At 39.5% G+C, this 72089-nt stretch overlaps 1 protein-coding gene and 1 pseudogene across 1 annotated transcript; one reads left to right on the plus strand and one right to left on the minus strand.

Annotated features, from left to right (window-relative positions):
• Positions 1–29861: 29861 nt before the first annotated feature.
• LOC147457708 (uncharacterized) lies at positions 29862–30344 on the minus strand. The gene has a single exon (XM_086513359.1). It carries the CDS (start codon positions 30342–30344, stop codon positions 29862–29864), a length of 483 nt encoding a protein of 160 aa, XP_086369485.1.
• A 1464-nt stretch (positions 30345–31808) lies between these two features.
• On the plus strand, positions 31809–41254 carry LOC147457709 (gibberellin receptor GID1C-like; annotated as a pseudogene).
• The last annotated feature ends 30835 nt before the right edge of the window (positions 41255–72089 follow it).

A 72089-nucleotide genomic window follows, 5' to 3' on the forward strand; every position in this document is an offset into this window, starting at 1 on the left:
TATGAATAGCCTCTTGTAGTGTTCGAGTCTCCAAGACATAGTTTCTAGTAAATATTTTGATGAGTAACCGAAGTGGGCGGTCTCAACTTAAGAAGTGATTGCAGGTGCATGCGACAAAGGTAGCTGGTCCAACATGATAATTAGAATTGGAAATGCTGAGATTTAAGATTTCTAGAATTAGTTAAGATGATGGGCTTCGAGCCGTGTGTTATGGTGTGCCATTCGATGATGGGAGCAACCAATAATGCTATGGGAAAGGTTGTCCGAGAAGCTCTCCTGCTTTGGGAAAAGTTTGAAATTTGTTGGGTACAATGGGTTTGGGAGCATTAATTAGGAGGTGGTTTCCGTGTGGCAGGGGAATTATCCCACATGAGAAGGAAAAAGAAGAGAGTGGGGGGTATATAGGCTAAAGGGGGAGCCCATTATGGGTGTATCAAAGTGAGAGAAGCTCTCAAGGCTTGGCTATGGAGGGGCTCATGGGCTTCACGATGGAGAAAGGGTACATTTTGGATTTCACACTCAGTTGGACAGGTGCCTGGCATCAAATTTTAGTCCCCTGACAATTGCCCCCACCCCATTCCCTTGGTCAATGGGTCACCAATACTTCATTTTATGCCCAAAAAAAGCCAAAAATGAGTCAATGAAAAGATGCCTTTAAAGAGCGCCTTGCCGGCTGAGAAGAGAGAGAAAGTTTTGGGGGATAAAAGATAAGAAGCCCCTATTTTAATAGCTGCAACATCTGTACAACTTCCAAAGAGCTCATTTTTTAGGCAGAAAGAGTACACCCCCGATTTCGAGCGGCCATAACTCTTTCATCTTTTCTCTGTTTTTTGCCTATGGTTACTCTACAGACATCTCCACAAGACGAGCTTTGTCATGATGTCCTCAGTTTCTCCTAATTTTGAGTGTGTTTTATGCTTGAAGGGTTTTTCATGAATCTCTACAGGTGGTTATCACAGGTGTTTTTGATGGTGTAATAGTTTTTCCTTCCGACGATGTGATTTGTGAAAAATTATAGAGACATTCTTTTTTATTGTCGTTTGTATGCTACCATCGTTTTGGTGTCTCCCACTAAGGATCAAGTGCTCCCATGCTCCAATCCTTGTGAAATATGTCTATTCTACAGGTAGAGAATATAAAGGGGATGTGGGTCATTATGGACAACCGCCTATGTGTGTGTAGATTATGATCAGCACTTGAGGCGGTAGTATAATTGGATTGCAACCTTTGGAGGGTCATGAGATTTTATGAAGCCAAGCAGTGGGGGCCAGGTGACCCAGTGTGATGTACATTAGGTACTGCAGTGATCCATCTACATCCCTTGATCTTTCGACGTCACATGTAAGTGTTTTTGTGGCAATCAAACATGGCGGACGAGTTTCCACAGTTTGATGGATTGTATAATGAGAATGCACAGAATTTTATTGAAAAATTGGAAGTCAATTGCTTACTGCGAACTATACTAGACCAAGCTATATTCTCGTGGCTGTTGGAATATACTTTATAGGATGAAGCAAAAGTTTGGTTACAAAATCATGAAGAGCTAGTGCTAAGCACAAACTCCATGGGTGGTTTTGGACTACAATCGTGTGAAGCAAGATTCCTTGGCATAGTACATATCCACTAAAGTACCTTATGAAGTTTGGCATGAATTTTTGGGGTACATTCAAAAGGTTAATCAAAGTGTTGATGTTTTTATCAAATAGTTCACCCGTTTATGGGATAAATGGGCCCGATCTTTGGGAAATGAAATCCCTCCATCTATGTTAAAGAAGGACCGTTTTGTGGAAAATTTAAAATAAAGTTTGAAGTTCAAAGTTGAGTTGAAAAGGCCCGCTACCTTCGAGGAAGCACTCACTATCACCAGGGAGAAAGAATGGAAGGCTGACTCAATGAGTATGGGAAAGTGGTTCCTATGCAAAGTAATGGTGGCCAAAATGTTAGGAAATAAGACGTAGCTAAATAGATAATTGAGTAGATTACTTAATGGAGAGAGACAAATTTATATACACGAAATTATAGTGTAGAGAGAGAGAGAGAGAGAGAGAGAGAGAGAGTACACACGATATACGTGGTTCACCCAATGTGGGCTACGTCCACGGGAAAGCAGCCACTCAATGGCTTTGGTACTTCAAAACAAGAAGTAGTTTACAAAGGGATTATACCCTTAATGGAGCTCCCGCCTTGCTTCACTCTCACCACCTCACACTCACCTTGTTGCATCAACTTCACACTATAAAATGTGTGTTGAAATGGCCTCCTTTTATAGGCCAAAAGGGCTGCCCTCTCTTATGAGAGACAGCCATGTGTAGCCGCCCTTGTGCGAATAAGTCCAAATCGGACCCTCCAATCCGCCCATGTGTGGCCGCCCTTGAGAAGACAAGGCCGCTTTTGAATTCGGCCACCGGCCATTGAATTCGGCCACCGGCCACCGGCCATTGACTTCCGACCACCGGCCACCGGCCATTGACTTCTGACCACCGGCCATTGACTTCCGACCACCGGCCATTGGCCATTGACTACCGGCCACCGGCCAACCAACCGGTTGTTTTCCGACCACTTTCCGACCGCCGTCCGGCCATAATATTCCGGCGAAAAGGAATATTCCGGCGAAAAAAAGTCTCGGGGGCCTCCGCCCCGGAGGCCTTTAAAGTTGCCCCTGATTCTTGTCCGTGAAAATTTTGGTTTCCGGTGAGTGATTTTCCTTCACACACGATGGCTTCTCCTCATAATGGGGGCCTTACAAATGTGCGCTTTTACCACAGAAAATTACAAGGGTAAATCAGGCTCCATACTTAACACAAAATGAGGGAAATTATGCAGAGGTTGGAGCCAAACCTGATCAAAGGGTTGCTAATACGCAACAATTACAACAAAATGTGCAAGACATGATGACCATGATGCAGGAACTAGGACTCAGTGTTCTTGGAGGTGGTGGTGGTCGTGGTCATGAACGTGTGAGAGGAATGGCCCAAGCCTGTAAAGCTCAGCCTAATGCTAATGCAAGTCGTGGACAAGGCATCTTTGAGTAGCATCGGGGGTTCATCCCTACCTGTTATAATTGATAGCGGTGAAGTTGGTCATATCAACACTTATTGTTCCAAGCCAACAAGGATGAGAAGTTATATGTTTTCACTTCCCTAGCAGATTCCTAACAACGCTAATGATTATGCATTGGATATACGAGGAGATCAAGATAATCAATAGGGAAATTAGGACTAACCTCTAGTGATCATGTGGGTATTGTGCGGGTTGAAAAGAAAGAAGCAGATATGATGCCCGTAGGCAAAAGAGAGAGGGAGGTCTATGCCGCTCCAAGTCCCAGTATGAAGAAAGGGAAAGCTAAAGAGGGTGAAGATACGAAAGCCAAGAGGAAGAGAAAGCCTCGTATATAGTTTGAAGTGGCAGATATACCTTTGGGAGAAGGCCAAACAACTTACAGTTTAAAGGAAGACCTGATTGGGAGGAAAGCAGATTGTACTTTTAAACAATTGATGAATATGGTGCCCAAACTTAAGATGCAATGGAAGTCATTAGTGAATCTAGAGAAAGAGTCAAAGCATGGACAAGTCAGAGTGTTGGCTATGGAAGAGTTACTCGACATTTGTCCTGTGCTGAATGCTTGGCACAAAGGTGTGGGCATGGGAGAGACCTACTTTGATGGAGGTGCTCAAGTTTGTGTGATCACACAATCATGTGTCAAGAGACCGGGTCTCATTACATGCGGAAGCTTTGGGTTCAGGATGCCAAAGTAAAGTGTTTGGGACTGATTAAGAATTTGGAACTTCAAGTCTTTAACGTGATGTTTATATTAAAATTTCATGTTATGCCAACTGGCCCGGGAGCTTTCCCTCTCATTTTGGGATGACCTTGGTTGAGAGCTGTTGGTGCTGTGCAAGATTGGGGCAAGGGCACAATCTATGTGTATGGCAAGAAGGGTGAAAAGAGGGTGTTTGATATGACTACCAAGCCACCTTTGTCACTAGAAGATGTGAGTGAGAATGATGAATCCGAAGCTACTAGTGAAGATAACTCCAAAGATTCAAAAAGTAGCTCTGCTTCCAGTTCCAGTGATGAGGGTGAAGTGTCATTCTTGTTGTTGGATGAGGAGAAGAGGGAAGTTGGTGAAATTCCGCAAGTGTCAGGGGGATATAAATGCTTCAAGCCGTTATAAAAACTTGAAGAGTTGATGCAGCCTAAACATGAGTTATTAGTGAAGGACTTGATTGAAAATATGTTGAGTATTGATTTGACACAAGGAGAAACAAGAGCGTACTTAACAATGTTAGACATGTTTACAAATCCTTTCATCACCTCATATCAAGAAATAAGGGGTTTTGTGGGAGATCTTGTGAAGATTGAATTAGTTGAAGGGGCAAAACCAATAAGGCAAAAATTAAGAAGGATGGGTAGAGAGCAATGGAATGCTTTAAAGGAACAAGTGGATAAGCTTCTAGATGTAGGGTTCATTGTGCCGATTGATAATGTTGAATGGGTGAACCCTATAGTGGTCACTCCAAAGAAAGACGAGCATTGGAGAGTTTGTGTTGATTATAAGCCATCAAATGAAGTGACCAAGAAAGATCCTTACCCTTTGCCTTTCATTGATCAATTTTTAGATGCAGTGGCTGGCTTTGAAAGATACGGTGTCTGTAATGGCTATTCATTATATTTTCAGTTTATTATTGCTCTTGAAGATAAAAAAAATACTAACTTTATCACGCCATGGGGTTGGTTCTGCTTTTGATGCCTTCCTTTTGGGTTGACAAATGGACCTGGAGCTTTTGAAAGAGAAGTATATTGGGTCCTTACCCCGTTCCTTGGAAATTTTGTCAAAGAATTTATAGATGATTTTTGTGTATACAATTCAAGGAAAGAGCATGTTCAGAAGCTTGAAATGACTTTTGTAAGGTATGATGAATGCGGGGGTCAATTGAACCCTAAGAAGTGTCGCTTGGCACAGCCAAGGGTGAAGCTTCTTGGACATGTGATTTCAACAAATGGGATTGAAGCAGACCTAGAGAAAAGTGGAATTTTATTATTGTTGTAATCTCCAAAGGATACCAAACAACTGGTCACTTTCATACAGAATGTTATAGTATTTGTCTCGATTCATACCTTTGGCATCACAACTATTGTATCCATTGCAACAAGTAGTTAAGAACAATCACTTGGAGTGGTCTCGTGACTGTGAAGATGTTTTTGATCGAGTCAAATAAGTTTTGAGTACACTAACCATTATGCAAGCTCTTGACTGGGAAAATGAGTTTTATGTTAACCCATCAGTGGGAGATGATTCCATTGGGGCCATGTTGTTGCAAAAGGGAAGGAATCTTAGTATATGAAGCCGGTTCATTATGCTAGCAGAGTGAAAACTCCTCATGAAACAATTTACTCTGAAATTGAACTGATGACTAGTATGGTTTATGCTTGCAAAAAATTCAAACACTACTTGTTGCAAAAGTCATTCACTTTTCTCACCAATTATTCATTTCTTCCTCAATTGATCAATAATTCAAATATATCAAAAAAGTGATGAAATGGGTTCTTGAACTCCAAGAGTTTCAGTTCACCTTTTTGGTAGAAGAGAGTACTCGGGCTACCCTAGCAGATTTACTCACTTATACTGATACTTCTGTTATGGTTAAGAAAGAGGTAGGGTGTTGGGGGTACCATTGTTGCATAGCTCCAATATCAGCAAAATTATCAATCCAGAGGGATGAGCTACCCGGCTAGGGCATGTAAACACTCACACAATTAGTGAGCTAATCATGCAGCACGAATGGTGACTCTATGAGGTGAGCTTATTGGACTATGGAGGAGCTAAGCCACGATGATTGGCAATCTCCACATCCACTTCTCTTCACCTCCAATCAACCCAATCACACACACTAATGATTGCAAGATGCACACACACTTATCCTACCATGCAACACACTAATCACAAGCACACACACATAGATCTATCGATCAAAAGATTCCAATCAAACCTACATGCACACACAAGCCAAAGAGGGCAATGACACAAGATTAGAGAGGCATTAACCACTAATCAGTTACAATCTAGCTAATCAAAGCATCATTAGCAATCATAAGAAGTATGAGAGAGGCGTAGTGAAAGAGAATTAAGAATTGATTAGTGTTAACCAAGTCACATGAGCGAGTAAAGAGAAGCTCAAGGACTCCATAGCCACACACCTCAATATCTCTCATCAAAGAGTGCTCTCAACAAATGAGATTGAGAACCCTAATTTCTTTCACACACTTCCTTATATACCTGGGGCAAAAATATGCAATGTCCGGGTGCCCAAGGCCTTTAGGGCTCCACCATTTACTAAATATACAGCCTAGACACAATTATTGACGCGTTCTTTACATCTTGTAACTCCCATTGAGCCCATAACACATTAAAAGTATTACAATGGCTTGAAATAAATTGGGAATTTACAATACATGTCCATTTTGGAAAATGTAAAAATGTGTAACTCCAATCTTCACTGCTTCTTTCTGTTGATCTTTGATGTGCACACATAAGGCTCAAGACTTTATCAGCTTCTGTTAACTGACGTCGACTCAGTTAACACTCACCCCTTCCGATTCAAGTGCCCATCCTCCTCCAGCACTATTGAAAAGTGTCCGTGAAGGCTGTGGAAGGTTTTTGATGGGCTGATTGTCTTCATTTGTTGTTGAACTTGTTGATGAGATTCAATTTGTTGCAGCATCTTCATTGGTTTGAATATGTCTAATGTAAGAGATGATGTTTCATTGGTCCGTTTTAATAGCATAATGATGAGACTGATGTTTATTTACGAAAAGTATGTATAAGGGAAGTAGAATAATGAGGATCTAATACCTGGATGACCAAAGGGAAAAAACCGAGTGGGAAAAAATTTCCTTTGGGATACGCGCATTATTGGAGCACTTATTAGCATGGGAAATATTAATAAAGTACTCAAGGGATAATTTGCTAATATATATAAATTAAAACGGCAGCAAATATGAGAGGGTAGCATGATGGACATTGGTTTGCCATGTTGTAGTCCACTCAAGGTGCATAGGTGGAAGCAAAAAAGAGTGTTTAATGCATATATCAAATGGTGGGACATCCTATATGATGATAGCCGTTTTTTGGCTATCCAAATTGCCATAATGAGCTACCTCGCCCTACCAAAATTACTCAAACATTGTGGATATCCCTACCATTTCATTGTACATAGGCGTGTGTGAGTTAGGGGACTTTTTCTATATCTCCTTAAAACCCTCATCTAGCTAGTCATTGAGCTAGTTGAGCCAAAAAAATAAATAAAACAAAAAACCAAAATATATTATGGTCCATTTGCTTGTAAATATCTCATTGTATATAGGGCCTAGATATAGAAATTTTTTATTATAATTATTTTGGTATTTATTTAAATATTTCTACCTATGTGTGTGCTATTTATCAAAGTATGCTATATACATTTACTCACCATTACCATGATCTTTCGTACCATGTATGCTTTGAAAAAATCATTTCATGCAAGATTCTCTTATTTTTTATGTGAAACCACTCGAAGGAAAAACCTCAAAAACACCTTTCACCATTAGTCATTGCCTTTCACTAAATTCCTATGTCCTACAGGTATTTTTCTGTATCTCTTGTAAATAAATATACATCAATAAAAAAAAGAGGACCCTCCTCATTTGATTCCCTATATTTTTATATATCTATTTTACATATATAGCTGACACTATTCTAGATTCCATGAATTAATTATATACTAATCTGTTCTTTTCCCTTCATATCCATATATTATATTTGTGCATAATCCATAACCATGCATGTTTTCAAACCTCTAGAAATCTATTAGGTCATGCTCTCACATGCAAAAAGGGGCTCACCTTTGGGTCCTGATGCAAATTCAACAAAAGGGGGGCCACTGAAGACTTTTTTGTGAAGAAAAAGGCATTTTGGTGGGATTTTTTATATCCATCTCCATTCCAAATTTGACGTGGTGGTAAAAAGAAAAAATATGGACCAAGAGCTGAATAATCACCTCAAACATTTTGATAATTTTTGGAACAACCACTGGTAGATAGGATCTTTTGAGTGGACCCCAGTCTGCCCACTTTTTTCACAAGTAACCCATAGTCTTCTATCACCTTCTCTCCTACTTCCACACACACAGACTCATTCCTCTCCATCCCTCACTTAAACCTATAACTTTCATGGCTTCTTTCATCTTCTTCACCATTCCCATCTCTCCATTACTCCATAGCTCAAAATTATCATCTCTCTAGAATCAAACGCATAATTCTATAACCTCTTCATCCTTTCACAAAAAGAGAAAAAAATAGCAAATAACCAAGCTCAAGATCTACAAAAGGAGGAGTTTGATCATGGAAAATTCAACTTTTCCATGGTCAGAAGAACTACACCGACAAAGTTCTACAACTGCTTCATTCTCGCTAGAGGAGATAGGTGAAAACTTTTATTTGCATCTTGTGGTTTCCATCAAGTTGTGTATATTTTAATATTTATTTACTTTTTATCATTGTATAAATCATATAATGCACCTTAAATGCATATGCCATGTAACTTTACCCCATCCTACTAACTACAAACTACTAACACTAATGACTAACTCTTATTGTAAATTTCACACTCTACTATCTACTAGAGTAGGCAGCCTCACACAAAAATCACTCACCTCTCTAGAATCTTCTCTATTTTACCTCAATAATTCTCTGTTCTTGAGACCACATCCATGTGACTCAAAAAAGAAGAGAGTCCCACTCTCATAAGAATATAATATAAAAATTTCATAAACATGACTTTCTATCTAAATTTTTGTTCAGGAGATAATCCTAATAAGGGCTCTTCTCACTTATAAATAAAACTCTTTTCCCTTTCTAAATGGCATCATCTCTACTCTACTGCTCACTACTTTGAGTGTATCATTCACATCTTAGTTTTAGGGAGAGAGAGTGAGCTCTCTATACACCATTACTTGTGGTGTATATGAAAGGTTCTTGAGCTAGTTGTAGCATTGCAAGGGAGTGATTGATTTATAACTTCCAATCAAAGTTGTACCTACTCTTGCACATCAATTTAATCAATAATTTGCGTTCTCTTTGATTCATGTTTGGCAACCTCACCTCATTTGGTTTAAGGTGACGCATTCTCATTTTGAGATTTATTTGTAGTATTTGCTTGTATGTGACTCAAGAGCTCTTGTGTTTGTTTTATTGCTTGAGAGAAAATTATAAGAGGGTTGTATGGTGAGAGGGCTCCCATAACCCTAAGATAATGTTTAGATTTCAACATCATCAAACTTAATTGTGTCTCTTGACTCTCCTGCAAGCTGTTTATACACCTGCGTCAATCATTTAAATTAAAGCTTAATTCTTCCACAAATCTTTCTCTCTGTGTGTGTATGTGTGTTTGTAGAATTGGTATTAGTGATAGTGTACCCTTCCTTTTCACTTGTATTCCTCAGAGATTCTCCTCTTTGGCATCCTAGTTTGCTCTACAACTAGGTGGTGTCCCTTCACTTGTTTGGCTATGAGTTTGTTGTTCTTGTTTCTTGCTTGTGGCTACCACAACCCAAATTGAGCAGCACCTCCTCTCTTGTTGCCCACCCTGGATCGCCTCAATGCATACATAGAAATGCATGGGAAACAATATGCTATGCAAGAAAAAATTTGAGGGGTTCTTCATAAAGACAGTGTGGCTATAAAAGCATATGACATGGCTTATCAAGCTGACACCCTTTTAAGAATGGTTTTTGTTATCAAGGATATGTGCTCTCATCTTACTGTGTTGTGTGTGAGTGTTGGACTCTACGACACTCCATCAATTGCGAGTTAATAGAATTTGACTCTTATGCTCAATTCATCCAGCATGAGTGACACTAATTAGATATGCTCAGCTTTTCCAGCTTGAGCATAAGTCTAATAACTACAACTCTTAGTACATAGTTTATTAGAACTTGAAGCTTTGGGACTAATGCTTCACTCATTTTATGGCTTGGTAGCTCGACTCTGACTATGCCAAAGAATGTTTTTTGCACCCTGGCAACTTGAATTTCTACATTCTTGTACTTACTATACACATTTCTTGAGGTAAAAGTAAGCTTGAATCCTCAAAAAGAGGACTAGTGAAGGACCAAGTTGGCATTGAAGGTTTCTTTTGCCATACCTGTTTTATCATCTTTGAATCTGTATTTGTGTTGGTTGGGTTGTCCCTTTTTGAATGTGAAGACTCCATTGTTTGTGTGATTCTCCAATTGGACCTGTTTGTAAGAAGTCTTTGATGTTGTTGTAGGCCTCTGTTCACTGTTGGCATTTGGATTTTGACTCAGAGCATTGGAAGACTTAGGAATCCAAATCTCTTTATGACCTTTTTATCTCCTTTGTTGAATTTGCTTGTGAAACCTTGGGACTGCCTAGCCTCGATCCTCCACCCAGCCTCCCTTTATAGGCCTTGTCCCTAGGATCCTGTCTCCTTTAGTAGTCGGGCCCTTGGCCCGCCGGTCCTTGACCTCCAGGGTGGCCCTTGGCCTGACATTACTCCCCCCTTGGAGAAGAATTTTTGTCCTCGCAAAGAAGAGTGATGATACACTAATGGTTTCCACAGTGGCATCCTTCATGGATCCAGCTATTTGCTGAACCGAAACATGGTTCGATAGGAGGTGCAATGAAACCAAGAGTAACATCTTGATTTTCCACATTCTTGTGCATTTGCAACCATCTTGTGTTACTGGTTTCTATCTAGTCATAGTGTGTAGACTCCATGTAGAAGGCACATGGACATGCTAAGCGAGTTATCACAACAAAGATGTACCCAAAAGAGTACCTCTTCTCACTTTCCATGAAAGTAACTGGCTAATGTAACTTGTAATGTTCTTTAGTATCACTTGTATCTTAGCAAGTCATTCCAAGTATCTGACAATTTTAGGCCACGGAAATTGCTCATGATACGTCGTGCTCAAAATGGTCTAGAAAGAAAACGTGACCAACACCTAGGGACATCATCGCGACACATAATTGAAGTAGCAGTGCCAATGTCTGTCCTAGAGACTCATATTCTCCACATGTGGCATGTGTCTCAGGTAAGGATGTCTAAAAAAAACACCCTTCAAGTACGATGTACTTGGGTGTGGAGGTAATTGTAAACACGCATGCAACATGCGTGAGAGAGACTCTCATTACCCATGCTCCACATTGGCAAACCAAACTCCTTGAGTTCTTAGACCATGTTGTATCCCATGTGACAACATGTGCCAAATCAAGCACTACAAGTGGGTTCATAACTCTGGAATGCAAAAATTTATTGTGAGCCCAAATTTCTTAGCTCTTATGTGACCTTGTCATCTCGTTGAAGAGCAAAAATGGAGGAAAACATAGAATTTTATTCACCCAATTTGAAAAAGTCAAGCAAAGCATACGAAAAAATGGAAAGAAACCAAATCATATGCATACCTGGAGGTTGAACATAGTGTTCACTTACCTGTAGTCAAATGCACGTGCCCAAATTTCCCACATGCAAAGGCATAGGAACACTAATTGAAAATCAGTGAAATTCAAGTAGTATGGCACATATAACCCTAGGTGTCTCCTTTTCAATCCAAACCCCTTGGTTAAAATGGACATTATCAACTCCCTTGGTTAAACTTTGTAGGAAAAACTACTCAGTTAGCAGCCGGCCCTTGGCCTATGTCCGTGACCCCCCTTGGGTTTGTTGCCTATGGCATTACATTCCTTTGGAAGTTGAAACTTTTCAGCTATAACCCCTTGGAAGTCTGTGGATTTTGTTCGTTGAAAATGCAAGTGTGAAGGTTTCAAGAATTGACCATCAACCCTTACTAAGTGATTTAGTAATCAGAAGCTAGGTCTTACCCCAAAAATGTACTCATATAGGCACTCTTAGTGCTAATAGGAGTTCCACTGAAGTTGGAGTCGTATTCTCAATTGATCTATTCTAGGCCCAAAAATCCATAATCTTGGGTTTTTCTGAACAGCCGTGCTGTCAAAATGTTGGCTTCATCCATATACCTTGGTAGAGATAAGCCCTTACGAGTTTAAGACGTTCAAAAACTCAACTTGACTTACTGTAATGAAATTGGCCTATTGATTGAGAGTAGAAGAAATAAGAGAGAGTACTTTTGTGAATTTACTTTGTGAGCATAGCGGGTGAACATAATTGATGGTAGCAACATAAACATAGCTTCTAGTTAACTTGGCATGAACAATACTTTTGCAAGAGAGAGAATTTAGAGACCATGACAACAGTTGAGGACCAGATTTATGTGGAGCCGGTCCCGCTCCAATAGGCATTTGTATTATGATTTCTCCCATTAAGGGAGACTTGTTACAATACAATCTTTGTGTTCTCCATGACCTAGGTGATGCAATGAAAATGGAAAGCTTCATGCATCACAAGCATAACATAAACTTTGCGAAAATCTTTAACTATCCCAATCCTTAGTCCCAAGACCTCAAACACCTTCGAACGTGGAGACAGCTAGCAAGGAATGAGGGTAGGGAAGAGGAAGAAGTCATAGGAGAAAGAATTAGTTCCTCACTTATCATCACTCTTCTTGCTAGAATACATAATAGCATATTAATGAAGATGGATAAGATGGCAAGGTTAAGCATTGAAGCATGGATCTTGGTTGGTGGACTTGCATTCCATAGCCAAGAGTGTTGGTGTAGGCTCTCAACCTCTCTACTTGCTTGGAGATGGAGAGGGATCTCTTTCACTTTGCACTTCACACAATGAGAGTGTTGTGATTGTGTGTGGGAGAGTATACCCCCTAAGCAATCCCCTAGCTTCCTTGGTGGACTCCCCCTTGTAGCTCATACTTGAAGCTCATTGGACCCCTCTAGGCCTAGCCAATCACAAGTAGGAGTTAAATCAAGTAGCGAGGGTATCCTTGGGACAAGTGTCTCCCTTAACCCTTTGAGAGAGAGAACTTGATAAATGCAAAGAAAATTGATTAAATCTTCTATATTATCATTGAACCCCTTGTGTGGCCAACCAGTAGGATTCAGCCACATCATGAGGGCAGCATGAGGAGGATCTTGACAAGTGTCCCTTTTTCTTTCTTTGTACCAAGCTTGCCTTGAGTGAGTGTATGGGTGTTCTCTCTCATCCCCTCTCTTTGTAGGACTCGTCCCCTCCTTGTAGGGAATGGTGTTGACTTTTGTACACCTCAAGCCACTCAACCTTGGTCCCGGTTCCCACCACAAGCTTGGCCCTTAAGCCCCTCAAGCCTGGGCCGCATTGCCACCTCAAGTACAACCCTAGCATCTCAAGCATGACAAGCACCTCAAGCATTCTAGTCATCAAGCACCTCAAGCACCTTACTCATCAAGCACAACAAGCACCTCAAGCACCTTAAGCTTCGGTCGGGTTCCACCTCAAGCTCAACCCTACCTACCTAAGGTCAAAGGACTTTTACACTAACTATTGGAGTTCTTCAATGAAGATAACCCTAAGGTATTTATTCTGCATTGGTTAGCCTTGCTCTTTGATAGACCATCTCTCATTTGGGCCCCTTTACCATTCGCCCCATGTTGAGATAGATCTATAAGCACATGTTTATATCTTAAACCTTGGTCCCCTTTATTCTTACACATTAAATGATCAGTTTAATATGAGAAAATCATTTGGGTTGGTTAGATATTAGATTTTATGACATTACCTCTCTCTTGAAATCATAGTCGTCCTCGAGTATGAGGTAGAAGAGACAAAGCCTTACTTAACGGGTAGAGGATCTTTTTTTACCCTACGACAAAACAAAGAACTAGTCCTATAAGACAAAAGCATCGGTCATTTAAAAGAAAATTGTACATTTTCTTACTCTAATGTAGCATTGTAAGCATTGACAAGGTTCATACTATCCTTAAGCTGCATTCCTTGCATCCATCTAGCATCTTCAAAAGGATAATTTTTGAGCTTAATAAGATACCATCGCATAATCTTACCATGTCATTGGACCTTGTCTCCATGCCGAAGAATAGCTTTGGGTTGTAGCACCTCTTCTTGGTCTTCAACTTTGGGAGGGTCTTCAATAATTGGTTCACTTGGTGGATCTCTTTTGTAGGGATTAAATAGTCTCACATGAAAGGCATCGTGTATGAGCCAATGGTTGGGCAACTTGAGCTGGTAAGCCATCTCATTGGTGGGCTTCAAGATTTGGAAAGGACCATAGTATCTTTTTGCTAGCTTAGCATAATACTTTTGATGCCCCGTAGGATTTTTGCCCGTTGTTTTCCTTAATGGACCCTTAGGAAACTTAACTAAGACCCAATCATTTTCTTTGAACGTTAAGGCCCTTCTGTGCTTGTCAGTAGTAGTTTTTTGCCTTCGCTGAGAGATGGATATAGCCTCCTTAATATTTTGAATATATTCTTGTAGGTCACATCTATACTCATCGACAGCGAAGGTCTTCCCATGTACTTTCAGTAGCAAGGGACTTTTAGGTCTTCCCTCAATGATATCAAAAGGTGCTTTTCCCGTATAAGTATGTACAACATTATTGTAGGCATACTCTACAAGAGGTAAGTATTTTTTCCATTTTGAGCATTGATATACTTCTATAACATAACTCTTCAGTAGATCGAGTATCATAATATTGGCTATCTCACTTTGGCCATCCGTTTGTGGGTGATAGGCCAAAGGGAAATTCAATCTTGTTCCTAGATTTTCAAAGATACCTTTCTAGAAATTATTGGTCATTCTAGGATCTCTATCTGACATGATGGATGTTGGTAATCCATGGTGTTTGAAAATCTGTGATATGAAGAGAGTTGCCATTTGGTGTGCCTTGTTGAGATGTAGAGAGAGAGAGAGAGAGAGAGAGAGAGAGAGAGAGAGAGAGAGAGAGAGAGAGAGAGAGAGACGAGACAAGAGACACACCATATACGCTCCCAAAAACTGATTCATATGGAGGACAAGATACAAATATATAGGTGAGACAAAGTTCAGTAGAGTGAGCCATATATAGCTCCAACACCCCCACTCAAACAAAGGTCTCTAGCTTTGGATGAAAAAACCCTTGGGGAGTTCAAGGGAAAAACCCAAGCCCCTATACAATGTGAAAATATGAACCAGCGGTGATGATGTGAAAGTGAATTGTGCATCTATGTACAAATATTCAAGTGACTTAGATATCACAATGTGCAAATGTGGAGTGTGCATAGTGCATGGTACGTAAAAGATTACAATGTCATATGTACAAAGCTATCACAATGGCAAAGAAGCTAATCTAGAAAGAGTGAGGCCGAAGCAACTCCAAGCTCCGAGCGCAAGAGGATGAAACGTGACTCATTGAGGCCTTTGGTCAAAATGTCTACAATCATCTCGTCACTTGGACAGTGCTCAACCATAATGGTTCCTTTGCGTACTTCATACCTAACATAATGATAATGGACAGCAATGTGCTTTGACTTATTATGTTGAACATAGTCTTTTGCAAGACTAATAGCACTTTGGTTGTCACACCGCAAGGGTGTGCTAGAAAGAGGAGAGTGACCAATATCAACCAGCATTTGTCGAAGACAAATCAACTCACGAGCTGCAAGTGATGCCGCAACATATTATGACTCAGTCGTAGAAACTGCAACACAACGTTGTTTCTTGCTGGTCCAAGAAACAAGACAACCATTTATAAAGAAGCAATTTCCACTAGTAGATCGCATAGATAAATGTGAGCTTGCCAAGTCTACATCTATGTAACCCAAAAGAGAAAGAGATTGCATAGAATCCGATGTGAGTTGTCGTCGATAGACTAAACCAAAATCTGTAGTGCCTTTCAAGTATTTCAACACACGCTTTGCAACAGACCAATGTTTAAGAGAAGGACATGCAAGATGTTGTCCAAGATAATTAGCAGCAAATAGAATATCAGGACGAGTGTTCATGCCAACAAACTGAAGACATCCAATCAAGTTAGCATAAGGTTGATTCGTGACAAGTTGACCGCCATTGTCAGAAGTGTTCTTCGTAGAGCTCGCAAGACAAGGTGTGTTGGCTGAATGTGCAGATTCCATACCAAATTTTTGAATAGTATCTGCAATAAACTTTGATTGTCGAAGGAATAAAATACCTTTTGTACGGTTCCGTTGGATTTGAATGCCAAGACAAGAGTGAATCTCTCCAAGATCCACCATATCAAATGCAGAAGACAATAACTTTTTCACTTGCTAAAGAAATCCCAAATCATTGGAAACAAGGATGGCATCATCCACATAAAGAGAAAGAATCACAAAACTGCTACCTTGGCGTTTTATGTATAAGTTGGGGTCTGACGAGCAAGAGATGAATCCTTTAGAGGTGAGAAAAAGATCAAATTTTGTATACCGGGCTTGTGAAGCTTGTTTGAGACCATATAGTGCCTTATGGAGTTGAGCAACAAGGTCTTCTTTACCTGGAATAACAAACCCTTCTAGTTGTTCCATATAAATTTCCTCTTCCAAGTCACCATTAAGAAAAGCAGTTCGCACATCCATTTGATGAGCTTCTAAATCAAATTGAACAGCAAATGCCAATAAAACGCAAACACTTGTAATGCGAACAACTGGTGAAAAAGTCTCTTGATAATCAACACCAGCTACTTGGGAGTAACCTTTTGCAACTAAACGCGCCTTGAACTTGTCAAAAGATCCATCTTCTTTTACTTTTGTCTTATACACCCACTTACATTTAATAGATGTACTACCAGGAGGTAATTCAGTTAGTATCCATGTACTACTTTAGAGATAAGAGAATCGTACTCTACTTCCATAGCCTCTTGCCATTGATCCTTTTGTGGTGAAGAGATAGCTTCATCATAAGTAACGAGATCTTCAGAAGTAGAAAAAGCATTATCAGCAATATCTTCATCATAAACATGACATGAGCCATGTTCAAAATCAATAGGCAGATCAACAAAAATATCAATATCATCATTGGCAAAATTTGGAATGGATGGTTGTGAAGAGGAAAGTTGCTCTATAGGAAGAGTTTCATCTTCTGAAATAAATAGAAAAGCCTGAAGAAATGATTTAGTATCATCAGAATCATCCATGGACCATGAGCCTCCCGTAAGCTGTTCGTTAAAAGTAGCATCACGATTCACAATTACTTTCTTAGAGGAAGGGTCATAGAATTTGTAGCCCTTGGAAGTGTCAGAATATCCAATAAAAATAACTTTAAGACTAGGAGCATCAAGCTTTTTTCGTGTTTCTTTGGGAACATGAATATAAGCAATACATCCAAAGGTTCGAAAATGAGATACAAAAGGAATGTCACCTGTCCATGCTGTGATGGGTATCTTACCAGAGGGTGCAGTAGTAGGAAGATGATTCTGAATAAATGCTTCTGTCAAAGTAGCTTCAGCCCAAAAAACACGAGATAAGCTAGAATGGATCAACATACATCTTACAGCATTGAGAATAGTGCGATTCTTTCGTTCAGCAACACCGTTCTGTTGAGGCGAATATGGAATAGTGTGTTCATGATGAATTCCACTGTCAGCACAGTAACTCACAAACTCTCGAGAAACATATTCACCTCCATTGTCACTACGAAGCTTCTTAAGGCGACGACCGGTTTGAAGTTCCGCAGCCTTGTGGAATTGTTTGAAAACAGATAAGGCTTCAGATTTTTTTTCCAGTAGAAATAGAGTCGTATACCTTGAGAAATCATCAATGAAAGTAATGAAGTAGCGATATTGTGATCTCGAAGAAGGTAGAGGTCCACATATATCAGTATGAACAAGATCCAATATGTCATGAGAATTAGTTGTATTTGAAAGAGGAAAGGGTTTATGATTGTGTTTCCCAAGAGCACAAAATTCACAAATTCCCATATGGGGATGGGCTTTAAGATCCATGCCATGAACAAGATCACGACATTGAAGATCAAGGAGTTTTGAGAAATCAGCATGAACAAAACGGTGATGCCATACTTTGCAATCATGATCACCTGGAGCAGTGACAATATTTGCTACAGCATCGTTGAGAGAGGGAGTTCAAACAAATTACCGTTTCGAGGAGCAGTGGCTATAGTCTATCCATCTTTCTCAATTCGGCATTTGGTATGATCAAATCCAACAAACAGACCAAGATCAACAAGTCTAGCAACTGAAAGAAGATTACGTTGAAGATCTGGTACTTGTAATACTCCTCGCAAAATTCGAGTGGAAGAAGATAAGGTACGAGAATATAAGTCTCCAATACCCTTTACTTGACAAGTAGTATCATCAACAAGATAAACAACACGTTGAACTGGCAGTGGAGACTGATATGTCATATTTCCTGTAGCACCAGAATCGACAATAAAAAGTGATCCATCACGTACATGAAGTATTCTGTCTGGAGCAACTGAACATAGGATGCAGCTTGTTTCTGGTACAATGTTGTTTCGATGTTCAGTAGCATATACTCTATTCCGATCTGTGTCGAATCGACGGTTATAGCACATATGAGTGGGATGATCACATCGTCCACAATATTCACAAGAAGAAGAAGAAGAGTCTCTAGATAAACGTGATTGTTTTGTGGTAATATTGTGTTCTTCATCATATTGACGTGCCCAACAATCATCTTCAGTATGGCCATTTCTTTTGCAGTAAGAACATTGCTTATTAGGAAATTTGAGACGAGAGAAAATATTACCGCGACAGCCACCTCTGCGGTTTCCTCGTTGAAATGGATGCCTTCGAGCATAAAAAGCATGGTCCATTTGTTGTGACTCAGTCTCCTCTTGTGAAATCATAGCTGTATCGTGACCATCATTCCGACGTTCTTGACGTTGAGAGTATTCAATTAAAGACATGCAAGCTTGGTCGAAATCAAGACCATCTTTATTAGAGAGAATAGTAACAATGTTATCATAAGAAGAGTCCTTCACCGTATCAAGGAGAAGTGTAATCAGTTGCTTTTGTGGAACAGGATCACCGGCAGTAGCAAGTTGATTGATAATAGATTTGAAAGATTCAATATGTCCCGTCATGGCAGTACCAACTTCATATTGTAACTTGTTAAGCAACCCTCTCAAATAAAGTATTTTTGTAATAGATTTCTTCGACGAGCTGCTTTATCACGTCGTTGCCAATCTGTATAGGCAACATTCCAATCTTCAAATATAGGTCCTTCAGTGATAAGCACGTTATCATTATCCGTATCAACAGGCTGAGGCAGACAAACACGATTTCCAAGAACAACATCGAAGAGTTCATTGCCTTCAAGAATTAACAACATCTTTGCTTTCCAGCCTGGAAATCCTTGACCTTGGAAAGGAGGAACAAAATGCTGGCCAGAAGGAAAGCCGTTGACAAGAATATTCATAGCCATATCTTGTTGCGAGAAGACGTATAAGATAAGATCGCAGAATCTGCACACCATATATGGTGAAGGCCGCAATTGAGAATGAGAGAGATATGAGTACTGCGTTCTGTCAACAATAAACATAAGAAGGATACTCAAGGAACGTCCAAATATGTGAGAGACGTCACCCAAAAAAGGCAGGGTAAAGGAGACGTTAATAATAAACAAGTCCTCAAAATAGAGTGGCATGAGACGCAAGATTGACGGCCACAATACGAATAGTAAAAAGCTAAATCTTCTCAAAAAAGTTAATGCCAAAATAAGAAAAACGATCGTGGACGCTTCACGAAGAAGTAGGACGAAGAAAGCTGTGTCAAGCTCAATTGCAGTAAAAACAGCATAACTTTCTGCTGCGAACTCCGATTGACGCAAACCTAGAACTCAAATCGAAGAGCTCGAGGAGACGAACAAGTTTTGGATGAAAAGTTCCATTGCGCTACACTCCATTACGCTTTTCCCGTTTCTCCAAATTTTGAGCAGAACAGCAAGAAAAGAGAGACTTGTTACAATACAATCTTTGTGTTCCTTATGACCTAGGTGATGCATCACAAGCATAACATAAACTTTGTGGAAAGCTTTAACTATCCCAAGCCTCAGTCCCAAGACCTCAAACACCTTCAAAGGTGGACTCGAGCTAGCAGGGAATGAGGGTAGGGAAGAGGAAGAAGAAACATTTCATAGGGAAAGAATTAGTTCCTCATTTATCATCACTCTTCTTGGTAGCATACATAATAGCGTAGTAATGAAGATGGAGAAGCTGGCAAGCTTAAGCATTCAAGCATGGCTCTTGGTTGGATTTTCATTCCATAGCCAAGAGTGTTGGTGTAGTCTCTCAACCTCTCTACTTGCTTGGAGACGGAGAGGGAACTCTTGCACTTTGCACTTCAACAATGAGAGTGTGTGTGGGAGAGTATACCCCATAAGCATGCACCTACCTTCCTTGGTTGACCCCCCTTGTATCTCATGCTTGAAGCTCATTGGACCACTCCAAACCTAGCCAATCACAAGTAGGAGGTAAATCAAGGAACAAGGGAAGTGTTGGGACAGTATCCCCCTTCCCCTTTGAGAGAGAGGACTTGATAAATGCAAAGACAATTAATTAAATCTTCTACATTATCATTGGACCCCTTGGGTGGCCAACCGATAGGCTTCAAGCACACCATGAGGGAAACATGAGGGGGAACTTGACCTTGGGCCCAGTGTCCACCACAAGCTTGGACCAATGTACACCTCAAGCCACTCAACCTAGGGCCCAGTTTCCACCACAAGCTTGGCCCTTAAGCCCCTCAAGCTTGGACCGTGTTCCCATCTCAAGTACAACCCTAGCATCTCAAGCATCCCAATCATCAAGCACCTCAAGCACCTTAGTCATCAAGCACCTCAAGCACCTTAAGCTTGGGCCGGGTTCCCACCTCAAGCTCAGCCCTAGCTTACCTAAGGTCAAAGGACTTTTACACTAACTATTGGAGGTCTTCAATGAAGCTAACCCTAAGGTATTTATGCTCCATTGGTTAGCCTTGCTCTTTGATAGACCATCTTTCATTTGGGCCACTTCACCATTGGCCCCGTGTGGAGATAGATCTATAAGCACATGTCTATATATTAACCATTTGTCCCGTTTATTCTTCCACATTAAATGATTAGTTTAATATGAGAAAATCATTTGGGTTGGTTAGATATTAGATTTTAAGACACTTACACACTTAAAGTGTGTAGTGCTAAAATAATGCCCAAAAAATCACTAATGGCAAGACTCTTGGTTGTGCATTATAATCAATGGGTACTCAATTGGATCAAATTGTTTGATCTTGAAATCAAACACTGATGGACTACAAACAAATGGCTCTCAGCCATGCCAAAATGGGTTATAATAGATGGCCCTTAGTCCTTTCTGTTTGTATTGACATAGAAAGATTTCAATAAAATCATGCCTAGTTTCCCCTTTCCCCCATAGAAGTTGGGAGAGAGAGAGAGAGAGAGAGAGAGAGAGAGAGAGAGAGAGAGAGAGAGAGAGAGAGAGAGAGAGAGAGAGAGAGAGAGAGAGAGAGAATGTTGGGCTCATGAAAACCCCTTATTTGAATGTGTTGTATGCCCCTTGCATATGATCCAGTGTAGACCCTGGTTGTGTACCCACGTATTGTATATATGAGCTCGTCCTTGATAGAGTAGCTAGTGGTGTAACGGAAGCGTATGCAATGATGGGTGTTGTACGTCCATCATACTAAGATTTCGTGCATACAATGCAAAAAATGGAACGATAAGCCCTTGGATTCAATGACAGTCTCAACCATGTAAGCCACTGGTATACGTGCCGTGCACGATTGCACTGGCATGGATACATCACAATGTGCCGTTGCGTAAACTGTGATGTTATATCCACAGATTGCAAACGATTTTCCATTATTATTGATCTGAAGTCAATTGATAATACTGGAACATAAGAGAAACCCTACATCACCTGAAGACATGCAAATTACTTTGCTTTCCACAATTGCTTCTTATGGAGTCTACCCAAGCACCTTGCTTTGCACATCAGAGAGATCTTTTCCAAAATAAAAAGTAAGCATAGACAAAAACAAACATAACTTTAAATTGGCTAACCTTGTTGCCCACTTGTGGAGAGGTTTTTGGTAGTGTGCTCGAATTAGCCTCATAGACATATATGCGAATAACTTGAGAGATGTCGGATGTCCCGCACATGCCTTCTTGGCTTGTTTTAATCCGATCTCTAGTGAGAAAATATGTAGACATGTTGCAAAGACTCCCAAGGTTGTAAATTGATAGCATATTCTGAATGTCAAAAACTATTATGCCATATGTCTTAGAGTGAAGCCGTGCTTCCTAGAAGTCTATCAGTAAGACAAGACAAAATGGAGACTGAATGCTCATAGCAAACAAGCACGCTTGTTGACACACTGGTGTCTAAGTAGAGAAGAATCGACAGTGTCAAAAGTTTAAAAAGAATTGGCCTTGCCAAATCGTGCAGCATATTGGGAATCATGAGATTTCCCAATACTGATAGAGATAGAACATATACCTTAGCTATCAAGAGTCTACTATTGCCAAACACTATCAAGTGCCCTTGGCATTGAAAGTCATAGCATCCCGTATGTGTGGTGATCACATTGGATTCAATGCAAAGCTATGGATGTCAATGTGTTTACCATTGCTTCTTATAATTATGTGGCATGCTCCCTGGCAAGCTACAGTACCTTTAAAGTGATTATATATCCAATGCGCAGAGCCATACTCTTGAAAGCCTTGCTTTCCCTCTTTGCTAGGTATCACAAGGTTTGTCCTTGAGTGGAAGCATCAATGGAAGACAACTTGCATAGGAGCCATGCCTGAGCAAACTTGGGTGACAGTTGATTGTAATGAATGGTCTGCCTTGCCAAATATCGTTGCATGAACATCAAGAGGCCTTGCCAGTACTGCTATCTTATAAGCCATAGTGTTACTTTACAAGCCACAAGGCTTGCTTGTACTTATTTTACTGTGACTAGATAACTTACAAAATGCTACCTTAATTCATTACCACGTTGTAGCAAGATTTTGTGCATATACTTGAATAATGTGTCAAACAAAACAAAAGGCACTATGTACCTTTTGAAGTACTCATGTCGAGTTGCCTTGCTCACTGTTCGAATGGTGTGTCCGTGGCCTATTGCATGCTAGAGCGAACAAGCACACGCTTAATAAGAAAGCAATCACATACATGAAAAAGAAAATTGAGAAATTTGTGTCAAAATGTCCTCCATTCTGCTCACATGTCTTGCATGGTGTGGTATATATTCTATGGCTCGTTTAAATTGTGCCCGATGTTGACAAGCACAAGTAGCTTTGCTTGGAGAAAAATCACAATACTTTGCCTCACTATTGATGCAAAACTTGCTTGCCAGAAGGAAAAGAGCACCAATAACCTTGACCTAGCTACGGTACTTACCAGGAACATGACGAGGAGAAGGGTTAATTTTTAGCAAATGCAGCACCTTGCTTTGCCGATGCGTGTTCACCCAATTTAGAAGTCCATTGATCAAAGAGGAAGTGGGTGGGGGGGGCACTGTGGGCACCCTCTCTAGCACTTAAAAAATTCCCTAAGGCCAAAGGCCTTGGGTGCCCATGAGTGAGAAGGCATCCATGGCTAGCTGTAACATGGTCTGTCGACTCTACACAGGGAAGACAAGAGATGGCGAGCATGTTTTGATACTCCCCAGCCATCGGTGTTGAATTAAAATTTCCTCCCCAGCCCTGAGCAAACACACAAAACTCAACTGCATTCGATTCGGCGAGGTCGTCTACGTAAACTGCCTCTACTAAGACCCTCTATACGCGGTGTTTCATCCTCGTCATCCCCTGACTAAGTTCCCTTCCCCATGATTGCATGAAATTGCATGAGCAACTTGAGGACCACGACCTTCCTTCCCCAAAACACATGAGGCTCTAATACCAATGTGAGGCCTTTGGATTGCCTAGCCTCGATCCTCCGCCCAACCTCCCTTTATAGGCCTTGTCCCTAGGATCCCGTCTCCTTTAGCAGCCGACCCTTGCCCCATTGCAGTTGCAGTTGGCTTGTGGTTGACTGGTAACCAAATCTTTGTATAACCTGTGTAGAATCCTTATCTAAGGGAAAGATTCTTTGAGATTCATATTTGTTCTATAGCCTCTTGAGAGTTGTTATAGACTTTAGTATCTTTCGATGTTGTTCCGTTGTATACTTGCTTCTTAGGTATCCTAGGATGTTGTCGAGGTCTGGCTCCATTGAAGTGTGTGAACATCTGAGAGTTTTCTAGATCTAGCTTTACTCTAATCAATAGGATCTTTTATCCTATGTTGCTTTTATTTCTCATAAGGTATATATGGCTTGCTCGGCTATACTTAAATTCTCAACTCGATTTGAGTCCATGTCGGCTTGCGCTATAAAAACTGTCTCCTAGCAGATTGTGGTATTGATTAGCAGAATTTTTGCTGCTCATACTAGCCTAATCTACAATCACAAGTGAGTGACCCATGTTCATCCAACTGGAAGCTAATTTATAGTGCAATTACTTGCACTAGTCAACTCCTAGCATGCACGATCACTTCTAGCTCCTTGATTGAATCGTGGCAAGTCTGTCAAAAATTAGCTAGAATAAGAATATTCTTGGCCAAATTAATTCAGTCCCAGGACCTAAGGATTTTCTCTAATTCTAGGTCCAAATTTTAGGTTTTAGCAAGACTTCGACTCAGATGTTGCCAATTTTTGTCCAAAATCTACTAATCTCAATCCCAATTCGCAATTTTGACATGTGAAACTACCCTAATGACTTGATTTTACGCAAAAATGTAATTTCAAATTCAGTTTTGTGTAAACGTGTACTAGCTGGTCATCTCTCTACATGCTTCGATTTCTCAAGTACACTCGGTTTGTTGTCTGCTTGATTTTGATAATTTTTTTTTAAAAAAATCGCTCACGCCTTTGAGTTGGTCTTTTTGCTCGCTTTTTTCAGGCGTTCTTCTACTGTTTTTGGCTTTTTTGGTGTTTTCTCGATTTTTTCCTAGCTGCTCTTCTTGACTTCTACTCGCTTTGCGGTGTGTGACTTCCGGGCTTTGCTTTTTGCCTTTTATGCTTTTTTGCCTCTTTTGACGACTCTCTTTTTATTTTTATTCTTTTTTTGTGAAATTTTATTTTTGTTGTTTTGTGATTTTTTTAAAATATGGAATTTTTTAATTTTTAAGGATTTTTTTGTGAATTTTGTAGTTTGTAAGAATTTGTTTGAAGGTTTTATGAAATGTTTTTATTTTTTGAGGTTTTTTTCATCACATTAGGATTTTTTGTAAGTTTTAATGAATTTTTTACATTTTTTGGCAAATTATCTGTGTAGTTTTTAAAAAATTTTAATGAGTTTTTGTGAAGTTTTTATTTTTTGTATGTTTTTGGTGAGTTTTTTTTGTAATTTTTAAAACCATTCTTCTTTTTATCTTGTGAATTTATGTGTGACTCTTTTTTTTGTTTTAATGAATTTGAAGATCTCCTTTTTTTTCTTTTCTTTTCTTTTTTGATTTTTTAATGGATTTTTTTGGCTTTTTTATTGTTTTTATGTTTTATTAAAGGTGTTTGTGATTTTTTGTTTTTTAGGGCAGTTAGCCCAAAGACTATTTTTTGAAAGCTGAAAGGAGAGCTATGGCACGTTAGCTAAAAGACAATGAAATCGCGACTTTAGATCGTGACTTTCTCTTTCCACTTTCTCACTGCACCCGACGTTCTATTTCTTCTGCTTTATTCAAAGGGCTCTTCTCGCCAACGGTTCTGCTCATACAGAGAAAGCAGGTACAACTCTCTCTCTCTCTCTCTCTCTCTCTCTCTCTCTCTCCCCCTGCCACACACACACTCATGTAGGTGGCATGGCAACCTTCTTGCTCGACAAAGACTAAGCTTTCCTTTAATCAATTGTGGCTGCTGCTATTAGTATTGTGAGCTCTCGAAAGGCTGCTTGCATATGTACTTCATTACCATCATATACTGTGTGTATTTTCACTTTCTTCTCTGTTGGGTTCCACTGTTTGCATTTTTCGTGGAGAGAGAGGCTTTTGAACCGTTTGTTGCAGGCCTGCTCTTCATCATCTAGTTTCAATCAATTGGACAACCTCAGAATCCTTCAATTTCTTTTGTTTTATTCAAAGTGCTCTTCTTGCCAACGGTTCTGCTCGTAGAGAGAAAGCAGGTACAAATCTCTCTCTCTCTCTCTCTCTCTCTCTCTCTCTCACACACACACACACACACACACACACACACACACACACACACACACACACACACACACACACACACACACTCACGTACGTGCTATAGGCATGGCAACCTTCTTGTTATTTGTATCTTTCATGGAGAGAGAGGCTTTTGAACCATTTGTTGCAGACGTGCTCTTCATCATCTAGTTCCAATCAAATGTGATAGCCTCAGAATATGTTCTATCTTCCCTTTAATCAACTACCGTGCTAAGCTATGAGTATTGTGAGATCTCAATCACAAGGCTACTTACACGTGCTCTCACCTGTACTTTGTCCTCGTTACCATCCTCTATTTGCATCTTTCGTGGAGAGAGGCTTTCAGACGATTTGTTGCAGACCTTCTTTTTGTCATCTAGTTCCAACCAAATGCGACAACCCCTCAGAATCTGTTCTATCTTCCCAACATCTACTCTCTTCACTTTGCTCCCTCATCTTTGCCACCTGTAAATTGGTTATAGATAACATCCCTTGTTGGCAAGGCATATGCATTCTCGACTGACCCAAACCCCTCATGGAGCTGCCACCTTGATTGGGTTGTTCTTTTGTGCCCAATGATGTGCTTGACATAAGGACTAGAACTTCTGTTGAATCCTTCACTGATAGCCCCCTTGCATCCACCATACGAACCACGACGAGATGGTGTCCTAGCAGGAGGTAACTTCATCCTCTGTTAAAATCACAAGCCAAGAGGCAGCTGTCCACCCAAAAACGCAATTGCGAGGTGATGAAAACGGTACTGTCCAGCTATTTTCAACGTGCTCGTACGCTCTCGACAGACCGTCATGATCGTGTCCTAGCAAGAGGTAACTTCATCCTCATTTAAAATCACAAGCCAAGAGGCTGTTGTCCACCAAAAAACGCAATTGTGAGGTGATGAAAACGGTGTTGTCCAGCTCTTTTCAGCGTGCTTGTACACTCTTGACATACCTTCTCGTCATCATCTAGTTCCAATCAAATGCGACAACCTCAGAATCTGTTCTATCTTCCCTATAATCAACTAGCGTGCTAAGCTATGAGTATTGTGAGATCTCAATCAGAAGGCTACTTACATGTGCTCTCACCTGTACTTTGTCCTCATTACCATCCTGTATTTGCATCTTTCGTGGAAAGAGGCTTTTGAACGATTTGTTGCAGACCTGCTTTTCGTCATCTAGTTCCAACCAAATGCGACAACCTCAGAATCTGTTCTATCTTCCCAACATTTACTCTCTTCACTTTGCTCCCTCGTATTTGCCACCTGCAAATTGGTTATAGATAACAGCCCTTGTTGGCAAGGCATATGCATTCCCGACTGACCCAAACCCCTCATGGAGCTGCCACCTTGATTGGGTTGTTCTTTTGTGCCCAATGATGTGCTTGACATAAGGACTAGAACTTCCTGTTAGATCCTTAGTGATAGCCCCCTTGTCTCCACCATGCGAACCACGATGAGATAGTGTCCTACCAGGAAGTAACTTCATCCTCTGTAAAAACACAAGCCAAGAGGCTGTTGTCCACCCAAAAACACAATTGCGAGGTGATGAAAACGGTGCTGTCCAGCTATTTTGAGCGTGCTCGTACGCTCTCGATAGGGTCCAAAATGGTGTAAAGGGTGTAGGGAGGGTGGGGAATCAATGTCATAGCCCTTGGTGGGCTGAAAACAACAATGAAGTATGGCTAACACCATACGAACCACGACGAGATAGTGTCGTAGCAGGAGGTAACTTCATCCTCTGTTAAAAACACAAGCCAAGAGGCTACTGTCCACCCAAAAATGCAATTGTGAGGTAATGAAAATGGTGCTGTCCAACTATTTTCAGCGTGCTCCTACGCTCTTGATAGGGACCAAAACGGTGTAAAGGGTGTAGGGATGGTGGGGAATCAATGTCATAGCCCTTGGTGAGTTGAAAACAGCAATGGAAGTATGGCTAAAATCTGATAATCTTAAGAGGAACTGGATCGGCAAGGCACACGATGCTGAGCTGGTGTGGAAGGCAAGGTTAGGGTTGAAAAGTTGAGCGCTACCCTCTTGCTATGAAAACGGTACAGTTGTCACAGACGCTTGTGCATACTCACTCGCCAAGCATACCCATTATCATCATTGACCTTGTATTCCACTGTTGTGGATCCAAGCCAAGCAATTCTCCAAATAAAACAACTTGGACGAGGCGCGGGCTGGTGCTCACCAGAACCCGCGTTCCCGTAGGAAGAGTTCTGTCCTACATCAACTATGTCTTCTTCGTTTTTCCGTGTCGCATTCCTTACGCTGCTAATCACCTGCGTGCCCTACTTGTGACTGCCAAGCCCTTCGAGCATCAACCATACCAAAAACGTTACCACCATCAGTGTGCCCACTCTACATAATTGGGGGCCCCATGCCGTGTTTCGATAGGGAGGTAAGCACCTCTTATCCTTAGTTAACCTCAGTTCCAGAGGCTTTTCCTTGCGAAGTCGATCATCTTGATTGTTCATGCGCATTCCCGCACCAAACAGCCTAGTTGTTGCCCTCTGTCTAGTCTCGTTCCGGTTCAGCATGACTTGCTGCCTAGCTGTCCCCGCTAGCTCACACTTACCGGCTTGTGTGATCAATTGTTGGCCCATTGATTCGGGTTTGTCTTGCTCATCCCCTATTCGTCCAGCATGTGTTTTCCCAGGGGGAATCCATCGACCATCTACCCTCAACATCCCTTGGCTGTCCCGGGTCCCATACCAAGCCATTCCACACATTCGCCTTTCCGATTAGTTGCATTTGAGGGTCGATCATCTCGATTACGAGACCCCTGTTGTCTTTTCCCTTATACTTAACATCCAGCTCGCATATCTTGTGTCAACTCCTTCGATGAGTGCAGAGGTGTGTCCATATCAAAACACAAGTCACCACCTCCTTTGGAGTGCGCAACCGCCTAATGATGGCTACAATGAATGGATTTCCCAAGGACTGTATGCCCGTAGATGATCAAGCTGATGTGGAAGATACCATGTACTATAGCAGTCACTGGTGAGAGACCATACGAACCACAACGAGATCGTGTCCTAGTAGGAGGTAACTTCATCCTTTGTTAAAAACACAAGCCAAGAGGCTGCTGTCCACCCAAAAACGCACCTACAAGGTGATGAAAACGGTGTTGTCCAACGATTTTCAGCATGCTCGTACGCTCCCGACAGGGTCCAAAACGGTGTAAAGGGTGTAGGGAGGGTGGGGAATCAATGTCAGAGCCATAGGTGGGCTGAAAACAGCAGTGGAAGTATGGCTTCCAATGTAGAGGGTGTAAGGAGCACTCTAACGAGCACCATAGAGCCTGTGCTCGAGGTGTGAGAAACAACTTCCCATTCATATGCATCATTATTCAAGTGGGTCCGAGACCCCCATCTTTCCATGCCAGCCTCAGTGCGGCTCCCACCAAGGATTAGGCTCCAATACAAGAAAACGAGCATAACAATAGCTTTAGGTTTGATATTCCAACATCCCCAATTCCTTACACTTTTGAGAAAAATTTCAGCCCAAACTTTCCTATATTCCTGCATCTTGCTTGAGTGTCTAGCCCGGGTTACAGTAGTCCATGCTATTTGGTCCAGTAAGAAGGTCGTATGCTGTCTCGCAGGACACCTCGAGAGAAATGGCATCTAGCCCCCTAAGTGCATCGTATTTGGCCCGTCAAACCAGGCCCGGAAACTCCAGCTACTTGCACCCAAGTTTCATGACTCTCACCAACAGGTCCCTCGTCGAGAGTACCACAGTCGAGAACTGGCTATTCGTTCTATATCCAGCACCATACATGTTCCCCATTGTTGGAGGGGAGAGAGTCGGCAAGGTCCACCTGACGCTCCTTATTATCAGTTTCACTTAAGTAGCCCGCAATCTTCCCATCTGGCTCGCAGGCCATCAATTCCCCATCCCAAGGGGCCTCACACTCATTGCATCCGCCAAAATCCAGCGAACATTCCTCATCGTAGGCATCTCCATATGTAGGAAACATCTCCTCGAGTTTCCTTGTCATTTGTTCCTCATCTATTTCATCCTCGCAAAACAAAATAGCATCCCCTTCCGTTTCTTCTTCACTCGACGCGTCAGCATTCCTCTCTTCCTTCGCAATCGCTAACTCAACGGCCCACTTATCCTGCATCATAGCAACCTTCTCAAAAAGCAAGGTTATCCCCTGCTCTTGTCGGTGGAGCTCGTCCTCCAACGTCGCTTTCTTCCTTTCAAGTTCCTTCCTAGTTCTCTTACTTTCCAACCGCATCGCACATGGCTATTGCAAGGAAGCACTAGGATGTTTTAACCAGATATGAAGGTGACAACTTTCTTCAAATGCAATCACCTATGCTTGCACCTTGAAGGGGTGTGGTCCTACACAAGATCTTCATGTGGGTGAGATAACTCATGATGAGATTGCTAGCCAAGAGGTGTTGGAAACACATGTGCCAAATGTGGTGCCCTTGTGAATGAACTTGATGAGCTCTTTGTACAAAATATTGTGTCTAGGAATACAAGATATGCCCAACATGATTGTGGCAAGAAAGCTCTGTGTTGTTTTCATCAGAGGCAAAGGGAGGGGCTCTCTACAGATACAATCAGCTATGCTTTCCCTTATGTTGCCCTACAAAGTGTGGCAATCCGGCAAAATTCCAAATGTGGTGCCGCTATCAAAGCATGGAAAGTTCTATTAATGAGATTTCTATCCAAAATTGCGTCTCTTGGAACGCATTCATTGCAGGATATGTACAACATAGGTGTTGCAAAGAACCTTTAGGCTGTTTTAACCGAATTTGAAGGAAAGACCTTTCTCCAAATGAAATCACCTATGCTTGCACCTTGAGAGGTATGTGGCCCTACTAGATTTTCACATGCGTGAGAAAATTCATGATGAGATTGCTAATGAGGGGTTGTTGGAAAAACATGTTGTGCTTGGCAATGCGTTGGTCTATATGTATGCCAAAGGTGGCAGATGCAATTACCTATGCTTTCACCTTGAAGGCGTGTGTCCTTATGCTACTAAGCATGTTGTGGCAAGGAAGCTCTGAGATATTTTAAGTCCAACTTGGCTCTAAGAAGGAAGCTATGTACTACTTTCACCAGCTGCGAACAGAAGCTCTCTCTCTAGACGCAATTGCCTATGCTTCCTACTTGAAGGACAAGGCATCGGTCTAGATGCTATCACCTATGGTTGCACTTTGAAGGCAAAGGTCAAGATGTATACCAGCTATGGTGCCTTTATGAACGAGCAAAAAGCTGTTGATGAGATTTCTTTTTGTACAAAATGTGTTCTCTTGGGCACAGATTGATTGCAAGGCTTGCATTTGATCCAGGATTATTTGCTTGCAAGATTTTACCATGGGCGAGTGTAATCGATAGGATGTCCTCTATTGGACTACACAATGATTGCGGTATTTGTCGAACAAGGGAATGACCAGCACACTCTGGGCAGATGCACTGATTGCTGGATTTTCCCAATAGGAGTAGTGCCAATAGGCGCCAGGCTGTTTTTGCCAGATTGCAACTTCAAAACATGTGCCCTTATGTTGCCCAACATGGTGTGGCAAGGAAACCTCTCTAAACTAGAAAAATGCCAAATGTGATGTCGCTATCAAAGCATGGAAAGTTCTATTGATGAGCTTTCTATCCAAAATTGCGTCTCTTGGAACACATTCATTGCAGGATATGTACAACACAGGTGTTGCAAATAACTCCAGGCTTTTTTAATCGGATGCAAAGGGAAGACCTTTCTCCGAATGCAATCACCTATGCTTGCACCTTGAGAGGTATGTGGCCCTACATAGACTTTCACATGCATGAGAAAATTCATGATGAGATTGCTAATCAGGGGTTGTTGGCAAAACATGGTGTGCTTGACAATGCGTTGGTCTATATATATGCCAAAGGTGGCATATGCAATTACCTATGCTTTCACCTTGAAGGCATATGTCCTTAGGCTACTGAGCATGTTGTGGCAAGGAAGCGCTTAGATTTTTTAAGCCCAACTTGGCTCTAAGAAAAAAGCTTTGTACTACTTTCACCAGTAGCGAATAGAAGGTCTCTCTCTAAATTATTGCCTATGCTTCCTACTTGAAGGACAAGGCATCTCTCTAGATGCTATCACCTATGGTTGCATCTTTGAAGGCCCAAGGTCGAGATGTATACCAGATATGGTGCCTTCATGAATGAGCAGAAATCTGTTGATGAGCTTTCTTTTTGTACAATATGTGTTCTCTTGGGCACAGATTGATTGCAAGGCTTGCATTTGATCCAAAATTATTTGCTTGCAATATTTTACCATGGTCGAGTGTAATCGATAGGATGTCCTCTATTGGACTGCACAATGATTGCGGTATTCGCCCAACAAGGGAATGACCAGCACACTATGGGCACATGCACTAAGCTGGATTTTTCCAATAGGGGTAGTGCCAATAGGCGCCAGACTGTGTCAACAGATGCACTGATTGCTTGATTTTCCCAATACAGGCAGTGCCAATATAGGCAAAATAATTCACGATGGTGATATTGTTAGTCATGGGCTATTGAAAAAAGAGGTCATGCTTGGCAATGCTTTCATCGATATGTTTGTTGATTTGTTCTTTGACTCTTGAAGTGCATTGATTGTATGAAATGCCCAACAGAGGCAAGGCCAAGAAGCCTTTGGCCATTTTCAATGAGTGCAGAGCTCTTTTTAGATGCAATCACCTACGCTTGCATCTTCAAGGCATGTGGCCGTACACAAGATCTAGGCTTTTCGAAGCGAGGGAAACTCTCCAGGCACAATTGCAGGAAGGCATGTGGATTTGGGAAAAAAAATCGAGTTTGACCAAGGAGCATCAGCTCCTAAAGGGTAAGAGAACTCAGAATTGGTCATCGCAAATGCAAGCATCACAAGGGGTGTAGCAGAATGAAGAGGATGAGAAGCCACCCTATTTGTTGCACCTGAGTTTGAGACATCAGAAACAAATGGAGCCTGATTCCCATGATACTTACCTGACAGTACAACATCATCACTGTCTTGCAACACCAGTCTGCAATTTGAATCAAAATCTGTCCTTGCCTAGCTCTTTTTACTTGTTCATCAACCTGATTTAACTCCCAAGCTGCTGTAGGTAATCCATAGGTCTTCTGAGAAAAACTTGATCCACCAAAACTTGGAGTTGTACCTTGATTTGAAGTAAATGATGCAGCTGAAATGCTTGAGTTCAATCCCATGTCATGATCACAGATGCATTGATTGCAATTTTGCTTCAAATATAGATGTAGATGAGGTGATTATATGCGACTCTATGCATGAGATACGGGGCTCTGATCAGCTACATGAGGTGGATGATTTGCAAGAGTATAATGTGGGCCAAGTCAAGCCTGATATGCATAGTTTGGAGATGGAGTGTTTGCTTGAGCCAGTGGTTGATCTACATGCCTCTGTAGAAGAGCTTGATGAGATGGAGAGTGGTGTTCTGTGCGGGGTTATGTCTGAGGTATCAGACTATGATAAGCCCCCTCCTATGGCTGAGCATATACATGGGCTTCGGAGTATCCAAGGCTCTTGATTCAGTGGGACATGTATGCACTTTTGAGGATGAGATTTAGTGTGAGTGCCCTGATGAACAATTTTTGAGCCATGTATGCGCTATTGAGGATGAGATTCAATGTCAAGGCCAAGATGCACAATCTGTGGGCCATGTCCAAGGGAGCGTTGGACTAGCTAGATGGACTATTTTGGATATGTTGTTTGCTTGATGATTTTCCGAGCCAAAAAGCACTCATTTTGATGGGTGAATGGAATATGCGGCAAGGTCAGTTACGACCATGTGAAATATGTTTTGGATTAGCGCAGATGATTTTAGGAATCTCATATTGATCGGTCATTAAAATACAAAGGATAAAAAAAGGTTGTTGGGGTATGGCCTGGTGGTTATGATGCATGGTGCTTGCGGATTACGCCAAAATTCGGGTCCACCAACACTCCCTTTTGTGGTAATTTTGCAGGTATAACGGGTGTCGAGGTGTGCCGAGATATTCGGTAGTGTTTAGCTCTTAATAATGTATGGTTTTGCCGAGTTTGGGCGATAGAACCTGGAGCCTGGGAATGCTTGTTTTTTTGTGTTGGAGCCAGATACGTTTGAGAAGCATGGCTAAAGGTGAAGTCAGGGATCTGAAGAACCATTATATCATAGTGAAGGACCAGATTTGGTTAAAACTCCGTTTGGATACTAGGGGACTTGAGAGCCCGAGGAATTGGCAAGACAAAAATGAGATCTCTAGCATGCCAACAGCCACTTTTCGACCTTGAGTAAAGCTCTTGTGGCATGTATGAAGATCAAGTGTTGTCGGGATGCCGAATGGAAACCAGAGTCAGTTTGCTTTTTTGCGCATAAGCTCACAAAATGGGCATGTATTAGGGCTAACAAAGACCCATTGATGGTGGATGTATGCAAGGCTATTCTGATATATGACAGTAGGGACTTGGCGTGTGGTAGCAGGGGTCTCAGAGTTTAGACAATCACTTCTCAAGCTCAGTTATGCGAGAAAATCAATGGGCATAATCGCGTAGTATGGGACCCAAGAAAAGGGGCTTAGGTTTGGATCGTGGATACAAGTATAGTGAAATGCAAAGTGACCAGTATGTATGAACCATAGTCACAAGCGGCGCATTCCGGGACGGGGAACGGGGGACAGCGCTCGAATGGATTTTTAGTGTAAAAAAGAGGGCGGGACGGCAAGTGGGGACGGGAAGCCCGAAAAAGGGCGTCCCCTGTTACTATGGTATGAACAAATCGAAGCCATTGAGTTTTGTGCGGATGCGATTGACAACCTCAAAATCTGTTCTATCTTCCCAAAATTTACTCTCTTCACTTTTCCCCCTCGCATTTGCCACCTGCAAATTGGTTATAGATAGCAGCCCTTGTTGGCAATGCATATGCATTCCAGACTGACCCAAATCCCTCATGGAACTACCACCTTCATTGGGTTGTTCTTTTGCCCCCAATGATGAGCTTGACATAAGGACCAGAACTTGTTGTTAGATCCTTCACTGATAGCCCCCTTGCCTCCACCAGTTTGCAGACAAGTACTGCATTTTCTCCACTAGATCATGGCCTCATATTTTCAAGAATAATCCGATGAAAACACTAGAGCTGGAGATAAGGTCCCCCATGTTCAGTTGGAGATATGTGCGGATGGCATGGAGTTAGAGAATGTACTAAATATCTAGGACACGGGCCAGCAAAGGCCTTTCGACAAATGCATTTTGGACAGGACGTTTCTAGGTGAGAAAACAAGTACAATACTAATCTAGTTAGCTGATGATGTTTGCATTTTGGCTAATGACGGTTGTGATGAAAGCTGGGTAGAGAATCAGAGTGTGGCTATGGAGGAGAGGGTACATGTGTCACGGGTGGCGTTAAAGGAAGGGTATGACCAGAGCGCATTGAGCCTTTGAGGCTAAAGCTGGTCCTTTGCGAGGGTCGCATGAACCCTATTTTTTGTATGACAGAAGAGGTGTGATCCTTAGAGCTCCAAACACTTATAATTTAGATTGTAGAGCCCATGGTGGCTCCTCGAGTTAAGGTAGATATACCCTCTAGCTCAACCCGATATTTCTCAATTGCTGGATATCCCCGCACGCTGACTCGTCATCTTTGTCGAGGGGGAATCTATCGACCATCCAGGGCCTGCATAAGTCCCAATCTCAGCCACCTTCCACCTCAAACTCGCTCGGATATATATATAACGTGTTTCGAACCCGAGGGAAGCTGATTCAATCTCCCCTTCCTGGTCTTTCCTCGACCAAAATCGCATGGATGCCTCCTTGCTTCCAGCTTCTTATACATTGTGATTACTTTGCACTTCACTCTTACTATAGATGCAATCCAAAACTGAGCCCCTTTACTTGGGTCCCATACCAAGCAATGATGCCCATGTTATTTCCCGCATAATTGTTCCTGAGGAGTAATCGTTCCACCTCCGAGACTCCCATTATTATACATCAGATCCCTTCCAACATACCTTAGATCAATCTTGCCAAGACACCATCTCGTAGTGGTCCGTTCGATATCTCACTGGCTGTTGTAGTACACAGTATCTTTGACATTGGCTTGATCATCTACGGCTCACAATCCTTGGGAGATTCATTCATTCCAGCCATCATTCGCCAGTTGTGCACTCCAAAGGAGGGGTGGTGACTTGTGGTTTGCTATGGACACACCTATGGACTCATCAAAGGAGTTCACATAAGATATAGCCATGCTCATGGCATATGGGATTCCGACATTCCCAGAGAAAACACCTCCATCTTGGGTGGACACGCACTTACCACTTGACCTCGACACGTCAGATCACTTGCTTACACAACAGGAGCATCTACATGCACTTAGGGAGAGGATCTTTGATCTCTTCCTAAACAACTTTATTGCTTGGATCTAGAGACTATAGTGGGACCTCAGTGCTTTGGAATCTCTTGGAGAGCTTACTCGCCAGTTACAAGAGATGAAGCATCCCATGACTGCATCCAGAGTCATCCAGAGCTTCGCTTAGATGGTAGTGTAATTACTCTTCTACACTCCTAATCGTTTGGATTCCTACCTTCAGAATTTTTTACACAAAGAATGAAGTTACTTCCTGCTAGGACACCATCTCGTGGTGGTCCGTGCGTTTTCTAAGCGAATGTTGCAGTACACCATATGTTTGACATCAGCTTCATCATCTACGGGCATAGAGTCCTTGGGAGATCCATTCATTCCAGCCATCATTCGGCGGTTGCACACTACAAAGGAAGTGTGACTTGTGGGTTGCTATGGACACACCTATGCACGCAGCAAAGGAATGCAAACGAGATATGGCTATGCTCATGGCATATGGGATTCCGACATTCCAAGAGAAAACACCACCGTCTTGGGAGGACAGACACCACTTGACCTCAACACGTCAGATCACTTGCTTACACAAGAGCATTTACATGGACTTACGGAGCTGCGTTTTTGGACAACTGCATCGTTTTCGCAACAAGAAGGAAGCGCTCATCTTTTCAACCCTAAATCTTGCCTTCCACTCCAGCTCACCTTGCCAATCGTGTTCCTCTTTAGATCATCAGATTTCACCCATACTTCCACTGCCACTTTCTCTATTTTTAGTCCACTAGGGATTTTGACATTGATTCCCAACCATCCTACACCCTCTACACCGTTCGAGACCCTGCCGGGAGCGTACGAGCACACTGAAAATCATTGGTCATAAGTGTTTTTATCACCTCGAATCGCGTTTTTGGGTGGACAGCAGCCTTTTCGCTTGTCTTTTTCACATAGGATGAAGTTACCTCCACCATCTCGTAGTGGTTCGCCGTTCGGTCCCTCGGTAACTGTTTCAATACACAGTGTCTTTGTCATTGGAGAGATTGATTCATTTCAGCCATAATTCAACCGTTGCGCACTCCAGAGAAGGTGGTGACTTGTGGTTTGCTATGGACACACCTTTGCACTCATTAAAGCAGTTCACATAACATATAGCCATGCTCATGGCATATGGGATTCTGACTCCTAGAGAAAACACCTCCATATTGGGTGGACAGACACTTACCACTTGAACTCAAGACGTCAGATCACTTGCTTACATAGGATCATCTACATGGACTTAGGGGGAGAATCTTTGATCTCTTCCTAGACAAGGTCATGGCTTGGAATCTCTAGAAGAGTTTACCCGCCAGATACAAGAGATGAAGCATCTCATGACTACATTCGGAGTCATCCAGAGCTTGGCTTAGATAGTAGTGCAATTGTTCTTCTACACTCCTAATCAGTTGGATTCCTACCTTGAGAGTTTCTTATACAATGGATGAAGTTACTTCCTTCCAAGACACCATCTCGTGGTGGTTCGTGCGTTTTCTAAGTGACTGTTGCAGTACACAGTATGCTCGACATCAGCTTGATTATCTATGGGCGTAGAGATCCATTCATTTCAACCATCATTCGGCAGTTGCACACTCCAAATAAAGTCGTGACTTGTGGTTTGCTATGGACACACCTATGCGCTCAGCAAAGGAGTGCACACGAGATATGACCATGCTCATGGCATATGGGATTCTGACATTCCCAGAGAAAACACCACCATCTTGGGTGGACAGAAACTTACCACTTGACCTTGACACATTAGATCACTTGCTTACACAAGAGAATCTACATGGACTTAGGGAGCTGCGTTTTTGGACAACTGTATCGTTTTCTCAACAAGAAGGCAATGCTCAGCTTTTCAACCCTAAATCTTACCTTCACACCAGCTCGCCTTGCCGATTTTGTTCCTCTTTAAAGCATCAGATTTCAGCTATACTTCCACTGCTACTTTCTCTGTTTTCAGCCCACCAGGGGCTCTGACATTAATTCCCCACCATCCCTACACCCTCTACACCGTTCCGGACCCTGCTGGGAGAGTATGAGCACGCTGAATATCAATGGACAAAAGCGTTTTTATCACCTCGCAATCGCGTTTTTGGGTGGACAACAGCATTTCCGCTTGTGTTTTTCACAAAGGATGAAGTTACCTTCAGCCACGACATCATGTCAAAGTGGTCCATTCGGTCTCTCAGTGACTGTTGCAGTACACAGTATCTTTGTCATTGGGGAGATCCGTTCACTCCAGCCATAATTCGACAGTTACGCACTCGAGAGGAGGTGGTGACTTGCGCTTTTCTATGGACAGACCTCTGCACTCATCAAAGGAGTTCACATAAAATATAGCCGTACTCATGGCATATGGGATTCCGACATTCCCAGAGAAAACACCTCCATATTGGGTGGACAGACACTTACCACTCGCCTTGCTGATCCTGTTCCTCTTTAGATCATCAGATTTCAGCCATACTTCCACTGCTATGTCTCTATTTTCAGCCCACTAGGGGCTCTAACATTGATTCCCCACTATCCCTACACCCTCTACACTATTCTGGACCCTGCTGGGAGCGTACGAGCACGTTGAAAATCAACAGGTGTTTTTATCACCTCGCAATCGCGTTTTTGGGTCAACAGCAGCCTTTTCGCTTTTGTTTTTCACATAGAATGAAGTTACCTCCAGCCAATACATGATCTTGTAGTGGTCCATTCGGTCTCTTATTGACTGTTGCAGTACACAGTATCTTTGTCATTGGGGAAATCCATTCATTCCCACCATCATTCGCCGCTTACTCACTCTAGAGGAAGTAGTGACTTGTGGTTTGCTATGGACACACCTATGCACTCATCAAAGGAGTGCACACGAGATATAGCCATGCTCATGGCATATGCGATTCCAACATTCCCAGAGAAAACACCTCCATCTTGGGTGGACAGGCTTTTACCACTTGACCATAGCACATTAGATTACTTGCTTACACAAGAGCATCTACATGGACTTAGGGAGAGGATCTTTGATCTCTTCCTAAACAACTTCATTGCTTGAATCTAGAGACTAGAGTGGGACTTTAGTGCTTTGGAATTTCTTGGAGAGTTTATCCGCCAAATACAGGAGATGAAGCATCCCGCGACTACGTCTGGAGTCATCCAGAGCTTGTCTTAGATGGTAGTGCAATTACCCTTCTACACTCCTGATCATTTGGATTCCTACCTTCAAAGTTTATTACACAAAGGGTGAAGTTACTTCCCGCCAAGACACCATCTCGTGGTGGTCCGTGAGTTTTCTCATGGTATTTCCCGCATAAATGTTCCCAAAGAGTAATCGTTCCACCTCGAAGACTCCCATTATTATACATCAGTTTCCTTTCAACATAGCATAGAGAAATGTTGCTTCATTAGGCCTCTCTCCGCTCGAACGCAAGTCGGTTCAATGGGGTTATTCTCCCGAAAGGGAGCCAATACTATCTACCATTGACAACCCCAATAACTCTCAATGTTGGTACACAATGCAATATCTTTACTCAAGACTCACATCAAGGTCCTTGGCCCATCAGAGACAATAGCCAACTGGGTTTGAGCCAACCATTCTCTTGTTCTAGGACTCTTTGATGAACCTTCAATTTTGCTTCTCGAAAGCATCATATTCTCATGCATTGAAGTCAGTATTCTCGAGGCTTCTCGCTCTATTTCACAAAGCTTGCAAAACCTTGCATTCCCGAAAAAAGAAAATAGCAGACCTACTGACCAGCATACTGCCTCTCTCTCCCTTTGCCTACTTTTGCTGTCTTCAAGAAGGCCAACGAAATTGTTCGCCGTGCCAATGGCACCCTCAATCGCCGCTTGGAAAACCTACTTGAATATAAGGTACCTTCCAGTGAGGTTCCTAATGAGCATGGTCTCTCCAGCAAGGACGTTGTCATCAACACGCACACATGGTTATGGGTGCGTGTATTCCTTCCTCCCGCAAGCTCAATGAAGAGAAACAATGGCTTGGCAAAGATGGACAACAGGTCTAAAGCTTCAAGCGATGCAACAGATAGGAAGAGACGCGTCATCTTCTACATTCATGGGGATGGGTTCGTAGTTATGGCTAAAGATGTTGCTTCTTATGACCAGTTCTATAGATGTGTATATAGGAGAAGTGAGACAGTGATAATCTTTGTGAAATATAGAAGGTTTCCAGAACATCGCTTCCCGATAGCATATGATGACTGCCATGTTGCTTTGGAATGGCTGAAGATGGCTACAGATCATAGCTTGATCTATCACAATGTGTGTTGATGGGTGATAGTGTAGGGGCAAACATTGTGCACCATGCAAGCGCCACATGGGGGGCCCGCAAATCATCGACACATCCACAAACTCTCCAGGTAACAACACATGTGTTACTCTTCCCTTTCTTTGGTAGTGAGGAGAAAACTCCAAGAGAGGTGCACATGCAAAACAAATCACTGCTTGTGAATGTGGAGAATGTAAACTGGCATTGGTGTGCTTATCTACCTCATGGGTCCAATAGAGATCATCCTGCCTGCAACGTGGTAGGCCCTAACGCACCGGTCCTGTCATTGCTGCAGCTCCCTCAGTCTCTAGTTGCCATTGCTATTTTGACATTCTAAAAGACTGGCAGCTTCGATATGCACAGGGTTTGGGGCGTGCATTGAAGCTTGTTCGACTTCTCTATTATACAGGAGGGGTACATTGCTTCCATTTAATGGCTAACAAAAAGCTTGGATCATGCTTCATGTCAGATATCTTGGCATTTATTGATGACGGGGAGGGCAAACAAAGTCTGTAGTCCACTGTAACTTCGGTGAAGTGAGATTGTTATTTTTCGATGTTGATCATCATGTTTATCCAAGAGCAACAGGCAATGCATTTCTATAAAATGCAATGGCAGCAAGGGTACAAAATGGAGAAGTTTATAAGTAGAAAGTGTTTTGTAGAGATTAATAGTGATGGACTCAGCAGAGTTCCTAGGAAGATGGTCTCATTGGTTCCTTTAAAATATGTTAGCTCTAGACTTCTTGCATGACCCTTCTCCAACAGTTCACTTTCCTATTCAATTGTCCACTCTCCAACTGATATAGCACGGTTTAATTGAACAAGTCACATTAGTGTCTCATTGAATAACTTGTTATGCTTTCAAAAGTACACCACACTTAGCGCACAAATTAGTCAAAGCATTGGCAAGTTTGGTGTTGTATTTCAATAGCCCCTCACTACTGACCACATCAATAATTTGTTTTCCTAGGTCAACATTTTGCATGGTTCCACATGCCTTCAAGTTGCAAGCATAAATGGTCAAGTTTGCAGACAAGCCTTGGCTGATTTGCATTATCTGAAACTGCCAGAGCTTTGTGGCCTGTCCATGCTGGGCATAGCCTGCAAGGAGTGCAATCCAAGTGACTACAGCCCAAAGACAGGAAGCTTGTCAAGAACTTGTTTTCTTTCAAAAATGCATCACACTTGGCATACATGTCAATCAAAGCTTTGTCAAGCATTATGTTGTTTTTCATCAGATCGTGAATCTATTGCCTTGGTCAACTTCTTGTTGTCTTGGTTGATTTCTTGTATGGTGCCACATTCCTTCCAAACGCAAGGATTAGTGATCAGGAGAGATGGTTGCCTTTGCTTAAAAAAAAAAAAAAAGCCTAGGGCTTTCACCCTAGCCTTGCATATACCTTGAGATAAGTGGAGTCCAAGATATAGCATTGCAAACATAAAGCTTACCAAGAACTTGTGTCCTATCAAAAGTATATCACATGCCACACATGTCAATCAAAGCTTTACCAAAGCTGGTCAAGCATTGTTGTCTTACAATTGGAAGCTTTGTCCATTGTCTCCATTTGAAGATGGATGAGGGATAAGGAACCATCAAAAAGTTTGTCTCCTATATATATGCATCAAGTGAGAGGGTTCTACACATGCACTTGAGTGTCAGATTTAGCGCTTTGTATGTAAACAACTTTACAATTACTAACTAATGATTTCCTTATGACTTTGTTTGCCTAGATCAATGTCTTTGCATGATGCATCATGCCTTCTCCAAGACAGAGAAGAAGCTTGCCTATGGCTTGTGCTTTTGAGAGCACTCTAAATTTGGCATACATGTCGATGAAAGCATTACCAAGCATGATGCTTTCTTCCAAGAGCCTGTGGCTATCTCATTGATTTCTTTTGGCTCATGTCAACTTTGCGTATAATGGCACATGCTTTTGAGACAACTTTAAAAGAGGCCCTTGCTTTGCCTTTTCCCAACCCTTCCCTTGCTTGGATATATCTTAGAGATCATATAGCTTGAAGAAAAAAATCTCGTCAAACACATGTCATGCCTCCAAGAATACACCTCATTTGGTGTTCATGTTGCTTATATTGTGAAGCACAACGTTTTTTTGAAAGAGTCTCTAACTGACACTCTTAGGATGGATCTATTTTCTTAATATGCTTTTAAAGATGCCCAAGGGATTCAATATTTATAGAAAAGGACATGCTACCTGTGAGTAGAAACTCTTAAAAATCCTTTATTTATGATTAGTACTTGCTAATCATGACCTCTTCTTTCTTAAGCTTACAAGAGTTATAGTGAAAAAATTGAAGATACCCCTAATTTACATATAAGATTTTGTATAATTCTTTGGAAATAAACTATGTTTATATTTGTGATATAGTAAAACTCTCATTTGTTTTTCTAGCATTCGTTTATGTCGTTATACGTACCTTGATAAGATTATCCTTATTTCCAAATAACCCTAACACCATAAGAGAAAACAAAACTAAAGTATTCATTAAGTGATCCTCAGTGGTAGTGTGTGATACTTATAAACTTGAGCTGATTTATATGAATAACTTCTAGATCTTGTAATAACAAAAAATTAGCCAAAATCATGCTTCACTTAGAGTTGCACAAAAAATCCAAGCGTGCTATATTAAAATTGAGTCCCAACTTCTTCCATTTCTGGCATGTTATGTTCTTATAATTAAAACAATCATTTAAAAAATATAATTATAATTCCTTTGGTAATTAGCATCAAATTATATATAACTCTATATTCTAACTTCTTAAGTTTTACCATTTGCTAGTTTACAAGAAGCTCTTCAACATCTACAAAGCAACTTAACATTTGACTATAACACAAGGTATATCATATTTAAGAATATTTTAAACACACATATAAAAACAGATTTTAATATTAATTTTTTGATAACCACAATAATATCAAAAAGATTTTCTTTCCAAATTAGAATATTAGTCTAACCTCAATACAAATAATATACATATCAATATAAATATAATGAAATCGTAAGGTCACCAAATATATAAAATAATAATAAACAATACGTAATTGAAGATGAAAACAAATAAACCATTACCTACAAACAAAGCATCCAAACTAACACAAAGAGCAAAGCATACCAAGATTATAAGACATTTACGTAGAAAAACAAACTTACTTCCAACTTTTGACATTTTTAATTTAGATTTTGATTCATGGGTAAATATTTGTTCTAATTCGATCAAATCATATAAATATTGTTCCAATTGTGGAAACTTATTTTTTAAGTATGAAAAACAAAACTTCAAATATATAGAAAAAACAAATACATATTTACGAAGATATGAATTATCTAATCCATATCTAACATCATTTCAAAATAACAAACAAGACAATATAGAGATTTATAACTGCTCCAAATGTTTTCAAAACAACATTAGAGGAAAATATTGGGTAACTTGTGACCCGACTTATATAAAAAAAATACTAACAATGAATGTACATGAAGTACAAATTTTATCTACTTTAGATATCTCTTTAAATATCAGTAAAAAGATAACATCTATAGCCATAGGTAATATAGAAGAAAGATCATTATTAGATAATCCTCTATTTTCATATCACAATAGTAATGATTTATTAAATATTCTAACAAAAAACTCACATGATATAAACACACTATTGCTCCTTTTAGTAAAAAAAAAGTATACTATACATGAAAAACCACAAAAAACTTTAGCAATTCCTATAATTCCTTCTAATGCAATTACTACTTTACAAAACAAACATACATCATCTTCTCCTTATGAATTAATGATAGTAGCACACAATACAAATTATTTAGGTATCTTAGATCAAGTAAACAACACACAACTAAAATCACAATACAAAATAGGTAAGTTATCTCATGGTAGGGTTATGTATGAAAGATTAAATAACAAAACAATGATTAACTTATATGCAAGTTTAGATGGAGTATCTAATTTAGAAGATATTACAATAGAGAAAGCCCTATTTCCATTTCTATTTCCATTAGGATATGGAGCTCATGATGGAGCTTTAAAATTTCATACATATCTAAAAATGAGAATAGCCTACTTCTTCTCAATATTCACTTTATACAAGCACGCTTTAATAATAACAAATTCAACAAATTTGACAATGCTACAATCAGATATAGATAAATTCAAACTTAAAAATCCACATGCATTTGATCTAGATACCATATGTTATATCATAAAACACAATATCTCTTATTCAATTCCAGGTTCTCCGTCATGGTATAGTAAGAATTTAAAAGATTTATTATGCATGGTAGAGTCATTTGGTTTACCTAACTTCTTCTTAACCCTAACTTGTGACGAAGTATCCTCTAGTAGATGGGTAGAAATAGAAGATTTAGAAAAAAATATCCAAAAGATAGACTTAAAACTCAATTGGACAAATGTCTAGCCGAGTACATTATGATTTTTCACAAGCGATTACATACATTTTTAAACAAATACATATTTATTCCTAATGGATTATTAAGTACCATCAACCACTATCTAATACGATAGGAGATACAAAATAGAGGTTCACCACATGCACATATAATGCTATGGGTAGATTCAAACAATATCGATCAAATATCTTTAGAGATAGATAGCCATATACCTTATTTACATAAAATAAATAAATTTGATCCAACATCAATTGAATATAAATTGCATAACTTAGTTATCAAAAAACAAATACATAATTGTAGAGAATCTTGTAAAATAGAATACAAAATAAAAAAATCAAATGTAAATATGGATTTCCATACGATATTCAAAAGAATCCTAAGCCAATTATTCATGAACAAACTCAACGATGACTTTATTATAGGCCAACATTAGAACACAGAAATGTGGTCCCTTATCATGCAGTAGTATTATTGTTATGGCAAGCCCATATGAATATTCAAAGTAACCAGTACAGGATTATCATATTACTTACTAAAATATGCATTGAAATCAGAACCTATAGGAAAAATAGATATCGATTTAGAAACAGCAAAGACATTAGGACTAAATAATATTGATGATACAAAACTCAAACTAATATCTTCTTATGTATTAACAAAACCAATATCAGCAACCGAAGCAGCCATGATGTGTTTAGAGATACCAATCATAAAAAAATCAGAAAAGGTAACTTTTATAGATTGTTCACCTCCTAAAAAAAGACAAAAATATATACAACATCTTTTAACCTCTATACTACATCCAATTGATCTATATACAGCAAGACCATTAGAATTGGAGAGCTTAACATTTTATTCATACTTTCGTCACTATAGAATTAACAAAATACTCAAGCATACAACAAAGAAGATATGTAAAATGCATGATCTATTTGGAAATGAAATAGAAGAGTATAAACAATTAGTAAGATTTATCGATTTTCACCATGCCCATCAAATGGAAGGTTTATTTTTACTATTCTATTAAAACATATACATTTTTGCAATGAAAAAGAATTAATCTCAATTAACAACATAGAAAATTCTTACTTTTTAGCATGTCAAATACGACAAATAATAAAGAATGAAGAAGACATAGAGAATCTAGTTGAAAATTATTCTCAATTACGTCTATTAATCGATGAATCTAAATAAAAAATTACAAATCAAATACTGCAAATGCATCCCATACTTAATTTAGAACAACATTTAACATCAAATAATTTTATAGAAAAACATACCAATATTAAAAGTATAGGAGAGAATCAATATGATCCAATAATACATCTACAAGAGCTTAAACACATAGAAAATACAACTTTGACTAAAGAGCAAGAACTAATATACGATAAAATTTTTAAAAAATCGGGTGGGTTACATATAATAAATGGAACACTTGGGATCTGGGAAAACATTTCTAATTCAATATATCACATTTAAATGTATAACCAAAAACATAGAAGTCCTCCTTACATCAACCACAGGAGTAGCAGCTACAAGACTTAGTTGATTAGCACATACTTTACATTATTTTTTTGTTTACCTAATAAAAATCAGTTATTTTGTTTTAATTTGGAACCAAATGATATCCGTTCAATTAAAATAAGATCTTTGGATGTAATTATAATTGATGAATTCTCAATGATGACATCACAAATATTACATACAATTATACTCCAAATTTCAGAAGCTTGTAATTTATCTATGCTAAAAATATTTATCACTAAAAAACTACTTCTATTTGGAGATGTAGCGCAATTGCCTGCAATATGTAATTGTAAAAATAAAAACTTGATATGCCAAAAATATGTAATAACAAATTCTACATTTTGGAAATTAGCTATACACCGCACATTATATACCTCAATATGTCATTGTTTAGATCCTGACTTCATTGAATTCTTAAATATAATCAGACAAAGTAAACCATCTAAATCGCAATTAGATAAATACTTAAAACATATATTTATACAAGAGAAAGATTTACAACAATATATAGATAAAGACATAACTATATTATGTACACATAATAAAGATGTCATATACTATAATGACCTCATCTTATCAAAGATATTCAACCATTCCAATATATTCAATATAGATATTGCTACAACAAAACATCATATACCAGAACTACAACATTGGATAAATGATACAAAATTTCATACCCTATCCAAAGTAGCAATAGGGGCATTAATAATGTTTACACAAAACATAGATCTAGCAATAGGTATAGCTAATGGAACTTTTGGGACAGTCGTAGATATTAAATATAACAATATAACATCTATTATAACAAAAATTATAATAGGTGTAAATCATACACAACAAAATGTAACTATTAGAAGATCTAAATATAAACAAAAGACATACAATGGAACATGGTATCATAAAACATCTTTTCCACTAACACTAGCATATGCAATGACTGGACATAAATCCCAAGGATGTACTATCTTTGGTAAGTCATTGTTAATAGTTCAAAAATGTTTTTCTCCTGGACTATTATATGTCATGTTGTCTCGATCAACTAACTGAAAGAACATAAAAATATTGAATTCAACTACAATCAATGATTTCTAAATACAAGTAATAAATCATTATACATATGAAGATTATTGATTTACAAAAGTATACTCCAAAGATTAAAACAAAGGTAACGTATGCTTAATTATTTTATATCAAACTTAAGGTGCTATAATCTATTACTAGATTGATATAAAAGAAACTATTAATAAATTCATTTTTATATTTTTCATATTGAAAGCTACACAATATGGAGATAAGCTTATATCTCTAATCATATACTTCAATATTTATAACCTTAAATGCATCAATTGTGTTAAATATATTAGGTCTTCAATTCTATCAAAGCTAAAGCAAAAGCCACAATAGACCTACAAGAAAAAGAACAAGAAGAGCAACGAAAATAAAAAAGGCAACAGAGAGAAAACTTCTTCTTAAGAATCAAACAACTTAAATAGGCAAATATCTCAGGACGTGATCCAATAAACTGACATTAGACGATACAAGCCGTTCAACAAAAAGTTCACGATTGATTATAAATTCAACAACAATAAAGGACAAAGCAAATAACTTAGAAACACTTTATATTAAGAAATTTAGATCGATTAATCCAAATGGATACAATGTTTTTTCCGGAAATCCTTCTTCTTTTAACAAATACTATTACCTAAAGAAAAGAGACCTTATTTAATTTAAGGGTTGTTACTCTTTCCAACTCTCTATCTCTCTCTCTCAAGTACTCTAAGAGCTACACTAAAGATACATAACCAAAATACTTCTAATACACATAAAGTGTTGATTTTAGAAAATTTTATTCAAAAAAATACATTACAGACGTCATCTATTGCAAAAATGTATACATTTCACATTAAATCTAGCCCTACACAACAACTTCACACTCAACCATTAGCTAAATGCCCCATACTAGTTGGTTTTTTAAATGTAATTAAATAGTATTATGTAAAATAAAATAAAGTTTATTACTTTCTTACCTGGCTGGTAGCGTTGACATGGGTTCTAATAGCGGCGCACAACCCAATGCGAGCCCAAAGCGAGGTGGGGTGATGGCGGTCAACAACGCACGCGGGTGCCGGACAGAGAGAGGAGGAGATCGTGGCTGATGTGGTAGGCTTGACGCACTATACGGGGAAGAGAGCGAGTAGGTATGTGTGTGAGTGGGGTGCACGCCAAATTGGCGGGGAGTAAGTCAAGGGGGGAGAGAGAGAGAGACAGAGAGAGAGAGAGGGGGGGGCAGGGTGTGTGTGTGTTTTCATAAGACAAAGAGAGAGAGAGAGAGAGGGGGAGTAAGTTAGAGAGAGTAAGTTAGATAGATAGATAGATAGATAGAGAGAGAGAGAGAGAGAGAGAGAGAGAGAGAGAGAGAGAGAGAGAGAGAGAGAGAGAGAGGTGGGGGACAGGGTGTGTGTGTGTTTTCATAAGAAAAAGAGAGAGAGAGAGGGGGAGTAAGTTAGAGAGAGAGAGTGGTTGTGTGTGTGTGTGTGGGGTGTGTGCACGCCATGAGAGAGAGAGAAGAGAGAGAGGAAGTGTGTGTGTGTGGGGGGGTGTGTTCACGCGGAACGAGATAAAGAGAGAGAGAGAGAGAGAGTTGTCGGCCAGTGAGAGAGAGAAGAAGAAGAAGAGTATTTTAATGTCATAGGAAACTATCCCCAAGAGATTGTAAAGGTCGATCCAACGATGAGAAATACAATGGGAGAGTGTTCATGTAACCAAAGCCACTGCTCGAAATTATTTGCTTTATCCAAAGCCGCTTGAATTTTGATCGTTGAGTCCGCATGACCATTGAAATTTTCCTAGACGTGTGCCCAAGCTCGAGATCAACCACCGGCACTCGACAAAGCAACTTTTTGATTTTTTTAATTTTCAAATGCTCGAAAATACCAAATTTAGTTCAAAAATAAGCCGAAAATGCTAAAAATCACCCAAAAATCCAAAAATTTTCTAGAATTTTCTAGAAATGCTATAAAATCATTGACAGTCACAATCAAACATTCCCGACATGCATAAGCATACCAAAAATAGTAGTTTTTATCAAAAATACAATTTACAACGAAATCAACAACCCAAACCCCAAAAATAGCGGAACGATCAAAACTCAACCAAGCAAGGCACAAATGCACTCAAAATGATGCCATACATATGGACACAAAACAACTCGTCAAGATTGCAAGATATCAAATTTTTCCAGAATTAAGCAAAAATTATCCAAAATTTCCCAAAAAACTATAAAAATTAATGTTTTTTATTAAATTTCTCCATCATTGCAGCCAAAACAAATCGCAATTAGCACATCAATTCAACTGCCAAATAATTTTACCAAAAAATCAAAACTAAGCAATTAAATTGACAAAATTAGGTCAAAATTTGACGCATTTGGAGTGTGTACATCCCTATTTTGAGCTAAAAAATACAGCAATTAACCATTACACACATCAAACATGGAATCAAACATTGAATTAATCATACACATTAAGCACTTTTTAGGCACACACACACACACACACACACACACACACACACACACACACACACTAGTAATTGACAGTTTTTACCAATTTTTAGGTGCGCACACAAAAGGGTTAATCTTGTCGAAATTGCAATTTGGTTTCACAAATCTCTAGTTAAGCACGAACACACCACAAATCAATCATCATAATTGAAAAATCATTAAGCACACATTAGGGTTAAGGTGCATAAACAAGGGCAAAATAGTGCACACATACCTAAAATTAGGCATACACACAGTCAATTAGAATACACACACACACACAATTGATTTTAGTGCACGCACACTTGCAATTGACCATTCAAGCATGAAATTAGATCAATTAGGCACACAATTAGCAATGCATATTCACCAATCAAAAATTGAACTTGTCAATTCCATATGCCTCCAAATATGAAAAATTTCGGCATTACAACGGTATGAAAATGAACATTACAACAACTTTCAAAGCATAACATAGTATCAACATGGCATTGTAATTAACATAGCATATCATAACATAGACATGGTGGTAATTAGAATAGCATAATATAGATTGACATGGCATCATCATGGCATCTCCACTCTTCTCTACACATGTTTAGATTCTAGGGAGGTGGAGAATACCACCTTGTTTACCTTTCCAATGAAGATAGTTGAACGGTTAAAAGATCCAGTATTTAGTGAAAAATTAGTGTGTAAGTTAGCAAAAATTAGTGAAATTAGCAACCGGTTAGTGTGAAACTAGAATGTGTAGGCACACAATTGGCAAGATATGGTGACAAATTAAGGAATAATGAACACATTACTTCATGCACACACATCCAAAATCTACAAAACCATAAACACACAAGTGAAATTAGTAGTGAGCTTAGTGAGGAAATACATCTGATTATGCCACTATTACACTAGCGTACGTGCCAAATGTTGGGGGTACCATCGTTGCATAGCTCTAATGACCAACAAAATTATCAATCCGGAGGGATAAGCTACCCGGCTAGGGCATGGAAACACTCTCACATTTAGTGAGCTAATCATGGAAACATGAATGGTGACTCTACGAGGTGAGCTTCTTGGCCTATGGAGGAGCTAAGCCAGAATGATTGCCAATCTCCACATACACTTTCCTTCACCTCCAATCAACCCAATCACACACTAACGATTTCAAGACGCACACAACAATAATCCTATCATGCAACACACTAATCACAAGCACACACACATAGATCTGTTGAGAACCACACTCCAATCAAACCTACATGCACACACAAGCAAAAGAGAGAAATCACACAAGATTAGAGAGAGATTATTCACTAATTAGCTACGATCTAGCTAATCAAAGCATCATTAGCAATCACAAGAAGTATAAGAGAGGCATAGTGAAAGTGAATTAAGCATTGATAAGTGTTAACCAAGTCACATGATTAAGGAAGGAGAAGCTCAAGAACTCCATAGCCACACACCTCAAGAGCTCTCACCAAAGAGTGCTCTCAACAAATGAGCTTGATAACCCTAATTTCTTTTACACATTGTCTCTTATACCTAGGGTAAAAATATGCAATGTGCGGGCGCCCAAGGCCTTTAGGACTCCACCATTTACTATATCTACAACCTAGGCACACTAAATGATGTGTTCTTTATAGCTTGGAAATCCCATTGAGCATGTAACACATTAAAATATTACAATGTATTGAAATAAATCGGGAATTTACAACACATGGCCATTTTGGAAAATGTAAAAATGTGTAACTCCAATCTTCACTTTTTCTTTGTGTTGATCTTTAATGTGCGTCCGTAAGGCTTGGGCCTTTAGCAGCTTTTGTTAATTGATGTCGACTTAGTTAACATAGTGCGAAAGAAGAAAGTCAAGACTCTTGCCATATCTGATGCTTCACTATTATATTTTGACCTCTCTTATCAAAGAAGTCATGATGCTGCTTCAAGAGGCATTGTCATTTATGATGCACAAGGAAAACTTGTAAGGAAACGAGGGCTAAAACTTGATGCAAAAAGTAACAATGAAGCAAAGTATATGGCGCTTGAAGGTGGTTTACATATCTATTTATAGGTGGGAGTTAGACTCTTATAAATCAAAAGAGATGCTTTGTTGGTCGTGAAGCAAGTATTGGGAGTATGGAAGAATAAGAATCCTAAACTAAATCATTTACTCTTTAAGGTGAAATCATTGCTAAACAAGTTTGAAGCATGGAGTTTGCAGCATATTGAGAGGTCTCAAAATGAATAAGCTCATGATGCTACCCAAGAAATGACCACTTGCGTGTTTGTGTTGAGGGTATATGACCCTTTATATCATGGAAGGGAAGTGTTATCAAAGGAGATGAATTTTCTGCTGACAGGTGTTTTACCTGAAGGTCTATCATCCTCCAAAAAGTATGCTTTTATAAGAAATGCTAGAAAGTACAAAATGCTTGATGATATGATTTACCTGAAAGGAAGTGATTTGGTTTTGCGCCGTAAGCCTTGGAAAGAGGAAATTTACAAGATTTTGGAAGAAAATCATGAGGGATCTTGTGGAGGAAAATTTGCCACGAAGATCATGTTGCATAAAGTTTTGCAAGAAGGCTATGTGTGGCCAAGAATTCAGTGGGATGTTAACCATTGGTGCAAGTCCTGTTTGCCTTGCAATTGTTGGAACTAGGGTTGTAGAGAAACGTACACAGCTTGGAGAAGACAAGGAAGCTCAAGGCACACAACTAAAATTGTGTTACTTAGTGTGAAATAGAAAGATAGATAGCCCTAGAGTGATGGGCATATATAAAATGCACGGGGGAAAAAACCTCCTAATTAGGAAAAAAATGCCCCGACGGTGCTAGTGTGTTCACACACATCATTACCACATGTATATGGTAACAAATCCCCATTGAAGTGATACGGTGAACTAGAGCTGACACATGAGTTAAGGGAAGTGCCATGCTTTGAGGACATGATCAATGCACAAAAAGGAGTAAGCCCAAAGATTTGCAGAAAGCTTCGAGCTTCTCACGAGACAATGCCTTTGTGAAAATATCTGCAAGATTGTCCTGGGTTGGCACATAAGCCAAGCTAATCGCTCCTGATGAGAGCCTCTCCCTGACACAGTGTTAATGCAACTAAATGTGCTTTGTGAGAGCATGGAAAATTGGGTTTCTCTCAACTGCCAATGAGCTGTGACTATTAGTGTAGCTAGTGTTGGCAGTATCCTATCCAACACCCAAATTAGCCATAAGGCATCTGAACCATACACACTCAATCGTAGCTGTGAAGACTGCCCTGTACTCAGCCTCACAACTTGAAGTGGCTAGAGTAGGTTGCTTCTTGCTCAAGAATGATATACATGAATTGCCAAGCATGAAACAAAAACCACTTGTGGACACTCGCATGTCAAAACAACAAGCAAAATCTGAGTCCAAAAAAGCATGTAAGTTTGGCGGCAATGATCCCCCCTTGGGATAAATCAAGCTAAGATGTAAAGTGCCACTAAGGTAGGAAAAAATCCTCTTGACAGCCTGCCAATGCTTAGACCCTGGGCTATGCATAAATCTGCTGACCTGTGAGACTGCAAACTAAATATCCGGCCTCGTGTTGCATACATAAATGAGGCATCCAATAGCAGTTTGGTTAAAGAATGACATCTGCAGGATCATACCAGCATCATGAAGACTCAATTTTAAACCTGTATCCATGGGAGTGGAAATAGGTTTACAATCCTCAAGTCCAAACTTACATGCTTAGACCCTGGGCTATGCATAAATCTGCTGACCTGTGAGACTGCAAACTAAATATCCGGCCTCGTGTTGCATACATAAATGAGGCATACAATAGCAGTTTGGTTAAAGAATGACATCTGCAGGATCATACTAGCATCATGAAGAATCAATTTTAAACCTATATCCATGGGAGTGGAAATAGGTTTACAATCCTCAAGTCCAAACTTACATAACAATGTCTCTATGTAATTTTTCTGACACAAGGCAATACCACCATCACACTGCTTAAACTCTATGCCCAAGTAATGATGCAACATCCCCCAATCTTTCATCTTGAAAGTAGCATTCAAATCATCCTTAAATTCAACAATATGTATCTTATTTAGTCCAATGATCAGCAAATCATCTACATAAACAACCACAATGAGAAGTACATCACCGTCACGCTTTACATACAATGTGCTTTCTATTGGACTGTTATGAAAACCTTGTTTGACCAAATAAGTGTCAGCTTTCTAATACCAAGCACGAGGAGATTGCTTCAACCCATAAAAAGCCTTTTTATATCTGCACGCTTTGTCCTCTTGTCCTTTCTTGACAAAACTGCGAGGCTGCATTACATAAACTTCCTCAAATAAATCACCATTCAAGAAATCAATAACAATCTCTAATTGATGTACATCCCAAAAAAAATGATCTGCCAATGCACATAGAAAATGAACAGTAGTCATACGATAAGTGGGAGAAAAAGTTTCTTCATAATCTATACCTTTTTGTTGTGCATAGCCTTTTGCAACAAGTCGAGCCTTATGGCGATCAACCTCAACATCCGGCTTGCATTTCAGCTTGTAAACCCACTTTGTACCAATGGCCTTTTTTCCAGGAGGAAAATCACATAAAGTCCATGCGTCATTTTTTATAAGTGCATCATATTTTGATTGCATGGCAGCCATCCAATTTTTTGAATTTTGTGCTGCATCAAAAGAAAGAGATTCCTCAACATCATGTAAGCTAGACACAGCCAAAGCATAAAAATCTGATCCAATTTATTGTCACGCAATGTATGCATCAGCCATTTTGGCATACCTCTAGCCTTCTCATTTTCAGCCCTTTCCTCATCAAGTACCTCTTGTACATCTGCATCAGCAACATGCTAATCTATAACATTTGCGAAAACCCCCATAGGCTATACATTTGCCTCATTGGAGTTTACATTCGAACTTTCACCAGAAGAGAGGCAACAAAGTTCATAAATGTCATGTGAGCTTACATTATTGTCTCTAGTACATGATAGCAAGGTCTGAACAGAATCTTCCACAAACACTACATCCTGTGAAACCAAAATACACTTTGTTTGCGGATGATACAACCTGTAACCTTTGCTTTCAGCACTATAACCAACTAAAATACATTTGAGAGCCTTATAATCCAATTTTCTGTGTTGTGTTTGTGGCACCAAAGCATATGCGAAACAACCAAAAACACACATGTGCTCAATAGAATCCTTTCTATCATCCCATGCTTCACATGGAGTAATAGACTGCAAAGCTCTCGTAGGACACTTGCTAAGTACGTAAGTGGCACACATGATGGCCTCAAGACAAAAATAATGTGGCAAAGCTTGACTTTTGACCATACATCGTGCCATTTCCGTAACTGACGTGTTTTTCCTCTCAGCAACACCATTTTGCTGAGGTGTATAAGGCACTGTACATTGGTGTTTTATCCCATGACTAGCCAAAAATGCATTAAATTCATGAGACATATACTCCCCCCCTTGATTGGAACGGAGGGTGCCCATTGTACATTTTTGATACATTTTCAGCCATACCCAAAAATTGTGTGAAGCACATAAAAACTTCGGACTTCACTTTAAGAGGAAATACCCATGCATGCCTGGAGTAATCATCAATGAAGTCACGAAGTAAAAGTAATTGCCCAAGGACAGAGTTTGCATGGGCCCACAAACATCACTATGTACAAGCTACAACCTGCATGTGGCCCTAGCTGAACTATCCTTTGGAAACTTTGAATGCTGCATCTTACCCAAAATACAGCCTTCACAAACATGTTTGACAGGTGCTTCAATAGGTGTCAAAGAAGCAACCATATCAGATTTTTGCAAACGCAGCAAACTGGCAAAATTCAAATGACCAAAACGTGCATGCCAAAGTTTTGCATCTGAAATAGCCCTTGAATCTGCAACTGCATTTGCAAAAATTTTTCCATACTTGTCATACAAAGTGAGATTATACAGCCCACGACACAAAAGGCCAGATGCAAAAATTTCATCACTAAAACTGAGATCATCAATTGTACATCTGTCATCCACAAATTTGACTACAAGTCCAAGTCTAGCAAGAGCAAATACAGACAAAAGATTCTTCTTGAAAAGTGCATCAACAAGTGTGAAAGAACTACCATTTGTAGCAGTAAGCACAATCTTTCCACCTCACTGAACCAGATAAGAGGCATTGTTGGCACAAGTGACTGAATCCCCATGAGGGACAGACTTGAGAGAGGTGAACAATTCATGATGTGAGGTAATGTGCTTTGTAGCACCACTATCGAAATACCACACGTGTGAATCTGCAGCAACTGACATGCATGCATCATGGAAAAAATGATTGTAAGTGCACTCTACATTAAAAGCCCATTCTGCATCAGCATCAGCATCACAGTCTCCTTTCACATAAGACTCAACAATGTTTGTATCTGTGGTGGAACCAGCATTTACAGTGGAACCACTCTCTTTCTTCTTAGCCTCTTTGGCCTTCAACTTAGGACACTGCTTGATCAAGTCATCATTAGCTTTAAAATAATGGCAACGCATCTTCTTTTTGGCCTTATCATTAGAATTTCCAGACAAATTGCTGTCAGCAAAAGCATTAGAAACATAAGTTTTACCATTCGTAGTAGAAACATAAGAAGTGACTACATTGCTATTACCACCCTTTCTTTGACAAGCAATAAAAGCATGTTCAACTGCACGCTTCCTAGTCCTGTTTTTTCTGGAAAGTGACTCTTGCAACAACAATGTGCATAATGCATCAAACTTGACAACTTCAGGATTTCCTTGGGTCATAAGTCTCCAAGTACTAGCAAAAGTCTGGTAAGAATCTGGTAAGGCATCAAGAACAGTCTACACAAGGGAACTGTCTGAAATGATTTCACCTACAGAAATAAGTTTCTCATTTGATATCCTGGACACCAACAATAAAAGTATCCATATCATCTTCCTCATGCATAATCTTCAATTCCAGCTTTGTGAGATCCCCAACCCGCAAATACCAAGATCGGGATGGGATCCTTGATAGGTCTCTAGGTCTGATAAAAATCAGAGTCTCTAAACAAGAAAAATCCAAGAAATAGAGCTTTACCATTGACAATGGCTTGGGTCCATAGCGTTAGAAGAAGACCTAGTCCTGTCTCGCACTGGAAACGGGACAATGTATTAAAAGTCCAAAAAAAAACTATTTCGGACCTATATCTTCCACAAATTGGGCTAAGGTATCCTCAACCAACGCTTTTTCCCCCTAACATATGTGAGGGCACAGCCGCTGGTGGACTCCTCTTCCAGGTGAAGAAGTTTTACAAACGTTTTTAGTGCGCGGGGATGGATAGTTACCTGACTAATCAGGTCCACTCGTCCTTGATTGACAACCTTAGTCAACCCCCACTTACCACCCCGCACTCACACATGATTTATTTATTTTTTGATTACTATCAAATTGTTTTAACATTTAAAATAATGGTTTCCTTTAACTTTTCGTCATAGTACCTCCTTCAATCGAGTATTAAAGACAACATTGTAAAGCATCTTTTAACAAACAGACATCTTTAAACTTAAGATAGGGTACTGTCAATCAAAACATTGTCCATAATAACCATGACCAGTACTCTTCTTGTCTCAAGACCACCTAAGGGTGAAAAAACGACACCCATTACTTATTCACAATCCGGAGTGAATAAACCCCCACCCAAGGTTACGGGTGCCCATGCACCGAACGAGTTGTCCATACAACCGAGCGGCTCCCCTAGGATAAAAAACGGTATCCTAACTTATGTAGAGACATCAAGACATGACATGGAGTAGAAACTCAATGTTCATGGGGATAACCGACTTATTCGTGGCTGGAAAGCCATCATTATCATCAATTTATACCAAGGAGTCGGAGGTGTTTTGAGACAATCTATTTTAAGGATGATCAATCATATCTTTCCTAATTCAGCCAATTTTAACCCAAACAATTCTTTCCTACATTATAAACAATGCACGTTGGAAGTTACCCTCCGTTTATGGTCAATTATTCATTTTCTTATTCTTACTCACTCCTTACGTATGCAATGCTAACTTATAAAAGAACTTAAACTATTTAAAGACTTAATTGAATAATGGGAAACCCACCTGGGATTGATTGGCTATCAGCTGCTACGCTGGCATCTGAAGAGTCTCCTCCATAGGCCTACTACTAGGCCCGGCTTCATCGTCATGCGACGCTACTTCGTTTTGGAGCTACGTCCCCATCATCAAATGTAGGATTTTCTCGGGTCCTTCGAGGTGCCATAACTTCTTATCCTTATAAAAAGGACGTCTAACCATTAGGTAAATAATCCAAAAGCTAGACTTAACCTTTATTTCCAATTTTACCCAAATCTAGGTTAAATTTATAGTCTTAATTGGTAAATTCTTGAACTAGTAATTTCTTATTTTCCTATATAGTCATGATAAATTTCTCCACAGCTTCCCTAAGCGTTTTCTAAGCTATCCTAATTTTCTTATAATTTTGTATATCTTTTTACTAATTTCCCCATCGAATTTTAAGCTTGGAATGTGCTTATTTTGAGCTTAATATTTATTCTATTTATTTTCTCTTGAAGAGTTCATTTCCTCCACTTTATATCATAGGTTTACACTTACTACAATTTTCTTGAAAACTTTTGATCGCAAAGTCTATTTATTTTAATTAATCTTTCGCTAAAAATATGACTTTTGGTCAATTATAATTTTTTAAACTCACCAATTAACTATGATCTAATTATGAAAATAAGATAAGGATGTTTGCGACCTCTGGTAATTATCTTTTAATTTTTCAACTCAATTATCTAATTTTCATCTTTAATTTTCAGATAAAATTAGTATAATTTGACTTAGATAAATAACTATACTATTTTTCTAGCCTTGATATAATTATCATGGCCCCTTTATCATGTAATCTAGATCTCATAATTAGCATGTGATCATATAACATGATTTACTAATTTTTCCCTTTAGTTTCTAGCTAGAATTAGTATAATTTGACTAAACTAAATATCTATACTAAGTTTCTAACCTTGACATAATTATCACCACCTTTTCATCATGTAATCTAGCTCTAATAAATGGCATGTACTCATATAGCATGATTTGTTACCATATACATGTGGTAGTGATGTGTGTGAATACACTAGGACCGCCGGGGCATTTTTTCCCTCTTTAGGAGGTTTTTTTCCCTCGTGCATTGTATATACGCCCATCACTCTAGGGCTATCTATCTTTCCATTGCACACTAAGTAATACACTCTCTATTGTGTGCCTTGAGCTTCATTTGTCTTCTCCAAGCTGTGTGTGTTTCTCTGCAACCCTAATTCCAACAATTGGTATCAGAGCAGGTCACGTCCTCCCAGGCTTAGTCGCCAGCTGCTCCAGCACACACCTGCTCACTTTCTCCGATTTCAGTGAGCTTTGGCAAGCGTTCGCAGGTCAAAAAATACTTTGGGAGAACTCAACGAGCTCGGTCTGCTCAGAATTTTGATTTGGGCTCATTTCGGCCTCTGTTTCCACTACAGGCAATACTGCATAGGCTATTTCGTCATTTTGTGCAGAATTTCTGTCAGTGCCATTTTCTGCATAACAGGTGCCTTATAGTCTTCTATGGTTTGTGCTATATAGCACATGTTGTTCCCGCTCCATTTCTCCTATTTTCGGGTAGTTTTCACACCAGGTGCAACATTTACCATGGCTGACAACAACAACACAGATGTGTTCAAGATGTTTGCTACTGAGGACAGGTTGGATGGGGACAACTACCCTATGTGGGCTTATATGATGCAACATGTTCTTGTGTCAAAGGGTGTCTGGAACATTGTGCAGGGCATTGATGTACATCCTGGTTCTGAGGATGTAGGCGATGTTGAGGATGTTGCAGATCTTGCTGCAAGGATTGCAGCAGTTAGAGTTGTTTTGCCTACGACAGAACAAGCTCGTTGGGATGTTAAGGGTGCATAGGCTCATGCATTGATTGCGTTGTCAATGAAGCGCACCATTGTTCCTCACATCCATTCAACAAAATCTGCAAAACAGGCTTGGGATATTTTAGCAGGTCTTTATGCAAGCCGCAATGAGGCTAAAATTGCTTTGCTGCGTAAAGAGCTGGAGTCGAAGATTATGCATGAGGAAGATGATATGGACACTTTCCTTGCTAGTGTCAAGGATATCAATGAGCAGCTTATTTCTGCAGGTGAAGTCATTTCAGACAGTTCCCTTGTGCAGACTGTTCTTGATGCCTTACCAGATTCCTACCAGACATTTGCTAGTACTTGGAGACCGATGACCCAAGGAAATCCTGAAGTTGTCAAGTTTGATGCATTATGCACATTGCTATTGAAAGAGTCACTTTCTAGAAAAAACAGGACTAGGCAGTGTGCATTCTGTTCTTAATGCTCTGCTGGCAGTACTTCGTCTGGCAATTCTAGTGATAAGGGCAAAAAGAAGATGTGTTGCCATTATTGTAAAGCCAATGATCACTTGATCAAGTCATGTCCTAAGTTAAAGGCCAAAGAGGCTAAGAAGAAAGAGGGTGGTTCCACTACAAATGCTGGTTCCACTACAAATGCAGCCATTGTTGAGTCTTCTGTGAAAGGAGACTGTGTTGCTGATGTTGATGCAGAATGGGCTTTTAGCGCAGAGTGCACTTACAATCCTACTGTCCATGATGCATGCTTGTCAGTTGCTGCAGACTCACGTGTGTGGTATTTCGACAGTGGTGCTACAAAGCAAATTACCTCACATCGAGAATTGTTTACCTCTCTCAAGTTTGTCCCTCATGGGAATTCAGTCACTTGTGCCAACAACGCCTCTTATCCAGTTCAGGGAGTTGGAAAGATTGTGCTCACTACTGCTATGGCAGTTCCTTCACACTTGTTGATGCACTTTATGTACCTGGGATCAAGAAGAATCTCTTGTCTGTCTCCACACTTGCTAGACTTGGACTTGTAGTCAAATTTGTGGATGACAGATGTACAGTTCATGATCTCACTTTTGGTGATGAAATTGTTGCATCTGGCCTTTTGTGCCGTGGGCTGTATAAGATCATTTTGTATGACAAGTGTGGACAAAATTTTGCAAATGCTGTTGCAGATTCAAGGGCTATTTCAGATGCAAATCTTTGGCATGCACGTTTTGGTCATCTGAATTTTGCCAGTTTGCTGCGTTTGCAAAAATCTGATATGGTTTCTTCTTTGCCGCCTCTTGAAGCACCTGTCAAACATGTTTGTGAAGGCTGTATTTTGGGTAAGATGCAGCATTCTAAATTTCCAAAGGATGGTTCAGTTTGGGCCACATGCAGGTTGCAGCTTGTGCATAGTGATGTTTGTGGACCCATGCAAACTCCGTCCTTGGGAAATTACCTGTACTTCGTGACTTTCATTGATGATTACTCCAGGCATGCATGGGTATTTCTGCTTAAAGAGAAGTCTGAAGTTTTTATGTGCTTCAAACAATTTCTGGCTATGGCTAAAAATGTCTCGAAATGTACTATGGGAACCCTTCGTTCCGATCGAGGGGGGGAGTATATGTATCATGAATTTAATGCATTTCTGGCTAGTCGTGGGATAAAACACCAATGTACATGGTGTTGCTGAGAGGAAAAACAAGTCACTGACGGAAATGGCACGTTGTATGGTCAAAAGTCAAGCTTTACCGCATTCTTTTTGGCTTGAGGCCATCATGTGTGCCACTTATGTACTTAACAGGTGTCCTATGAAAGCTTTGCAGTCTATTGCTCCATATGAAGCATGGCATGATAGAAAGCCTTCTATTGAGCACATGCGTGTTTTTGGCTGTTTGGCATATGCTTTGGTGCCACAAGTGTAGCGCAGAAAACTGGATGATAAGGCTATCAAATGTATTTTTGTTGGTTATAGTGCTGAAAGAAAAGGTTACAGGTTGTATCATCCGCAAACAAAATGTGTTCTGGTTTCTCGGGATGTAGTGTTTGTGGAAGATTCTGTTCAGCCCTTGCTGTCATGTACTAGAGACAGTAATGTAAGCTCACAAGACATTTATGACACTTTGTTGCCTCTTTTCAGTGGTGGAAATACGAATGTAAGTTCCAATGAGGCAAATGTACAGCCTATGGCGGTTTTTGAAAATGTTTTAGATCAGCCTATTACTGATGCAGATATACATGATGTACTTGATGAGGAAAGGGCTGAAAATGAACAGGCTAGAGGTATGCCAAAATGGCTGGTGCACACTTTGCGTGACAGTAAATTGGATGCACCTTTGTCTAGTCGTACTCGTTCAGGCTCTGGCCATGCATCTTATGCATCAGATTGTTATGCTTTGGCTGTGTCTAGCTTACATGATGTGGAGGAGCCTCTGACTTTTGATGAAGCACAAAATTCAAAAAATTGGATGGCTGCCATGCAATCAAAATATGATGCACTTATAGAAAATGACACGTGGACTTTATGTGATTTGCCTCCTGGCAAAAAGGCCATTGGTACGAAGTGGGTTTACAAGTTGAAACGCAAGCCGGATGGTGAGATCGATCGCCATAAGGCTCGACTTGTTGCAAAGGGTTATGCACAGCAAAAAGGCATAGATTATGAAGAAACTTTTGCTCCCACTTGTCGTATGACTACTGTGCGTTTTCTATGTGCATTGGCAGCTCATTTTGATTGGGATGTACATCAATCAGACATTGTTACTGCTTTCTTGAATGGTGACATATTTGAGGAAGTTTATGTAACACAGCCTCACGGTTTTGTCATAAAAGGACAAGAGGACAAAGTGTGCAAATGTAAGAAGGCTTTGTATGGGTTGAAGCAATTTTCTCGTGCTTGGTATGAGAAAGCTGACACTCATTCGGTCAAACAAGACTTTCGTAACAGTCCAACAGAAAGCACATTGTATGTAAAGCGTGAGGGTGATGTACTTCTCATTGTGGTTCTTCAATGTCGATGATTTGCTGATCACTGGACCAAATGAGAGACATATTGCTGAATTTAAGGCTGATTTGAGATTTGGGATTGTTGCATCAATACTTGGGTATACAGTTTAAGCAGTGTGATAGTGGTATTGCCTTGTGTCGGAAAAGTTACATAGAGACATTGCTATGTAAGTTTGGACTTGAGGATTGCAAACCTATTGCCACTCCCATGGAAACAGGTTTGAATTTGAGTCTACATGATGCTGGCGATCTTGCTGATGTCACTCTTTACCAAACTGCTGTTGGCTGCCTCATTTATGTATGCAACACGAGGTCGGATATTCAGTTTGTAGTCTCACAGGTCAGCAGATTTATGCATAGCCCAGGGTCTAACCATTGGCAGGCCGCCAAGAGGATTTTCCGCTACCTTAGTGGAAATTTACATCTTGACTTGTTTTATCCCAAGGGGGGATCATTGCCGCCAGACTTACATGCTTTTTCAGACTCAGATTGGGGGCTGGTTGTTTTGACACGAGAGTGTCCACAAGTGGTTTTTGTTTCATGCTTGGCAGTTCATGTATATCATGGTTGAGCAAGAAGCAACCTATTGTAGCCACTTCGAATTGTGAGGCTGAGTACAGGGTAGTCTTCACAGCTACGGTTGAGTGTGTATGGCTCAGATGCCTTATGGCTGATTTGGGTGTTGGACAGGACACTGCTAACACTATCTACACTGACAGTCAGAGCGCATTGGTAGTTGCGAGGAGCCGAGTTTTTTATGCTCGCACAAAGCACATTGAGGTGCGTTACCACTATGTCAGGGAGAGGCTCTCAGCAGGAGAGATGAGCTTGGCTTATGTGCCAACACAGGACAACCTTGCAGATCTTTTCACAAAGGCATTGTCTCGTGAGAAGCTTGAAGCTTTCCGCAAAGCTTTGGGCTTACTCCCCTTTGTGGACTGATCCTGTCCTCAGGGCATGGCACTTCATTTTGCTCATGTGCCAGCTCTTTTTCATCGCATCACTCCAGGGGGGATTTGTTACCATATACATGTGGTAGTGATGTGTGTGAACACACTAGGACCGCCGGGGCATTTTTTCCCTCTTCAGGAGGTTTTTTCCCCCGTGCATTGTATATACGCCCATCACTCTAGGGCTATCTATCTTTCCATTGCACACTAAGTAATACACTCTCTATTGTGTGCCTTCAGCTTCCTTCATCTTCTCCAAGCTGTGTGTGTTTCTTTGCAACCCTAATTCCAACATGATTTACTAATTTTCCTCTTTAGTTTTCAGTTAGAGTTACTATAGTTTGACTTAGATAAATATTTATACTATGTTTCTAACCTTGACATAATTATCACGACCTTTTTATCATGTATTCTTACTCTGATAAATAGTATGTAATCATATCACATGATTTACAAATTTCCACCTTTACTTTATCCTAAAAAATAGTGTTTTTCTACTAAGATAATTAGCTAAACTAAATATCTACAATTAAGATAATTATCACGGATTTGTTCGGATGTGATTTACCTCTGATAATTATCTCAAAGGTTTTTAATTTAGTTTACTATTTTCCCCCATTAATTATTTCTATAAAATAGTGTTTTCCTACTGGGATAATTAGTTAAACTAATTATCAAGGGTTCCCTAAGATGTTTTATTCTTGTGATAATTATCTCAATGCAATTTGAATCATTTTGCTATTTTTTCCTATTTATTTTCCCCAAAACATAGTGTAATTCTTCTAAGATATTTAGGTAAACTAATTATCTTTGGTTAACATAATTATCATGGATTCTCTAAGATGTGATTCACCTCTGATAAATATCTCAAAGAATTTTGAATCAATTTTCTATTTCCCCCCTTTTAATTCATCCTAAAAACAATGTAATTGTGCTAAGATAATTAGGTAGACTAAGTATCTGAGGTAAAAATAATTAGAATGGGTTTCCTAAGATGTGATTAACCTCTAATAAATATCTCAAAGAATTGTAAATCAATTTGCTATTTTCTCCCTTTTAATTTGTCCGAAAAACAGTGTAATTTTGCTAAGATAATTAGGTAAACTAATTATCTGAGGTTAACATAATTATCATGAGTGTGCAAGCTGTGATTAACCTCTAATAAATATATTAAATAATTTTGAATTAATTTAATCATTTTTCCCTTTATGTTTCTCTCAAAATAATGTAATTCTGCTTAAATAATTTTGAAAATTACTCAAAAAATTATAAGGTACTTTTTCTAGCATAATGATAGCGTAACACAACTCTGATAGTTATCTCATCCTAATCTAAACTTAATTAATATAATTCCCATTAATTTATGATTAAAATAGAAAAAGTTAGTCCTAATATGATATAATAATTACTTAGCTTAATATCCCCAAGCTTAATCACAATAATTAGTAGAGAATATTGAATTAAGAGAGGATTTTTGAGTATACATAGGATTAATCTTCAATTTATTAAGAAAACTATAAATAGGTTAACCTAGCTTAACCAACTAGAGCTTGATCTCTAGTGATTTCTGCGTAGAGGTTTCTCTAGATGAGAGAGAATGTGCCAAGGCTCTGAGTCTGTCCAAAATTGTGAAGCAAGGGGTCCTATTTATAGGTTTCTGGTACTCACAAGCTCTCATAGGCTGAAAAAAAGCAGGTACTTGCAGCTCAAGCAACCCCCAAGCTCAAAATGGCGCCCCCTGCTGCTAAAATTGACTTGGGTAGGTTCATTACTGCCCCACATAGCCTCCCCCAGCTTCCAAAATTGATTTCTACTATTTTTCCTGACTTTTAATGATTAAACTTGGAAATATCCGCAATTTCTAGAACCTTAGGATAAAAAGTCTTTAGCAGTAATAATTAATGAAACCATTCAATTTTCATCAACTAATTTTATTCATAGTATAACCTTTCAGAGCCCGTAACTTTTTCAGATTTTATAGGAATTCAGTTCTGAAAATTTCTAACCCTAGTAAAGCTCTAGTTACGGTTCCAAAAATACCAATATTTGCCATAATTGGATCATTTTATAGTGTTTTGTCAACAGCCAAGTTAATTTGATTGGCTTTGTACAATTTCTAAGGTTTCAGAAACTAGAAACCTTACAATCACCCCAACTTAAGAAATTGAGATGTCCTCATCTCAACTGAAATTGAGAAAGTCTTTGAGAAGAGAAATTCATCCTCCCAAGTGGCATCTTCGGTGGGATAATTTGACTTTACCAAATGTTACTGATTACTCTAAGAGTTCTTTCTAGTTTTTCAAGGATACACTCTGGTGAGAGTTTCTAAACTTCCTTACTGATTACTTGTTACTCAATTTTATCCTAAGAAACTCTCAGTGTTGAACCCATCTTAAAAACCTTTACAAACCATTTGTATCATCTCAAAAACTAGGTTAATTCCATTCTAAAAAAGATCCATTTATCCATCTTGTCAACATGAACGCGCTCGGCCTAACTGACCATTCAGAGAAATCAGCGTTCGACACGTATCATGTATTCCAGCTTTGCCAATCTGAACGCGCTCGACGTTGTCGAGAAATTTGCAGTCTTGCCACGAAAGCATCGGACTTATGGCTGTGAGAGTTTGTGAGAGAACTCCAAAAAACTATATGAAGGGGTTAAACCATAGATGCCATGAAGACTAGGGTTTAGAAAGAAGTGCAATCAAAGAAGACCCACTCTTTCTCTCTTGCACTCACACACACAAATAAGGAACACAAAAGAGAATGTCAAAATAACACAAAGATGAAAACATCAAGGCTATGGTTATATCGTATCATGGGTAGTATGAAAGGGTTAATAGATGAGTAGATGGCATTCAATCTTGGCTGACCAAATAGGCTACGAATTGTTCTTTGGAATTGTAGTTTTGTGCTTATATATATTTTGTCTAGTGATTGGGATTAATTGTGTGTACATATCCTCTTGGTTCATAGCAAGATAACTACGCTTATATCAAAAGAAAAATTATAATCTATGAGAGGTAGTATAATGGGATCCGGTGATAGAAGTATTTCATTGAGCCTTTCTGGGCCAAAGAGAAACACTATATGTTGTTGAAAGTGTATTTTACGGCTAACCGATACGTTAATTCTAATAGATCGTACAGAGTGAAAGCGATAGAAATTATCATCATGTGGATTATTCATCTAGGATAACTCTAGTATGTGTAAAATGTAGATATGAGAGAAGAGAAGGGAAGAGAGTTTCCCTCCCAAGCCCTATTCTTGCCCGTAGGCAATAAGGATACTGCGGGGAGAGATGTACCTGTATCAAAGAGAACCTAGAATTTTTAGAGAGGATGAATTACTAAGAGTGAGAGAGATAGATTTGGTTAAGGAGATGAGATTAGATATATATATATGTTGGATTAGAGGTGAAAAAGAAAACAACAAGAAATCAAGAAAACATCAATGTAGAACACATCTTACTCGACAAACCCTTCGACACCATTATTGCTGGAGAGAGAAGAAGAGGGGAGAATTCAACTTTGATTGATACGCCAAGTCCACGACCTTCTTTGATTAGAGTTGATCTTCCAAAGATGCAAAAAACATTTCCAGGGTTGGGATTTCCTTGACCCAACCCCCCCGCACCGATAGCTCAATTGGATAGAGTCCCTGGCTTCGAACCACGTAGTTAGGGGTTCGAGTCCTCTTCAGCATGCAAGAATGGCTAGTCTTCCTCTAGGAGAAAGTGTAGGCTTAGGCTTATGTTAATGGCTAAGTACAATTTGGCATTACTACTCACTCCTTCATGAATTCCTCTCATCAATGACTTGAATGCTTGAGTTTCTTTTCAAGGAATAAGAGGTCCCCTTTTATAGGTGAAGGGAACCCCCAAGGGTTTACACAAGAAGAGAGGAGTCAGTGTGAATAGGAATTGGAAAAGTTGGAAATGAGATGTCCTTGCATGATGTGGGAAGACTAGGGTCCATTATTTTGATCACATCTCCTCAAACGTGGCTCCAAATAAAAAAGAAAAAAGATAGACAAAAACTTCAGCTCATTATCTACAAGTTTCATATTAAAATCATTTTCCAATTCGGATTGGAACCTTGTGTAAAAAAATCATCAAAATAGGGTCCGTTTCTGGCAGTAAAATTCTTCCTGTGGTCCCCTTAGCTTAGACTTTTATTTGATTCCAAAGGACACCTCATGCCATATGAAAGCATGAAATTTCTCCTTGACAAAGTTTTGTAATCATGCTTGCAATAATGCATGAAAATAAGTGTATCTTTGAAATCATGCCACCTAGTGTCCCACTAGGATTTGATTCCCTCTTAGCAGCTATTTAAAAAGAAATATAAGAAAAATATGAAAAATACATAGAATATATATATATTGGAGTTTACCCTAGATATAGGATCTAGGATCTAGCTAGGGTGTGAGATGATAATGAGATAGTAGAAATAAAGAATCAATGCTTTTAGCCCCAAGTTAAAGAGGCGGAGCTATTGACGCTTTTTCCATAGTATTTTCTGATGGTAAAGTAAGAATAGGTTACCCTTGAGATAAATAATAGGATGAGATAGAAAGCATATTATTATACTTAAATATTGATATGTACATTATAGAAAATATAACTATGTATCTAAAAAGTTACAAGATAACTCTTGTAGGATGCGTTCCCACTATGTACGTGTCACAGCACGACAACGTGTTCTTGCCATTCTGAGCAACTTGCATTTGGCACAAGCTTCCACCATTGCACCAGAGGTACGCTCTCTGTGCTCAAACCTGGTTGACCAACAATATGTAAAGGGTTTTACAAAGTATCATACCAAGAGTTCGTTTCGGCTTCCTATTAGTCTCGTACCTTAATACTTTCATATCTAGGTCATTTTCCAAGGAAGGCTATCGTGGGTACAAAAAAAATGTGAGTTGCAATAGTGTAAAGGCTATTTACACGATTATTTTCCTGAGATTAAATTAGTGGAATTTAGTACCAAATGAAATTTTTCTTACTTATGCTTTTAACTTATTTGCACACGGGATGAAGACAATTGCCAAGCCATAAATAAAATTACTTATAGCATACCCATGAGAACCATAGTATGTACAAGGGTTAATACAATCCATGAAGGTCCTACTATGTACAAGGGTGACGACAATCCTATACTAGAATCTTGTGGACTTTGGGGGGATCAGATATAGGATCAAATATACAACATATTTTGGTCCATTAAAACTAGGGCCTACACCTATGGGCCTAATTCTACCTGGGTAGATTACTTTAGACACCTGATCAAACACCCACGGATTTTGTGATACTTGGACATCATCTCTTACAAGGTTTTCCTCTGGATTCTCCATTCCAATGAAAAAGTATACTTCAATCACTTCAAGATCTTCGGCCCATTTGAGTCTCTTCGTATTTAGTTCTAAACCTTCTAACTCTCCCGTATCAATGAAGAAAATTCCACCGGATCTTGACCAGCTGATACTCCAAGTGGAAGGAGAAAATATCTTATCTAGCCACTTCATTACGCTTTTTCGCATTGAATAGTGTCGGGATAGGCAAGCTCTCATAAACCTAATGTTGAAATCCATGGATTTGCAGTAGGCCTTATGGAAATCTTCCTATAAAGATCGGGATAATTCTCTCTCTTTCTTTCTCTACCTCTTTTCAATTAAATACGTCTTTAATTGAATTTGTTGATGATCACTTATTTCAACCAAATACCTTAAAATTTTCTCTAGGTCCAAGACTTTAATTAACACATGCTCTGATACCACTTGTGAGATCCCAAACCCGCCAATACCAAGATCGGGATGGGATCCTTGACAGGTCTCTAGGTCTGATAAAAATCAGAGTCTCTAAACAAGACAAATCCAAGGAATAGACCTTTACCATTGACAATGGCTTGGGTCTATAGGCTTAGAAGAAGACCTAGTCCTGTCTTGCAGCGGAAACGGGACAATGTATTAAAAGTCCAAAAAAAACTATTTCGGCCTTATATCTTCCACAAATTGGGCTAAGGTATCCTCAGCCAACACTATTTTCCCCCCTAACATATGTGAGGGCACAGCCGCAAGTGGACTCCTCTTCCAAGTGAAGAAGTTTTCAAAACGTTTTTAGTGTGCGGGGATGGATAGTTACCTGACAAATCAGGTCCACTCGTCCTTGATTGACAACCTTAGTCAACCCCCACTTACCACCCCGCACTCACACATGATTTATTTATTTATTGATTACTATCACATTGTTTTAACATTTAAAATAGTGGTTTCCTTTAACTTTTTGTCAGAGTAACTCCTTCAATCAAGTATTAAAGACAACATTGTAAAGCATTCTTTTAACAAACAGACATCTTTAAACTTAAGATAGGGTACTGTCAATCAAAACATTGTCCATAATAACCATGACCAGTACTCTTCTTGTCTCAAGACCACCTAAGGGTAAAAAAACGGCACCCATTCCTTATTCACAATCCGGAGTGGATAAACCCCCACCCAAGGTTCCGGATGCCCATACACCAAACCAGTTGCCCAAACAACCGGGCGGTGATAAAAAAACGGTACCCTAACTTATGTAGAAACATCAAAACATGACACGGAGTAGAACCTCAACGTTCATGGGGGTAAGCGACTTGTCCGTGGCTGGAAAGCCATCATTATCATCAATTTATACCAAGGAGTCGGAGGTGTCTTGAGACAAGTTGTCTTAAGGATGATCAATCATATCTTTCCTAATTCAACCAATTTCAACCCAACCAATTCTTTTCTCTATATTAAACAATGCACGTTGGAAGTTACCCTCCGTTTTTGGTCAATTATTCATTTTCTTATTCTTACTCACTCTTTATGTATGCAATGCTAACTTATAAAAGAACTTAAACTATTTAAAGACTTAATTGAATAATGGGAAACCCACCTGGTATTGATTGGCCATCTGATGTTGCACTGGTACCTGAAGACTCTCCTCCATAGGCCTACTACTAGGCCCGGCTTCGTCATCGTGCGACGCTCAAGTTCGTTTTAGAGCTACATCCTCATCATCAAACGTAGGATTTTCTCGGGTCCTTTTAGGTGCCATAACTTCTTATCCTTATAAAAAGGACGTCTAATCATTAGGTAAATAATCCAAAAGCTAGACTTAACCTTTGTATCCAATTTTACCCAAATCTAGGTTAAATTTATAGTCTTAATTGGTAAATTCTTAAACTAGTAATTTCTTATTTTTCTATATAGGCATGATAAATTTCTCCACAGCTTCCCTAAGGGTTTTCTAAGCTATCCTAATTTTCTTATAATTTTGTATATCTTTTTACTAATTTTCCCATCGAATTTTAAGCTTGGAATTTGCGTATTTTGAGCTTAATATTTATTCTATTTATTTTCTATCAAAGATTTCATTTCCTCCACTTTATATCATAGGTTTACACTTACTACAATTTCCTTGAAAACTTTTGATCGCAAAGTCTATTTATTTTAATTAATCTTTTGCTAAAAATAAAAGTTTTGGTCAATTATAATCTTCTAAACTCACTAATTAACTATGATAAAATTATCACAAGGAGATAAGGACGTTGGTGACCTCTAGTAATTATCTTTTAATTTACCAACTCAATTATCTATTTTCATCTTTAATTTTTTTGTTAGATTTAATATTATTTGACTTAGATAAATATCTACAGTATTGTTCTAACCTTCACATAATTATCACGGCCTCTTTATCATGTAGTCTAATTCTCATAAATAGCATGTGATCATATAACATGATTTACTAATTTCTCCCTTTAGTTTCTAGCTAGAATTAGTATAATTTGACAAAACTAAATATCTATACTAAGTTTCTACCCTTGACATAATTATCATGGCCTTTTTATCATTTAATCTAGCTCTGATAAATAGCACATACTCATATAGCATGATTTACTAATTTTCCTCTTTAGTTTTTACCTAGAATTAGTATAATTTGACTT

Source organism: Adiantum capillus-veneris, chromosome 5, assembly GCF_014529385.1.
Source record: "Adiantum capillus-veneris isolate H3 chromosome 5, ASM1452938v2, whole genome shotgun sequence".
Lineage (NCBI taxonomy): Eukaryota > Viridiplantae > Streptophyta > Polypodiopsida > Polypodiales > Pteridaceae > Adiantum > Adiantum capillus-veneris.

What these genes read in the sequence shown, in the direction of transcription:
- LOC147457708 (XM_086513359.1), bottom strand. Translation starts at nt 30,344, where the DNA reads ATGCGGTTGGAAAGTAAGAGAACTAGGAAGGAACTTGAAAGGAAGAAA.